A 72,089-nucleotide genomic window follows, 5' to 3' on the forward strand; every position below is an offset into this window, starting at 1 on the left:
TAGACTATAAACACAAAAGTCATCTAGGTATACCTCAATGAAGTTGTGCAGATGGTTTTGGAATACTACCATCATCACTCACTGGAAGGTAGCAGGGGCGTTATATAGCCCAAATGACATCACTCTATAAGCATAGGTTCCCCATTCTATTGTGAAGGTTGCTTTAGATTGATCATCTTCTACGATCTGGACTTGGTTGTATCCATTGAATCCATCTAAGAGGGAATAAAGTTCATGGCCTATCATTGTGTCCAACAATTGGTGTGTGAAAGAGATAGGAAAATGATCCTTCTTTATCTTGGAATTCAGCTTTTGGAAGTCCACACATATTCACAGCTTTCCATTCTTCTTGGGTACTACCACAATGGGAGAAACCCATTCACTATTGGGCACTAGCTAGATAAATTGAGATTCAAGCAGCTTCAGTAATTCGACCTTCGCTAAGGCAAAGTAATTTGGATTCATATGCCTTTGTCTTTGCCTCATAGGTTTGACATCAGACTCTAGGTTGATGTGATGTTGGCACACTGTGGGATCAATCCCCTTCAGATCTTTATATGACCATGCAAACACTTCCAGGTTCTCCTTCATTAGGTCTCATAGAACCAATAGTTCTTCTTTTGGAAGATTGATTCCCATCTTCAGGTGATGTTCAATACCTTCTGCATCCATGAATATTAATTTCTTTTCACCTTCCACTTCGCGGATGAATGCCCCACAGATGGCTTCAGGGTATAGATCCGACTCCTTCAAGGGAGTACTCTCCTCTTCTGATGGTCTATTGGAACTGATGTCCTCTTTTGGTAGAGACTTAGTGCACTCCTTAGGAAGCAGAAAGGGTATTAGAGCAGTTTCAAATTTGGTTTGGGAATTAGTTACTTCTTGGCTCAAGGACTCATCTTCCAAGGATGCATCCAAGAATGTCACATAATAGGAACCTTCTGAGTTCTGTTTAAGTTGCAGGGTCAGGGGTTGTTGGCACGGTGCATCGTCATCATCTTCTCGTGAGAGGGATGGATTAGGGTGGCAAGAAACACTACTGAAGAAAGGCCTATTCTTCTTAATCCATTTCTTATGGATCCTTTGCATATGATGTGACCCATTAGCCAGTCCAAAGGGTACCAGAGTCATTCTATCAAACATCATGGGATTTTCTACTTCCGAGGCTTTCAGAACTTCTTCTTCATTTGTGCCTTCTATGAGTACGATAGATTCTTCTAGCTCACTTTCATAGTCTTTTTTATATTACCATCTTTGACCTCTTCAAATTCTATTTTTGCCTCTGTGGGGAACTTTGTAAGAGAAGAACACACTCTCTATTATGTCCTTTGCTTCTGCTTCTGCTTTTGTGTCTACCTTTGTCTCTATTTCTACATCTGTCTCTAGCTCTAGTATGACCATGTAACAGGGAGAATAATACATCCATGCTTATCTCACATTCAAAGGTGACTTCATAAGTCAATTCAGGTTCATGCAAGAGGTATTTACCCATTGACAATGACTTTTATTCCTTTGGTAATTGGCTTCCAGTGTCCATTATCAGGTACTATGCCTCTATTTTCTTAGGAGATATCTATTTGATAGCTTTTTCATCTGTTGTTGTGCCATTTGTTACTTCATTGGAGGTGTCTCGATGGACATGGATCCATTGCCTTTTTGTGATCCATACAACTTCAACACCACCTTGTTGGGTCCTTTGCCTAGGGTTAGGGTTCCTTTGAACCAATCTATCCTTGCTCTTGCTTCAAAAAGCTAAGGCCTTCCCAGCAAGAGAGGATATGAGGTCTCACAGGAATTTGGTCTAACCACCAAATATGTCAACCAATAATCTCTTCCTACCAAGGGTTTTCTTCACGTATTGGGAGAATGCCCAAAGGCTTGATTTTGCTTTGGTTTGCCAGTCTGATAAGTCACTATATAGAATGCATTCCTTGCAAGCCTAGATCTTTCATTGTTACATTCGTCATGATGTTCACTAATGAGCTTCCATCAATCAATGTATCTGCAATAAGGCACCCTTCAATTCACATGCCAATCTTTGGGGTTCTAGGATCCAGGAAGGCATTAGCCATATCCACTTCTTTTACAGGTTCTGGGGCTTTATTGGGCTTGGTTGCCATTGAGGGAGCAATTCTTAGGCCTCTTCTTCTTGTCAGTATGCTTTTGAATTTCTTTCGACAACTAGGAGACAACATTAGCGACTATCAAAATGTTAGGTTAGGTTTAAAAGTGTCTAGGTCTTTGACTAAGTCGTATTCTTTTATAGGATCCATAGGCTTCTCCAATCGGCTAGGGAATGGGGCCACACCCACTTTCATCTTCCCTTTTTCTTCTAGGAGTGGTAATATCTGTGCTTCTTCTCCTTGATGAGATACTTCGGCATCCTCTAGCTCTTAGACCTTTGGTCGTGTCTCTACAACTGTCTTTGTAGCTCTCTGTGGCTCTATAGTGTTTTGTACTACATTGTTTTGTGTTGCACTATTATGCTTCTCCCTAGGAAGGTTAAACTTCATTGTCTTGGCACAGGGAATGTTCTCTTTTGGAACTACAAGTTCTCCTTTCTTTGCACGCGTTATTGTGGCAACCTCCAATTCCACCAAATCAGAAGTAGGTTCTTGGGTTTTCTGTTGGGTATCAAGGGCAGATTTAGAGGAGCTAGACTTGGACAATCTTTGCCTTCTCCTTTGCATCGACTATATAAGGGCTTGTAGTCCATAGATCTTCTAGGGTTTGGACAGTTTGGTGAGATATGACCATTTTCTCCACATCTGTAACACTCCACCTCTAATCTCTAGCCACTACCAAAATGTCGTCCTCTATAACTTTGAGAGGGAAACCTCCTTGGGCTGAAATTAGAACCGAATTCCCTAGGCTTTGGCCCGATATCCTAGGTGGTCATCTTGGATTCCTACAAGTTGAACCTTGCTTCATCATGTTTCTTTCTTCTTTTTTGGATCTCCTTTAGAGAGTAGATATCCTCTATATGGTTCTTCATCAAATAGTATGAACAAAAAGATCCAAGAATGATTGGTTTTCGGGTACATTCAATCATAGCTAAATGTCCCTCTTGATGGCACTTTCCATACCATATATTAGAATGCATCACATCTCTCCCACCTCCCACAAGAGTGGATGTATTAGTAGTATTCACCTTCAACATATGTAGCTATTTTGTAATCACATTCATAAGCTCCTTCTTTCTGCTTGCAACTCAATTGGATTTGTAATCCTTCAAGTTTTCACCTCCTAGAGTACTTGCAGTAGGGTTTTGGGAAGCTTCTATGATCACTGCATACACTGGTTGGGTTGATCTAGAGGGTCCTCTATTCTGGTTCTGATTCAGAGCTCTTGTTTGAGACTAGGGGTTGTTGATTCCAATTGGTAGAATTCCATTGTTGTTGAGTTACCATTGGGGGAACTATCTAAGACCACTGTTGTTGTGGTTGAACCATCATTTGAGACACTATCATTTGCAGCCATTGTGGTTTCGGTGCATTGTACTATGGCATTGTTTGCAACTAGGGGTAGGGGTAGGAAACTATCCCTAGGATTGTATGTTGAGTGTTGAAATGACTTGTTTTTTGGCTGATTTTTGTTGTTTTTGAGAGCTGAATGGTTGATTTTATGAGATGATTGGTTGGTTTGGAAGTGGTTTGAGAGTGTTTTGGATGGTAATGATTGTGTCTTGGAAGTTCATGATGTTTGTTGGTGGTTCTATGATGTTCTGATAGGTTCTATATACCTTCTGTTTTGCTCTGTTTTGGTCTGTTTTGTTCTGATTGTCTTCTGTAAGGAGGGATGAAGTATTGATTGATGAAGATTGAGATATTGTGAAAGCTTATTGAATGGTTTGTGAGAGTTTGAAATGGTTTGAGAGTGAGTTATGAGGTTTTGGTAACCTTCTGTAACCTTCTGTAGGTCTTCTGTAGACTGTTCTGTTTCTGTTCTGTTCTGTACTGTAGCTGTTCTGGTACTGTTCTGTAGACTGTTCTGTATGCTTCTGTAAGTGTTCTGTGGAATGTATGTGTGACTTTGGGAAAGTTTTCTAGCCTTGGAAAGAGGTGAATACAAGTTCAAAAGAGCTGAAAGAAGTGGAAGAAGTAGCTGCTGAAGACTCAAGTGAAGACTAGAGTGAAGTGACAGTAGTGAGCTGTGAAGAGACACTGTAGTGGCTCTGGTGACCCTTCATATTAGACATACCTCTTGGGAGGGGTATCCACGACCTAAGAGTGATTATTGAGAGTGATTTTGAGAGATTGTAGTGAGGATATGATGTATGATTGATGGAGTGTGAGAGAGAGAGTCAGAGATAGCCAATTCTACTGAAACAGAGTGATTGTATATGAGAGATTGAGAGAGAAGACTATGAAGATATTGAAGATAAATACTATGTGATGTATTTCCATTCTAAGATGGTGTATTCCTTTGCTTTCTTTGTTCCATTGATGGATTTTGTGAAGATGTTGAAGAATATGGTTGATTCGATTAAATCTGTGGGAGATTTACATGATGCTGCATGAAGATTTGTTGTGCCTGGTGTTCTTTTCTTCATTGTGATCATATGAAACATGATAAACAAGCTTGTTGATGTTACAAGATAGATTTTCTTGCAAGAGAATTCCCTTTTCCTTGGTGTTCCTCTCGGGGCTCCATGTTTTTGGTGCGCAGCTGGGGAAACTTGCCATCAACAAGCACCAAAAGAGGCTGAAAATGAAGGAATTGGCATTGCCAAGAAGAGAAGAATTCAATGGATGTTTGTAAAGTTCCTTCTTCCACTGAAGAGTTGGAATTCCTCATAATCAAAGCCACTTTCCACAAGAAGTTCATCCCACAATGGCGGAAACACATCACCATCATGATGCATGCTCTATGTGGTGGACAGTTTCCTCTCCTTGTTGAAGCAGCAGAAACTTGCATCTTGGTGGCAAACTGTTTGGGAACAAACTGAAGAGCAAAAACAGAGAGAATGACCATCCATGGAAGATTTGGCATTCATTGAGAAGTTTCCAGACAACATCAAGTGGGAGATTGTGAAGAAGCTTCAGGAGTCTTGGTCTGTAGAGGTTCACAGGGACAAGAAGGAAAAGAGTTGGAATTTGTTCGTGGATGCTCAATAGCAAGATACATGGGATGCTTGGTGTACTGATAATCTTCTGTTTGTTCAATTAGCAACCCACTGGAAGTTGGTAGATAGAGTGTTTTTCACAACATACACTGTTGAAACCATCAGAAGCTGGCATTATTATGATGATGGCACCACCACCATGCTCAGACGTATGCATTTTGACACCTTCATAACCGAATACCTTCCTCTGTGTAGTGGCATGAAAGCAGAATTCAGGGACGTTGAAAAGAAAGAAGTAGAAGAAATGTTGGCAAGAGAGTCCTCCAGAGACTGAAGTCTTCTGTTAACCCTCTGTGGAGCACTAACAACATAGTGGAGCCAACCCCCTGATGAATGATGCAATAAAGAGGCAAGCGTTAGAACGAGTCCAGAGGTACGTGAGAAGAGAGAAAGCAAGGATCAGAGCCGAGAGCGAGCTTGCAGCAGAAGCCGCCTTTGACGCCTTTGCGGAACTCTTTACAGAAGTCCCAATGGCACATCAAGCCCTTCCTCCTCCTGCTGGAGGTCCACTTCCAAGCCAGATTCGTCCTGGAAATATTGATGACAGACCAACGAATGTAGTCCCATTGCCAGTTTTTAAGGGAGAGTACAATGAAGACCCCGATCTTCATGTAGCAGAGTTTATGGTAGCGTGTGTGGCTAATAATGCCAGAACCCCTGAGCATTGGTTAGCGATATTCCCCGCCACTTTCAAGGGCGCGGCGTTTCAGTGGTATGAGAGACAAGCAGCAGGAACTTTTGGCACATGGGACGACTTGAAGTTGGCCTTCCTCACTAAATTCAGGCGTGAAGGTTTTGAAGAGCGGATGAGAGAGGAATTTATGAACCTAAGTCAAACCTCTGGAGAAAGAGTAGAAGCCTATGTCTCACGAATGGAATCCATCCTGAAGAGATGGACTAACCATAATCTAGATGATGGCATTCAGAAGGGAGTGTTTCTTAGAGGATTACAACCAGAAGTCTGTAAGTTTGTGGAGCTACAAAGACCAGCCACCCTGCAAGCTGCAACAGAAGGTGCAAGACTGTACGATGAAGTGGAAGCTAGATTGGCGATGAATACAGGAAGAGGAGTCCTACCTCCTCTGGTGCCAGGAATGATGTACCCACTAAATGCAGTTCCAGGGACTGTTCCCTACCCTTACCAACAGATGCCCCCGATATCACAGTACAGTGCACCAAATCCACAGTGGCCACAATCCATGCCTCAAATGGTGGTTCAATCGCAACAACAATGGTCCCAACCAATTTCCTCAATGACAAATCAGCAGCAACAGTGGAATCCTACCAACTAGAGCCAACGGTCAATAGTTCAAACGGGAGCTCTGAATCAGAACCAGAACAGAGACCCCTCTGTACCAGCCCAACCCGTTTATGCAGTAATTACAGAGACTCCTCAAAACCCTCCTGCTAGTACGTCCGGAGGAGAAAGCTTGAAGGATTATTTATCCAACTCAGTTGCAAACATTAAAAAGGAGTTGATGGATGTGATTACAGAGCAACTACAGACGTTGAAAGTGAATACCGCTAGCATATCCAACGTTGCAGGAGCAGGAAGAGATGTGATGCGGTCAAATACTTGGTGTGGTAAGTGTCATCAAGCAGGCCATTTAGCCACTGAATGTACACGAAAACCAACTATTCCTGGGGCCTTCTGTTCCTACTGTTTGCGGAAGAACCATACAGAGGACATTTGCTCTCTGAAGGAGATGCATGATAGGAGAAGGAAGGAAGAAGACGCAAGATTCAACTTGCTGGAATCCAAAATGACAACACAAGATATTGGACCCAAGCCTAGAGAGTTTGGTCCTAATTTCGGACCCAGAAGATTTCCTTCTCAAAGTTACAGAGGAAGACAGTCTGGCGGTGGTTAGAGATCAGAAGTGGAATGTTACAGATGCGGAGAAAAGGGACACATTTCACCAAATTGTCCAAATCCTCGAAGGTCAGTGGATTACAAGCCCTTATGCAGTCGATGCAAAGGAGAAGGCCACACTGCAAAAGACTGTCCAAGTCCAACCCCAGTGAAAAACAATGCTACTGATAGTCCAGCCAAGGCCCAAGAGCCTACCTTCAATTTGGTGGAATTGGAAGTTGCTGCCATCACGCGTGCAAAGCAGAAGGAACCACTTGTCCAGAAAGAGAATAACCCTCCTGCCAGAACAGTGAAGTTCAATCTTCCACCAGAAGAATAGAACAGAACAGAGCCTAACAGTGCCGTACAGAGCCCTACAGTGCCACAGAGAGTTATAGAGACAATTACAGAGACAGGACCAGAGGTCCAGGATACAGAAGAGGAGGAAGTGCCACAAGTGGCAGAAGAAGCTCCTGTAATTCCTCTGATGGAAGAAAGAGGGAAAATGAAAATGGGTGTTGCCCCATTCCCTAACCGATTAGAGAAGCCAGTGGATCCTATTAAGGAATACGATCTAGTTAGAGATCTAGATACCTTTAAACCAAACCTCACATTCCGACAATTATTGATGTTGTCCCCCAGTTGCCGGAAAAGGTTCAAAAGTATAGTGACAAAAAGACGTGGTTTAAGGATTGCTCCCTCAACAGTGACAAAGTCCAACAAGGCTCCAGAGCCTGTAAAAGAAGTGGATGTGGCTAACGCTTTCCTAGATCCAGGTACTCCAGAGACTGGCGTATGGATAGAAGGTTGCTTCATTGCAAATGCACTGATTGATGGAGGTTCATCAGTAAACATTATGACGGATGTGACGATGAAGGATCTAGGCTTACAAGGTGTGCAACCAACCCAATGGCTCATTAGACTGGCGGATCAGAGCAGAATCAAGCCTTTGGGCATTCTTCCATATGTGAAGACTACAGTGGCTGGAAAAGATTATTGGCTAACCTATCTGGTGGTGAAGCCAAACTCTTATGGTACATCCTACCCTCTGTTACTAGGCAGACCATGGCTCTTTGAAGCCAGAGCAAGGACGGATTGGTTCAAAGGAACCTTGACCTTGGGCAGAGGACCCAACAAAGTGGTGCTGAAACTGTATGGTTCTCAAAAAGGACATGGATCCACCTCCTTGGAATTATCTTCTGACTCCCCTAATGAGGCTACAGATGGAACATCAGCAGACGAAGATGCTGTCAAGCAGATCCTTCCCAAGAAAACAGTGGCACATTCCTTAACAGTGGATATTGTAAGCCGACTTCCAAAAGATGCAAAGCCATTATCAATGGGTGAATACTTCCTGCCTGAACTGGGAATGACTTCTGAAATCACTTCTGATAGTGAGATAGAAGCATGGATGTACTGCTCTCCCTGTTACATGGCCATAGCAGAAACAGAGACAGAGACAGGAGAGGAAACAGAGAATCTGTTCTTCTGTTACAGAGCTCCTACAGAAGCAGAAACAGCAACAGAAACAGAAGCAGAGGCAGAAACAGCAGCAGAAGCAGAAGCAGAAGCAGAAGCAGAGACAGAGACAGAAGAGGATGGATATGATATGGACGAAGAAGATTATGAAAGTGAAATGGAAGAGTCTATCCCACCTGAAGAGGATACATTTGAAGAAGAAGTTCCAGAAGTATCAGAAGCCGATGAGCTCATGCTATGGGACAGAATGGCGATGGTACCATTTGGTCTGGTAAATGGATCTTCTCATATGCAAAACCTTTATAAGAAATGGATTAAGAAGAACAAGCCGTCTTTTGAGAGTGGCTCCTGCCGTCCTAACCTATCCTTGCCAAAGAAAGATGATGATGATGCACTGTGCCAACAAGCACCAATCCAACTAACCCAACAAGCACCAGAGGGTCCCTGTAATGTGACGTTCCTGGATGTGTCATCATCAGAAGATGAGTCTTCAAGCGAAGAGGTAATTAATTTTGAAACCAAACCCGAAACAGCTCTAATCCCATTCCAACATCTTAAGGAGCAACCTAAGTCTCCACCAAAAGAAGAAATTGGTTCTAGTGGGACATCAGACAAGGACACCACTCCCTTGAAGGAGTCGGATCTCTACCCAGAAGCAGTCCGCGGGACCTTCATCCGTGAAGTAGAAGGTGAAAGGCAGTTAACCCTTGCGGATGCAGAAGGCACTGAACGCCACTTGAAGGTGGGTAGTAGTCTCCCAGAAGAGGAGTTGTCAACTTTGTACAACTTGTTGAAAGAAAATTTGGACGTGTTTGCATTGTCTTACAAAGACCTAAAGGGGATTGATCCCATAATATGTCAACATCATATTGACTTGGAGCCTGATGCCAAGCCAGTACGGCAACGACAGAGGAGAATGAACCCGAATTATTCCACATTGGTGAAAGCGGAGCTGTTGAAGCTTCTAGAAGCCGAGTTCATCTATCCAGTGGCAAATAGTGAATGGGTTTCACCCATCGTGGTTGTACCCAAGAAGAATGGCAAATTGCGAATATGTGTGGATTTCCGAAAGCTTAATTCCAAGACAAAGAAGGATCACTTTCCTATCCCTTTTACAGACCAACTGTTGGATACAGTGGCAGGACATGAACTTTATTCTCTTTTGGATGGATTCAGCGGATACAACCAAGTCCAGATCGCAGAAGAAGACCAATCCAAAACAACCTTCACCACAGAATGGGGGACCTACGCTTACCGAGTGATGCCATTTGGACTCTGCAATGCCCCTGCTACTTTCCAACGAGTCATGATGGCCGCATTTCAAAATCATCTGCACGACTTCATTGAGGTATATTTGGATGACTTTTGTGTCTATAGTTTGATCAGTGAACACTGGGGACATTTGGAGCAATGCTTTGATCGATGCCGGGAGTATGGGATTTTCCTCAACCCCGACAAATGCATCTTTGGGGTCTCTTCTGGAGTTCTGTTGGGCCACATTGTCTCTACACAAGGGATATCAACAGACCCTGCAAAGATTGAAAAGATCGCAGCTCTGACAGCACCCACCAACCTCAAACAGTTGAGGGGATTCCTAGGCCATGTGGGTTACTACAGAAGGTTTATAGCCCATTTTGCGACAAAGGCAACCTCCTTGCACAAGCTCCTGAGGAAAGATGCAGAGTTTACTTAGACAGAAGAATATGACAAAGCCTTCCACACTCTGAAGCAGTGTCTAATTGAGGCACCCATTCTGCAACCTCCTGATTGGACGAAAGAGTTCCACGTACACACTGATGCATCAATTAAAGGTTTAGGTGCTGTCCTCTGCCAGAAGGGCTCCTCGAAGCTGGATCAACCGATCTATTACGCAAGCCGAAAAGTCACTGATAGGGAACGGAACTATACAGTGACAGAGCTGGAGTGCTTGGCAATGGTGTTTGCCCTGGAGAAGTTTCGCCATTACCTCCTATCTACCCACTTTAAATTTTATGTGGATCATGAGGCCCTGTCCTTCTTGATGAACAAAGCAGATGTGAAAGGACGAATGATGAGATGGCTCCTTTTATTCCAGGAGTTTGACTTTGAGGTGATTACTAAGCCTGGTCGTTCCCATGTTCTGGCTGATCATCTGTCGCGTATCCCACAAACTGCAGACGAGGAGCAGGATGATCCAGACCTCCCTGATGCTTCCCTATTCTTGGTGGAAACTGTAACTCCCTGGTATGCAGACATTGCCAATCTGTTAGCAACCCAACAATACCCTCCTGGTATTTCTAGTCGGGAAAGGAAGAAACTCATGCTAGAATCAGCCCCCTACACCCTGCTAGGCAGTGCACTGTACAAGAAAGGCAAAGATGAAGTGCTCCGAAGATGTGTTGCAAGAGAAGAGATTGGGATTGTTCTGAAGGCTTGCCATGACGAGCCATGTGGAGGTCACTTTGCAGGAGAAGCTACAGCCAGGAAGGCTCTGCTAGCAGGATATTGGTGGCCTACCATTCATAAGGATGCCTATGATTACTGTAAAAGATGTGATGCTTGTCAAAGAATGGGGAAACCCACGAAGACAAGTGCCATGCCACTGCAACCTATCCTTCCGTTGAAGCCGTTTGAGAAGTGGGGCATTGACTTCGTAGGTCCGATCGATCCTCCTACCAGAAGGAAACAGAACAGATACATCCTCGTATGTACAGATTATGTCACAAAGTGGTGTGAAGCTAAAGCCCTAAAGCGGGACGATGGTAACAGCGTGGCCCTGTTCATGTACGAGAATATCATCACCCGTTTTGGCAGTCCCTTAGAGATGGTAAGTGACAGAGGCACGCATTTCCTCAACAAAGTCATGGAAGAGTTGACGGAGTTGTATAAGATCCGCCATCGCAAGTCCACTCCTTATTATCCCAGAGCCAACGGCCAAGTCGAAGTCACGAATCGCATCCTCTGCTCGATTCTGACAAGAACAATTGCTGCACATCGTCGTGATTGGGATGATTGACTTACAGAGGCCCTCTGGGCGTACAGAACCTCCCATAAAGCAGCAACAGGACAAACACCCTTCCAGCTGGTGTATGGTACAGAAGCTGTTTTCCCTGTTGAACTAGAATTACCCTCTTTGAGAGTGGCTATCAAAGAGCATTTGGGAGATGATGATTCACTGCAACGCCGTCTCCTGCACCTGGAATGTTTGGACGAAATTCGTAGGATGGCTCTACAGTGCATGGAAGCCACGCAAGCTCGACGTAAGGCTTACCATGACAGCTTCATCAAGCACAAGGAGTTCAAAGAAGGTGATTTGGTCCTAGCCTATGATTCACGATTTGGCAAGTTTCCTGGTAAGCTCCAACAACGGTGGATGGGCCCCTATAAGGTACTTGCAGTCAACCCTAATGGCTCTGTCCAAGTACAGACCGTTGATGCCTCTGATGATCCCTTTCTGATCAATGGATATCGCCTGAAGAAGTACTTCCCTCCTTGGGGATCTTGACAATTACGGTCACTTGATCTTTTCCCTCATTGGCGCGGCACTGTCCTTCTTATGATGCTACTTCTGATAGCCGTTCTTTAGTCACTCCTGATGAAGTGGACACAACCCTCTGTCCCCTCAAACCCCCCTTCCAGCCTTGATCTCTTATCCTCTATTTTCCACCAGCATCAGTGGCGAGGTTGGTTGTGACAAATGGCCTTTCCATCATTCCCTTGCTCAATTCGAAAAAGAAAAAAAAAGAAAAGAAAAGAAAGAGAAGAAAAATATACATATCAGTCATGGGAGAAAAGGACTTAGGTCCTTGTCATGCCGACCTATTCTTCGAGAAAAGGTGGAAACACCCTCGGGAATAGGGGAAAACAAGAAAAAGGAAAAAAAAGGAAGAAAAACAAAACAAAACAAATCTGTTATGAGAGAAAAGGAAGCAATTCCCTGTCATAGCAGGCCTCGTTCCAAGAAAAGGTGGTAAACACCCTTGGGCGAGAAGCTGGCTGTGGAAAAGGTGGTAACACCCAGCAGTCCAGAAAGTGGAGTCATTAATTGATATTTCCAGGATCCAATTCCGAAGCTGCCTCCCTTGGTACGCTATGTCCTGGGGCTCTCTGCAAAGCGTCTAACTGTCCTCTAGCAGACGACATGTTCCTGTCCAATACAACGTTCGATTTGATAGCTACCTCCCTGGGTACGCCTCTTCAACAACTGATGACGCGATCTTCATCGACAAACAATCGAGTGATGTGAGCTTTCATCCTAACCGGATGGGGATGTGAGTATGGGCTGCCCTCTTATAACTATCAACAGAGAGTGAGACAGAGGGTGGGTCGAGAGACCAGTCTTTTCCCTTCCAATCAAATGAGAGGTGAGAAGTGTGAATGAAGAGTTGCACGCACGGGATGGGCCTCTCAAAGCACAAAGCACAATTTGTTTCTGTGCACTGCACCATAAGGCTCCCTTGCCTTCTTTCTCGCACCATATGCCGGCACAGGGCGGGATGCACAGTTGCACCATCAAATGCACACAAGGCATACAATCTTTGCACAAGTGACTGTGAGGATTATATCAATGGGTTTCAGGAAAAGGCTGCCCTCCTGTATTTATCAATAGAGCGTGAGACAGAGGGTGGGTTGAGTGTGACTGGAGTTTCTTCAATCATTTACCGAGAGGTGAGATTGCGGAACGTTACGACACTTGGAGTCAGGTATGTTCCACTTTCCCTGTGCACCCACGGGATAGGTCTTTACCGTCATCACAAGACACATCACCCTGTTCTGTACACTGCACTGTAAGGCTCCCTTGCCTTTCTCCTTGCACTTATGCCAGACGGGTTAGACGCACTAATGCACCATCAACTGTGCACCCTGGCATACTCCCTTTGCACCATTTCCCTCTTGTTGATTCCTCAACCGGGTATGAGATCTGGGTTTTAATCATTCTTCCGCGAGTGATATTAGTCATGGGGCGAGTGACTGTTCTTTCATTCCAATTGAGTGATTGTGAGTTGAGTGTAGTATTCCTCATCATCGACGAATTTCCTGCGATTCCTTCCATCAGCTACCTCCCTGGGTGCTGCCGCGTGGTCCCTTCCATGACGGACGTGTGCGCTGTAAAGATGCCTTGGTCCCTCCCGCGCCGACAACCACACTGGACGTGCCGTCGACACTCAACCTTGATTCTTGACGAAACGGGCCAAGTTTTTCTAACCCTACACTTTGGTTTCTTCGTGCCAGTCATGTTTTAAGTATGGGGAAGTTAGTGGATGGTCTGTGGCGTGGTCCTAGGTCCCTGTTGCTCGGTTAACCCTATCCGTTAAGGTCTTAAGTGTGGGGACACGTCCCTGCACGTCTATATTGCATACCCCTCTGCATATGCCTTACCCTGCTCATGCATGTATACCATGACTTGCTTTTACCCTAATGGGATCCCTTTCCACCCATCCGGTTATGTTCCACCCACCCTTGGGGCTGTTCCCTTGCAGTTTTCCTTCATTCCCTGATTTTGAGGTCCTGCCATGTGAATGCACCCTACGTTCACCAAAGTCCCCATCCAACCTTATAACCCCATTCCTCCCTTTGAACTGACCATTTTTCCTTTTTACCTACCTTTGTTCTGGTGCACGGTTTTTGAGTTATTAATTTTTGACGCATTTTGCGCAATTTAGCCGGTTTTTCATGTGAACGCGCTTTTCTTGCTTCGGAACCATGATCTGCCATCGTAGCCTTACCAAGAAATTTTCCCTTGATATTTTTTCTTTTTATTCCGCATCATTCTGCTACACGGTTTGTCCATTATTAATTTTCCGGTTTTTTAAGAATTTTTCGTGTGTATTTTTGCTATTTTTCCATGTGAACCTGCCCTATTTGTATCGGAATTCCAATTTGATTTGACAGCCGTGTCCCCGGTGCCTTCCCCTACCTTTTTCCTTTTTCCTCCACCCTTTTTCGACTTCCGGATTTTTACTTATTAATTTTTAAATGAGTTTTCAGGAGTATTTTTGGTGTTTTTCACATATGAACCCCTCCTATTTCCACTGGAACTGCAGTTTAACGTGATAACCCTGTGCCACTCCTTCTTGCGGACATTTTTCCTTCTTACTGCATGTCATTCCGGTGTAGAGGTCGCCCGATATTAATTTCCGATCCCATTTTCAGGGTTTTTTTTGGGTTTTTCCCATGTGAACGCGTCTTATCTTAGTCGGAATTATGTTTTGATGTGATAGGACTGTCGGGCACATCTTTCTGCACAGTTTTTCTTTTTTCTACACCTCATTCCGATGCACGGATTTTTTGCTATTAATTTTTACTTGCGTTTTTTGGTTCGTTTTTTGTGTTTTTTGCACGTAACCGCCCTTTACCCCTCCTGGAACCTCCTTCATATATTTTTCTTGTTTTCCCCCTGTTGTCCTGCCCACTTTTTGTTTTTACGCTATGTCGTTTTGACGTCCGGATTGGGAGTTATTAATTTTTCTTTCTTTTTACGTTTTTTCTCGCGGCCGTTTTGCGCGTGAGCGCGCCCGTTTTCGATTTTACGAGTCTCCACGCGCCCCGGTCGTGTCTGCGTAACCCGTACCATTTTCCCCGTGTCATTTCAATCCTGTCACGACAAATTTTTTTACCCCGCCCCGTGCACGAGCGCGGGACGGGGGTACGCGCCCTTGCCCCCCATCCCTTCCCCCCCAACTGCCCACCCCATGGCCCCCCCCCATGGCCCCCCCATCCCTTCCCCCCCCCCCCCCCCCCCCCAACTGCCCACCCCTTCCCCAACCGCCCTTCTCTTTCTTTCTTTCGCTCTCTCTCTCTCTTTCTTTCTCTCTCTCCTCCTGCGTCCTCTACCTCCCTGCCATCTCCACCCTCCCTCCTCGTCATTCTCCTCTCTTCTCCTCCCTCCCACGCGCTACCTCCCTCTCCATCCTCTCCCGCCGCCCCTTCCTCTCTTCTCCTCCCTCCCACGCGCCACCTCCCTCTCCATCCTCTCCTGCCGCCCCTTCCTCTCTTCTCCTTCCTCCCACGCGCCACCTCCCTCTCCATCCTCTCCCGCCGCCCCTTCTCCCTCCCTTCTCCCGCGCCTGCCTCCCCCCAGCGCCCGCCGTCCGCCTTCTTCTCCTTCCCCTACCTCCCGCCGTCTCCTCCCTCCTTCCCCAGCCCCCCAGCCCGTCGTCCTCCCTCTCCTCCTCTCCCGCCTGCCTCCTACCCTTCTTCTGCGCCTTCCTCCCTACCCCTCCAGCCCGTCTCCGCCTCCTCCCCGCAGGCGCCGCCGTCGCCCCAGGCCGTCGCTTCTCCCCGCAGGCGCCGCCGTCGACCGCCTCTTCATCCTCGTCCTCTGGTCGATCGCCTCTTCCTCCTCGTCCTCTGGTCGACCGCCTCCCCCTCCTCTTCCTCTGTCCGACCGCCGCCTCGGACCCGCCGCTGCCGCCAGGAGTCGCTTCGCCGCCGCCGCGTCTGCCGCCACCACCACCTCCTCTCCCCACCACCACCACTACCCTTAACTGCCTCCGCTAACCCTATTCTGGTTAGTACACTAACCCTAGTTAGTTCAAACCTAACTAACCTAACTAAGAACACTAACCCTAGTTAGTTCAAACCTAACTAACCTAACTAAGAACACTAACCCTAGTTAGTTCAAACCTAACTAACCTAACCTAACTTAGTTGACTAACCCCAACCTAGTTAACTTACCTTAGTTGACTAACCTAACTTAGTTAGCTAACCTAGCCTAGTTGACTCACCTAAGCAACCTAGACTAACCTGACTTGACTTGGGCAGACTAACATGACTTACCCCCACTAACCAGACTTAACTGACTTATGCCTAACTGACTTATCTGATTAATGTGATTTAGGTGATTTAATTAATCACTGCATTAATTTTTCCATTAAAAAAATTTCAGAAAATTTCTAAAAATTCCTTTTGCCTTTTGCCCATTTTTGGGAGTTTGCCCGCTGGCAATTGCCTACCCTATAATTTCTGCAAATTCAATATTTCCTAATTTAACCTCGTGATATGTGTCGGATTTGATCTTATTTTGGTTTACTGTCTTAGTTACGGTACGGTATGCAGTTTTTTTCTTCTTTTATTGCCTGATACGGGGTTCAGGGTGTTTGTCTGATGCATCGCATGAAGCTTTCGGTCGCATTTGTCTCGAGGTCATGTCGAATTTTTTTTAGGATGTGGTTTGCTTGGGGTTAGTTGGTCGTGTCACGTTTTATTGGTAATTCTCTTATCCTTGGTTTTTGTCTGTTGCTTTGCAGGCATTCTCCTTGATTGTCTGTGTTTGTGGTGTGTGTGTAACCATCTGAATGGCGCCTTCTCATGCTCCTCTCCCTATCCAGTACGTCCCATTAGTTAGTAGGGATTACTCTTCCCTACTTACTTTTGAGCCCCTCACGAAGGCGGGACTTGCTGCTTTTGTGGCCACTCCTTTTCCATTACTTCCCGAGGATCCGTCGTTATGTGATGAGTTCCTGGCCTCTTACAGCAAGAAGACAGGAGTAGTCCAAGGCATGTCTATGACTTTGACATCTCGCGGCTTAGGGAAGGCTCTGTCTTTACCCTTCAAAGGAGAACCTTTTGTGACCACTCGTCAGCTCTTCTCTAATGAAGAGATTCTCAAGCTGTTGCAAAAGCAGACAAGGGAAGTCCTTGATGTTAAGAAGGTGATAAACTCTTCAGGAGTTTCTTTTTCTATGATCACTGATCCCGTATGGAAGACGATGTGTCAGTTCCTTCAAGACAGGTTTATGCCTGCCAAAACGCCATCCCACTATTTGTCCAAAGAGCTTTTCACAGCTTCCAGGATGGTGTTGAAAGGAGTTTCTATTGATTGGAGCACATACCTCCTCACTAAAATGGATCAGCATTTTGTTAAAGTCACGAGGGGTAATGTTACCAATGTTACGTATGGATCATATTTGTCTGCCTTCTTGACCTATTCAGGTTTACAGAAGACTGTGCCTCCACCTCCTCCATTAGATCCAGTACCTCCTCCTCCACCTTCAGAAGAGTCAGCACCCATTGACATTGAGGATGATGATTCTCCGCCTCCCCTGGTCATACAGCGCAAACGCTTGAAGAGGGTAGCGGATAAAGCCCCTGCTGTACTTCCCTTAGTGCCTATCCTTGCTACTTCTGGCAGTGAACTCCCTGGGTATCTCACTTGCAATAACCTGTTCAGAGCACATCGAGAAGGATCCTTGGAGATCTCAGTTCCTTCCCTGAATAGTCTCGTCTCAGGAGATGCCATTCCTTTCCTCTGCAAGAATATTCAAAGTTCCATTGAGTTGTCAGTGACAGCCTGTGTTCAACAGCTGTACGCATCTTTCTATGAAGAGCTCATGCAGTCCAAAGACCAGTTGCATCAGGCAATATCTGAGTTAGCTTCTGCTAAGGATACCCTAGCAGATTTATTTAAGCAAATGGAACAACAAACCCAACTGGTTGCCACCCAAAGCGATGAGATTTCTTCATTGAAGACCCAGTTACTAGAGGCTCAGTCATAGGTTACTAGCCTTTCAGTAGAGAAGGAGAGGATGTCCAGCGAAGCGAAAGAATTCCAAGTTCTTTTAGATGACAAGCTTTCAGCTTTACAGATGGCTAATGACACAGTGGCCAACCAAGCCTCCCAAATCTAGCAGTTGCAAGATCAGCTTGCAAAGTCCCGCTCTGTTCCTCGAAGCCCTCCTGTTCCATTAATTTCTTCTCTTTCACAGCAGGACTTGGCTGCCTTACAGAGACAGGCTACTTTGTGCCCTCTATTCCAAGATAAAGTGGAACGATTGCAGTCCAGAATGGACTTGTTATGGTCTACCTTTGAGCAGTTTCAGGAATATGTCTTACCAGACCATTCTTTCTTTGTCCACTACCACTTACAGAAGATGGTTTTCTATATGAAGCTTTCCACGATGGATTTATCTTTTCCAGAGGATGGCTGGAGTGGGGCTTGGTCTGCTGAGTTGTTGACAGAGGTAGTCAGAATGGTCTTTGAAGATTCTGTCACGCCAGATACCATGTTGATGTCATACATGTATCTCCGAGGAGATTTTTTAATTCCAGATGAGGTAGATATGGCATGGTATGTGGGGGATGTGGTCTTACAGGCTGTTTTATATGTCAATCATTTGGAGTTGCGCATAGCTGATATGTTCCAGAGTTATTCCTCCAAAGTAGCTGATTGTCAGGATAATTCGTGGCATCCCATGATTGATTCGGTGGTCCTCAATCAAAGACAAAACACAGCTCCTACCTTTGTACAGAGTACTAACCAACTGAGGATGGATCTCTTAACCTATCTTTCCAAACATAATCCATTTGATGCTACCTTCTTTGATGCCTATCATAGACGATCTCTTTTAGGACCTTCTATTCCTACCCTCCTCTATTACCAACAAATGGCTCACCGCTATGCTATATATATTTCCCTTTGTCAATCTAATTCCACCATTATTTTACCACTTTTTTTCCAACCTTCATCTTTCCCTCAAATTCCTATTTTCACTTACTGTTCCTTTATTGAGGATAGGGTATTTTCCCCTTCTCCACCCTGTCCTTCACCCCTCATTAATGTACCCTCCACATTTCCTATTTATCAGTTAACACCTTTCCTTAGTGATTCCTTACAAATTTCTGCCACTCCTTCTTTAACCTTTTCTTCCTTTTATGATTTTTCCTATCCTTCCCTTCATCCACTTTCCCTTATTCCACTACCCTCTCCTAGCACTTCCATATCTCAACCACCTCAGTTGGTTAGTGACTGTGACGGGTTTGATAATCAGATTTCTCGAAGAAGGGGATGGAGTTCGAATGATTGCCTTACAGGACCACAGATTAATTGGCCAGCAATTCCAGGAGAATGGACAGCTTCTAGTCAAGCTTATCAAAACTATGTTCATTTTGCCCAGCAGTATTCACAGTCTGCAGATCCCTCAGTGAGATTAACTGCTCACTTTGCTTGGTACCTGGCGTATATGCATAGGCACTCTCATACTGATTCAAAGCCTATTCCAAAGTTGTGCATGAATGTCAATGTTATCATTGATTCTCAACAGCTGGAGATACTGTATTTTCATGCCCTTTGTTTGCCTAGCAGATACCTGGTCCTGTTGGAAAGGATGTGTTGTCTCCAATTTTTTCAAAATCCTCCTAAAAACTTTGTAGATGAATCCTTATCTATGGATCGATTCCGACAACATCAATCTTTTAAGAGGGATCATCTTCATTGATACCTTTCCAATGTATGGTGGAAGCTTTCTAATGAACAACTCTCTTTTTTTAAGAAGTCATTCAGATGGTTGTGTTGTGTATTAGTGATTGTGTTGTGAGTTCATTTATGTCAAACGAACGTGGTGGTTTCCTATTGGATTTCGTGTACGAGCTATGTTTTGGAGATTTGTAGAGATGGGGTCGTGGTTGGAGAGTTGAAGCTGATAATGAAGAAGAAGAAGCAAACTCTTATATCCTTTACAAATTTGTGGTGATTTTTAGTTTGATAAGAGGTGTTAATGTATAAAGAGTTTTTCTTTCTTTATATTTTTTATATCAGAAACAGGTTATAAGTTGGGGTCGTGGTGGATGGATTATTTTTGAGAAGATATTGAAGATCAAAGTTGAGCTTTTCAATGAACTTGTATTCCCTTTTTCCTGGGTCGCGAGGACGCTTCCTTATTAAGTGTGGGGATATGTTGAGTGTTGAAATGACTTGTTTTTTGGCTGATTTTTGTTGTTTTTGAGAGCTGAATGGTTGATTTTATGAGATGATTGGTTGGTTTGGAAGTGGTTTGAGAGTGTTTTGGATGGTAATGATTGTGTCTTGGAAGTTCATGATGTTTGTTGGTGGTTCTATGATGTTCTGATAGGTTCTATATACCTTCTATTTTGCTCTGTTTTGGTCTGTTTTGTTCTGATTGTCTTCTGTAAGGAGGGATGAAGTATTGATTGATGAAGATTGAGATATTGTGAAAGCTTATTGAATGGTTTGTGAGAGTTTGAAATGGTTTGAGAGTGAGTTATGAGGTTTTGATAACCTTCTGTAACCTTCTGTAGGTCTTCTGTAGACTGTTCTGTTTCTATTCTGTTCTGTACTGTAGCTGTTCTGGTACTGTTTTGTAGACTGTTCTGTATGCTTCTGTAAGTGTTCTGTGGAATGTATGTGTGACTTTGGGAAAGTTTTCTAGCCTTGGAAAGAGGTGAATACAAGTGCAAAAGAGCTGAAAGAAGTGGAAGAAGTAGCTGCTGAAGACTCAAGTGAAGACTAGAGTGAAGTGACAGTAGTGAGCTGTGAAGAAACACTGTAGTGGCTCTGGTGACCCTTCATATCAGACATACCTCTTGGGAGGGGTATCCACGGCCTAAGAGTGATTATTGAGAGTGATTTTGAGAGATTGTAGTGAGGATATGATGTATGATTGATGGAGTGAGAGAGAGAGAGAGTCAGAGATAGCCAATTCTACTGAAACAGAGTGATTGTATATGAGAGATTGAGAGAGAGGACTATGAAGATATTGAAGATAAATACTATGTGATGTATTTCCATTCTAAGATGGTGTATTCCTTTGCTTTCTTTGTTCCATTGATGGATTTTGTGAAGATGTTGAAGAATATGGTTGATTCGATTAAATCCGTGGGAGATTTACATGATGCTGCATGAAGATTTGTTGTGCTTGGTGTTCTTTTCTTCATTATGATGATATGAAACATGATAAACAAGCTTGTTGATGTTACAAGATAGATTTTCTTGCAAGAGAATTCCCTTTTCCTTGGTGTTCCTCTCGGGGCTCCATTGTATTTGGTGGGTATGCCATTACTAGCATGGGAGGAAGTAGGACTCCTCTTCTTGAGGTTATTAACAACCTTGCTTCAACTTCATCATACAATCTTGCACCTTCTAGTGCAACTTGCAAATTGATTGGTCTTTTCAACTCCACAAACTTGCAAACTTCTGATTGTAGGCCTCTAAGGGAAACCCCCTTCTAGATGCCTTCATCCAAGTGACGGTTAGTCCATCTCTTCAGTATGGATTCCATTCACGAGACATAAGCTTCTACTCGTTCACCAGAGAATTGACTTAGGTTCATAAGCTCTTCTCACATTTGTCTTCAAAACCTTCACACCTAAATTTAGTTTGGAAGGACAACTTCAGGTCATCCTATGTGCCAAAATTTCCTACTGCTTGTCTACCATACCATTGAAATGCCACACCTTTAAAAGGTTCTGGGAATATTCCCAACCAATGCTCAAGGGTTGTGACATTGTTAGCCACACCTGCTACCATAAACTCTGCGACATGAAGATCAGGGTCTTCATTATACTCTCCTTTGAAGATGGGCAATGTGACTACATTTTTTGGCATGCCATCAATATTTCTAGGACAGATCTAACTAGGAAGGGGACCTTGAGTCACCATGGGGACTTCTGTAAAGAGTGCAGCTAGGGCATCAAAGGAGGCTTCTCCTACAAGCTCATTCTCAGCTTTGATTTTTGTTTTCTATCTTCTCACATACCTCTGGACTTGTTCTTCCAGTCCTTGCCTCTTGATTGCATCATTCATCAGGGAGTTGGCTCCACCCAGTTGGTATGTACTAAAGTGTTGAATGCTGACATGACTTGGTTTTTTGGTTGAATTTTGTTGTTTTTGAGGCGTGAGTGGTTGAATTTTGATGGATGTTCAATGATGTTTAGTTGTTTTGGAAGTGTTTAAGAGTGTTTTGGATAAGGCTGATTACTCTAGGTTAGTTGCTAAATAATTTTTTTATTTGACTTTGTCATTCAGGACATACTGTATATAGATGAGTTTGCATCAAGGCAAGGAGGAGCTCGGCATGTAGATCGATGGAAGGATTCAGCTCTGAAGGAGTACATTGGCAACCTTATTGTAGACTTGGCGGTCTTCCATAAGAAATGCTCACCATGAGCGCTAAAAACAATCATGAAAATTCAAGCTTTGACCAAGTTTGGACATTTTTGAGCAATATCTGTGACATCTAGCTTGGAGAAGGTGGTATTAATCAAGTGGTCAAATCTTGTTTACTTGTTTGACCAAACGCGTGGTGGAGCAATGTGTATGCTTGCTACATTAGGTGACCTTGCTAAAGTGTCATATCAGCTTCTCGTAGAGAAAGAGCTAAAGGGGGAGCATGTCATTTTTGAAGCAAAGAAGGAACTTCTATTTTCATCAAAAGCTGGCCCCTCCTCTCCACCGATGAAAAAGCTAAGGAACGAATGAGAGTTCTCATTGGCTATCGGCTTTTCATATCTTCCATCACTATCAACTATCGCACGTATTTTTCTTGATGAATATAAGATATTTTACTTTGCCCCTATAAATAAATATTTATTGAATAAATGTGTGATTCATGTAAGTGTGACGATAATGTGTGATACATGAATGACACATTCGCATACATTAACATAATCCAATTTAATTGTGTCAACGCATGTACTACACTTACAATTGTGCATAAACAATAATATAACTCGTATCTGTACATATTACTACTTTTGACGTGTGCATACGTTAAACAAAAATTAAGAGTCATGCGTTTCAAAAAATAAAACAAAACAACTTTACTCAATTATTTGAATTCACTACACATTGCATGAGATATTATGTGTGTGTGTGTGTGTGTGTTCCAATGTGGCAGAGTATACAAAATTTTTTGGGCTTCCAAGATGCTATGGTGCTATAACACTCATTACAAAACCTTGTATCATTAATCTCATAAACTATGGAGGAGTCCCCTTGTTGTGTCGAAGCCGAATGATAAAGTTTATGTCTTTATCTGTAATTGTGATACACTTTGCATGGATGGCTGCTAGCTATGTATCATCAAACAAATCGATGAGAAACCACTCTACAACTATTTTACAGGGTCTCCATAACTGCAATAGTCCACCTTCCTGCAGTTGGGCCATCCCACTGTTAACCGTCAGACAAACAAGGTGAAAAATCTGGAAAATCTAAAGCGGAGGACAAAGGCCAATGCAAAAGTGAAACGGAAGACAAAGGCACGCCAAGAAAAATATGGAAGCACAAGAAATGCAGAAAAGCCCTAAATAAAGGAAAAAGGTGCACAAGAAAAAGCGCAAGTCAATACTTTTGTAAAAGAGCGCAAGCGCATCATGATTTAATTTAAGGAGCACCGGTCTTCACCCGTGCAATTTGTAAATGTAGATGGGCGGTGGAAAGGAAGCTAGGAAGATAGAAGGACAATGGGAAAAAGGGCCTAGGCCATGGCTGGCCATGTAAAAAAGGGGATAAAGGGATGACCGCCCAAAAGGGATTTAGGGTTTTGTATATAAAGTTGAAAAGTGAATGAGAAGCTCATTCTTGTGTGTGGCCAAAAATGGCTCTCCTCTTCTTCTTCTTCTTCTTCTTCTTCTTGCTTGCTTGAGCTTGTGCTTGAGAGAGGGAGTGTGAGAGTGTGAGGGAGTGAGTGTGTGAGGGTGAGGGACTGGGGAGGAGAAGCTCTCCATCTTCTCCTCTCTTCTTCTCTTATCTCCTCTTCTCTTGTCTTGCTCACGACAATGGAGCTTGGAGCGTGGGGCTTGAGGATGGAACTTGCTTGAAGCTTGCACTTGGATTGTGGAGCTACCGGACTGCATGAGAGAGGAGGTAACTCGATCGGCATGGAGGTAAGCTCATTACACCCGTAGATATGGATTGCACATCGGCTATGTGAGAGGTAGCCATTAGTGCTCGGCTTGGAACGCTTGAAACAATAAGCGGTTCATGGGTCTTGGCGGTTGAGCAAAAGCTCCCACATTTTGGTTCCATTGCCCGGACCAACAAATTCAAGCCTTGAGCGCTTGCGCGCTTTGAATCAAGCATTGAAGTAGGGTTTTCCCCGAACCGGTGCTTGAGGTAGATAGGTAGGAAGCGAGGGAGTTTAAAGAGGTATTCAATCTCCTTAGCATGTAGGTTTTTATTGTTTTGGACTTGGGAAATCATGATGGAGTAGTGTAGGTATTTTTCTTATAATTTTTTCTTGCATTTAGGAAGGATTGGAGCAAAACATTGGAGCAAAGAGTAGGGTTTTCTGTTGTTGTATAACAGGCTTAAACAAGGAAATAGGGACATAGATTCAGATTTTTGGCTGGAAGAGTATGAGAGATTAATTTTTGAGGTTACAATAGGCTGGGAAGGGGCAATAAGAGGCCCAGGGAACCAGGAAAGACCACAGTGAGCTTGAGAGCCAGGGGGAGAGAGAGAGAGAGAGAGAGAGAGAGAGAGAGGCGGGGAGACCTCTAAGGTGCCGATCGATTCAAGTGCCACAGTGATTCCAGGTAAGTCTGGCATTTTCTTGTATTGCTTTGCATCTATTTGAAAGGCTCGGCACGATTACGTGGAGTAGGCATTGAACTTGAAGTATCGCGCACAACCCGCAGGCCGTCGTCCGCACCGTCGGACCAGTTCGTCCGAGTCCCAGAATAGGACTACCCGACTTTTGGAGTCGGACCGTTCAACTCCAAAAATCGGACCACTTTTCCAATCCGATTCCCAAAATCGGACCAGTCCCAGAATCGGACCACCTTTGCCTATCTGATCGGGTCTGATTTTGAAAATCTGACACTCAGACCCTGTAAATCAGACACAAGGAATTGGACGGCTCAGAATCAAACACCTGTCAAAATCGGACGTCTAATTTCAGAAATCAAACGTGACCAAAATCGGACCACTAGACCAATTGGACCAACCCAAAATCAGACGTCCGGTTCTGATAATCAGACATCTCAGAATTAGACAGAAAACTGTCAAAATCAAACAGGTATCTAGAACACAAATTTTGACACATCTAAACCTTGAAATTGACCCCAAAGGCGACGTAGAGCTAAAGGCACATCACAAATCCATTACTGGCTGAAACTTAGAGCAAATAGTTCAAAATTTGGCTATAAATGGTCCTCCAAATTGCGCATGGTGTTTACCGTAATGGCCCTGTGAGCTGGGGAGATTGCCCCCCCCAAACCCCCGCAGAGGGGGCTCTGCCCTCTCCGCACCTCCCCGAAGTAGGTTGGAGAGAAAATGCGTGTCATGACAAGTCCTCCAAGTTGGGTCCTACTGTAGTGATGGCTCTACATGAGCATGGATTCTCACTTGCAAAAGAGCAACCAAAAGCCCATACTCGAACAGAGAGAAACAGAGACCCTAGAACATCAAGGGGCCAATCTAGCCAACAAGGGCAAAAAGGCCACACTGCAAAAACACATACATGTTGCATTCGGACTAAATCTAGTCAAAGCGAAAAGCAACAACATCAAGCTAAAATAGCGAGAATGACTAGATATGACAGTCCTGACGATAGATGCTCCTTGAATAGCACTGCATAGACGACCCAAGACATTGGTGGAGAATCCACATCTGGTCGTGCAGTTGGGGACTCAAGGGCATTTTTCAAAAGGCTTAAATTTACAAGCCAAGACCCGAAAGACGAAGACATAGTACCACTTGCTTATCTTAAGATCAAACTCACCGCGAAAAGAGAGCATACTATCGATGTTCTGATTGATGAAGGAGCAGATTTTAATATCTTGACCTATGAATCATGGACCCTACTAGGCCAACCAGAGTTCACATCGACTAATGCAACTCTTAGCCCTTACAGGCGACACCCACAAGCACTCATAGGGAAGTGCAAAATCCTTGCAAAAAAGGAAACTGAAAGCTTGCCTATCCTATTCCATGTTCCTCCAAATAGTGCTAATTACGAGAAGGAAACCCTCCTAGGAAGACCCTTCAAAAGGGCGACCAAGTGTGAGGCTGACTATGTAGCACAGAGGATACACCTGACACTACCAGGTGTGAGGATAGTCACAACCTTTAGCAAGGGTGACCTCATCGAACCTCGCGGGAAAGGCAAGGAAGGTGCTGACATAACAGTCAAGTCTACTAACGAGAGTAAGGACTTGTTGGAAGGGTTAATACAAGCACAAGTCGAACAATGAGAACTAGTGAGTGAGGCCATGCCTGAAACAAGAAGGTCAAGAGACAATGCCAAGGACGGGCTTTGGACTTACAAATATCATAGAAAACCCCAAAAGAAGCCCAAGCCTTATAGACGAAGGCATCGATGGAGGGTCAACACAATGCCGAGATGGATATCCACAGCCTTGCTATATGCTCAAGGATATTATGTAGGTAACCAATGGATTTGGGTACCAAAACCCCCTGCTAAACCACCTCTATCAACTGAATGCCAGATTGTATCAAAAGCAACGAAGCACAGGAGGAAATCTAAGAGAAACTCCAGGTCTCGAGGCAAGAAACCAAACATGAGTGTTCGAAAGAAAGAGCCTTAGCCTAGCATGCTTAATAAGCAAATGTCATATGTAACCATTGAGCGTGCACAAAGACCACTAGTGTTCAAGGAGCTTTTGACTTCCCAAGAGGATAATGAGTACCAGAGGCACAGCGCTACTCGTGAAAAGGATGATTGCTCAACAAAGAAAATGGCACAATCGTCTAATAGCCTCGAGCAAATCATTCAGCTAGTGCCACATCCACCTAAGAGTCCTAGATCTCCTACACCGTCTTTTCCCAAACAGACATAGGAAGCACAACAGTAGTTGTCAAGGGCGGCTAGTCAATCCCAATCTCTATCTCCATCTAAGCTTCCAAATGTCCAAGAGGTGGGACATGACACCATCCGTAGCTCTCGGCCCAAGGATATGCCTATGCAACCTAATGTGACTAGATTACACATGCTCGATCTACACAAGTGAATGCTCAAAGGGCAACAAAAGACATGACCACTTCTGATCTCCCTAGGGACTTGACACTGCAATCTACTAGCAGTAGCCAGCCCATTGAAATAGCTGGTACTACTTCCAATCAGGGATCACAATAGTCATAGCCCTTGGCCATGACAATGCCCCTTGCGGAACGTGTCCTTAGCAGTTCACCTGTGGAGAAGGTGCCACAACCACAACATCCTTGACAAATCCAACACTTCCAAAGTGCTTAAAGCCTAGGCTGGAGGAGTTAAACAGAAGGGAATTGGCTGAAGAGCTAGACTCTCCAAAAAGATAGGCAGTTGTACCCTCACAACCTAGCGAGGCTATTCAGCAGGCCACGGCTATGTCCCATAAGGACACACTAGAGAAAGAGAATGCTGAGGCCCAACCAAGCACATCAACGATTGACCTGGTCCAGGGTCTTGAGTTGTTGAGAGATACACCTTCATTGCCCAAGAGAAAGAAGAGAAAACAACAAAAAAAACAGTAGTTAAAGGTGGTTGTGGACCCCAGGAACATTGAGACCAAGAGCGTTGGAGAGCTGAGGAATAAAGCATCGAGTCCATCCACCAATCAACCCATTGATGCCTCTCCTAATAGCAGTGAAACCTCAGACACATCCGTGTGCTCTAAAAAATCAAAGTAGTCGTTACCATCAATGGTTGCTTGCAACACTCAATCCACTGACAACAGAACTCGCATTGACCAATCAAGAGTGGATACAATGCTATCACAACAAGATGACAAATTTATGCCAGTCACATCCAAGGAGAACCATGACGCAATAACAAAACCTCAAGAGAAACATGGAAACCCCAAGAGCATAAGAAATCCTAGCATTGACCAATCTTGCTCATCCAAGCGTGAGCCCCTAGCTATGCTAAAGCCTAGGCAAACTCCTAGAACCTTACATGAGATAGCATCGGAGCAAGCCCTTGTTGAACATAGAAGTGTCGCAGAATGCTTAACCGAGTTGGATACTAAGCTTAAAGTGTTCGTACGTGTCTATGTCCTGGCAGAACATGGGCGCATTCCCTAAAGAGTAGCTTGAAGAATACTTGCCATTTCCCTTATCCTAGGAAGAGCAAGAACATCTTGACGAGCACTATAACAGGCTCCTGTATGAACACATGCAACTCATCTCTCACAAGGAAGCTGATGAACTACGCTTAACTGTAACATTCAATTATTGCTTTGCCAACCAAATCTCTTAGAGATAAAGTAACTAAAGCAACAATTAGAGAGTCGAAGTCAATTTGAACAATGTTGGTGTGAAAACTGCATTGCAATGGCCGAACTAGGAGCCCAGATCATGATAGTCTTAGAGGAGCGATTGGCCAAATGGCGGTCTCAAAGAGACCCAACCTATGTGGCACCAACTTCCTTTCAAGTGCTCACTGCCATTCAGGGTAAGGACTTAGCTGAAACTAGCCAAGAGAACTCTCTGTCTGATAAGGTTCTCACTGCGGAGGAGTTATATGTTGCTAGTAGACTCGGACAAGGTTCCATGCTATTCGATGTTGCAAAATATCTATCGGTATTGAGTAAGCTACCACGAGTACTAGATGTGTGTGCCACACTCTAGTACAATCCCGAGTTCTACAATTGGCTTTTATCCTCGTGAAGTGACATGGATTCTTAAATATGTACATAAATAAACAATGAATTTTGTGACCCTATACAAACAATATCAACACACACAAGCAATGATAGTCAAGCGCAGGGAGAAGAGTAGGTTCAACAAGCTAAGCTCCTCAGGTCCTCCCCTCACCACACATTTAGAAGATGTGTGACCATTCCCACCTCCTAGTGGAGGGCATGCAACCCTCATTACTACCATAGGAAGGCCTGACCAACATCTCTGAGGGTGTAGACAAGGTACTGCCCCTTTCAATACACCTTTCCCCCTTTCCGATCTTTTCTTCCGAGGATGACCCCTACCCCACTCCATGACAACCAGTTCACGCAACTTAGCATAAGCCAAGATCTGCTAATGGTTGGAGGCAAAATGAACATCATCATGGGGGGCCATCCCTCTACAACAAACACTGCATGCCTCACCTCTCCCCTTCTCGTCATGTGCACTTGATAACCCACTGTATAATCCCTTACATTGCAACAATTTTATCATGCCTCAAGGCGTAATCCTCGGTTCACATATTGCAGGTCCCTCTACGGTAGCCGACATGGAGCACCCAATGTAGTTGGCTTGCAAGGATGCTATTCGTCGTCAAAGGGAGCATGCAGCACAAGCAACCCCACCAAAATGCTACATGCCTACTCTAAAGAGGTATGCGTCGAAAAGAGGCCCTAACCGACATCGCCTAGGATGCAGGCCAAAAACCCGCAAGCCAAGAAGACAAGGGCTCAAGGGAGCACACGGGGTGTGGCAACACTAGCCGTGCAGGCTCCCACCAGACGCTTAGGCACTAGGCGCTCAAAAGAGGAGAGGGCAGCTCAGGACAAGCAGGAATATGACGCATTGTTTAAAAGCATCTTGGAAACAGTTGCGGCCAGGGACTATACCATCCGGGTCCCAGCCGACATCTTCCCCAACCAGTCTCATAGGAGCCCCTCACCAGCACAGCCTCAGTCTCCTGACCAACCAGACTCACCCCGCCTCGTACAAATAAAGTAGCCCCATCTTGTATAAAAGGCTTATCAAATGCTACCTGGAAATGACTTGGTTAAGTGCTGACATGTTCCCCAATTGTACAAACTTTTCATATCTGCGTTTAATATATTTCACATCTTTAAGAAAAAGAAAAAGCTAATCAAGTGCAGGTGATAAGTATCTAAGCCAACACCATGGAATTCAGATAAGTGATGCCTCCTTGCATTGCGCTGGTTTATTCTAGTTGCGGCATATGCCATGCATGTACTCTCATGAAGTGACAAGTGGATGTAGGTTGATGCAGGTCTTTGTGCAAAAGTGTTCAATGCCCAAGTCACCACAAGTCCACTAACCCCACAAAGAGCCGCAACAAAGCCACGCTGTCGAAAGCAAAGATCACCCGTGCGAGTGCCCATGTCGCATGGACCAAAGCATGAACTCAACCACTTCCTCTTTTTGGGTTACACTCTACGCCGAACACTCATGGCAGCTGTTACCCCAATTGTACCAACATCGCACGTTCCAAAGAGGGTTGCAATATCTGAAGTGTATCTCCCCTCTCAACGACTACTTCTCTAACAACGAGGCTAGGGCACAATCATCACTGTAATATCCATTTCTTGAGCCTTCAAAGCTTGACATTTCCCAACCCATTGAAAGGCTGATAGCCTCAACATATTGCAATGGTTGTACTCAGGCAAGTCCAAAAAAAAAAAAAAGAGAAAAGAAAGAAAGAAAGAAAAAAGCAAATCAAAAGCAAAAGCACAAGAAAAAATAAACGAAAAAGGAAAAAAGAAAAGAAAAAGAAAAAAAGATACAAAGCACAACACCTAGGGGTCCTCAAATTAGGCACATCCAATGACCTTGGTCGGCTGGCTTCGTCCCTAGTCCCCTAGTCCTTTAGCATCACCCACAATTGTTCAGGGCACATCAACGGCAGGATATACCTAGGGAGTTTGTCTCGCCTATGTTTAGACCTATCACCCTGACCTATTCACACAATTCCCTCTTGCACTCTGCCTTAATACCATTGCAATCACTTGTGGTAAGCACCACACAATGGCCATGAAAAGTACACCGTCCTCATCAACCAAGTCCAATAGCTCCCAACTACCAAAAGTGCGGTGTCCTTGTGTTCAATTAGGCTATGTCGTGTAGTCACAACGCAAAGGATGTCTCATACACCTTCACGTGTACTTCTTCTCAACATGGACAACTTTGCTTCATCCACACATTGTTACGAGAAACCATCCCACAGTCTTCTAGCTACGTAATATCTAAGTATGCACAAGCACTCACATAATATCTGCATCAAAGTATAAACATAGTTTGGGTCCTCAAGTGCAGGACAATACTCTCAGCTTGCTTAGAGTTTGACCTATCTCCCAAACTAATTGAACTATGTCTTGTGCATGATAGAGAAGACTAGCACTACCCCTAGGAAGAGACCACCTATGAGAGGTTTTCAATTGCAGGTATTGAAGACTCCAACGAGAGTGTCATTCGCTCTTCATCGACAATCAACTCTGAATTCCTATCCTTTATCATCCTGCAAGCCCGCCAAGAATCGTCATGTGCAGAATCCCCGCCACTTGTTTTGTATATAAAGTTGAAAAGTGAATGAGAAGCTTATTCTTGTGTGTGGCCAAAACTGGGTCTCCTCTTCTTCTTCTTTTTCTTCTTCTTACTTGCTTGCTTGAGCTTGTGCTTGAGAGAGGGAGTTTGAGAGTGTGAGGGAGTGAGTGTGTGAGGGTGAAGGACCGGGGAGGAGAAGCTCTCCATCTTCTCCTCTCTTCTTCTCTTCTCTCCTCTTCTCTTGTCTTGCTCACGGCGATGGAGCTTGGAGTGCGGAGCTTGAGGATGGAGCTTGCTTGAAGCTTGCACTTGGATTGTGGAGCTACCGAAGTGTGCGAGAGAGGAGGTAACTCGATCAGCATGGAGATAAGCTCACTACACCCATAGATATGGATGGTGCGTCGGCTATGTGAGAGATAGCCATTAGTGCTTGCCTTGGAACGCTTGAAACAATAAGCAGTCAGTGGGTCTTGGTGGTTGAGCGAAAGCTCCCACACCTAAACTTGCACCTAAATCTTCCCATCCCTTTCAGTTCCAAGTCTTACATGACTTCCTAAACAACCTTATGAAAATATCTTTTCGGGATGAGAAGCTCGTATAAGCATTCGATTCTCCTTATCTCCCGAAGGGTGACATTGAGCATTGATGGAAAAGAGAGCTAAAAAGGAGAAGGCCATGGATTGCACTTAAGATCTATGACTGGTTGTGCCAATTTGCCTACAACAAGGAGTGGCTGACTCACCATTTTCCTTCTGGAGTTTTGGTGATTAGGGAAATTTTTGTGTTGCATAGGGAACCAAAGAATGTCCTAGATGAAGTCATCATGTACTTGATAGAGTTCAAGGCAAGGATCACATGTTAGTGGATGATGATAGATCTGTGCAAATGCCATTTGCACATCTTGTTGACTTTTTGAGGGCAAAGTGTGGCACTGATCCTACAAAGGGGCAAATATCACTTGTACATCTTGGACCCATCCTAGCTCACCCATTTTTAATTTCAAAAATATTAATTATAGTTATATTTAAAGGTAAATATTATGACTTATATGTAGTCTTTATATTTTGAAAGTTAATTACTATAAATTTTTATCTTAAATAGGTTAAAAGCACAAACTCAAGTATTATTTTCTGTGTTTTTCTATAGAAATGGATAGGTTGAAGGAACAAAAAATTGTGAGGATTTAAGGAGAGAAATCAACAAATGTCTCTCTAATTAGAAATGCTATTATAGACTCATAGATATCTACAAACCAACGAGATACATCAATTCTAGAAAATGAAGTAAGTAATGAGGTTGAAGCAATTTCCAAATAGTAGGAGATCGACAAATCCCTCTTATTGTAGCTAGCATTATAGTAGTTAAAGCATGACTTACATCTCTAAAAAATTCTTAGTGTTAGCTTGTAGAAACAAATGAAAAAGAGATGCTAGTTTCTTGATTACGGAGTCGCACTACTGCATCCACTGACACGGATATGTCAGTGAGGGGGAGAACAGATAAGGGAAAAGAAAAGGTTTTTGAAGATGTAACAGGTCCACTCACTGCAGGTTATGATTCATCTAGCAGTGATAGCTTAGACAGTGAATTGGGGATTCCGTCTGTTATGACGCCAGGTGCTAGGCAGAGCCGTTATGTGTCGCCTCATGAGAGGCAAGCTCATAGTGAGCCACAGCTCAGGAGATCAGAGAGGGTCAGACGACCTGTTGACAGGTATATACTTACACTGGATATTCAGCCTGTCATTATGCTTATATGACGAAAGTAACAGGTTTTAGAGAACCAAGTAAGTTTGATGAGGCAGTTGCAGATGAGAATTGATGTGCTGCTATGGATGAGGAATATTCAGCTTTGGCTGAAAATGGTACATGGGATTTGGTACAGCTGCCTGAGGGCAAAACACCTATTGGATGCAAGTGGGTGTATAAAGTAAAATGTAAATCAGATGGATCATTGGAAAGATATAAGGCCAGGCTGGTTGCAAAAGGGTATGCGTAGCAGTATGATCTTGACTATGAGGAGACTTTTAGCCCTGTAGGAAAGATGGCTACAGTTAGAACTGTGATTGCTTTGGCAGCAGCTAGAAGTTGGAAACTATGGCAGATGGATGTAAAGAATGCATTTCTCAATGGAGAATTACAGGAAGAGGTTTATATGGAACAGCCTGAAGGCTATGTACATCCAAAATTTCCAGCACATGTATGTCAGCTGAAAAAGGCATTATATGGGCTGAAACAGGCACCCAGAGCATGGAATGCTCACATCAGCAGTTATTTACAGCAACATGGTTTCCGATTGGGAGATGCTAATCATAGTCTGTTTGTGATGAAGACAGATAGTGGCTATGTTTTCCTAGTTGTCTATGTTGATGACTTAATCATTACAGTAGATGATGAAAATGGGATTGCAGAAATAAAGACATGTTTACAGGCTGAGTTTAAGGTCAAGGATCTTGGAGAGCTGAAATATTTTTTGGGGATTGAGGTTGTCTCTACACCTCAAGGCATATGGCTGCTACAGAAGCAGTATGCTCATGACATGTTACAGAAATATGGTATGGCTGATTGCAAGCCTATGGATACGCCTTTGGAGCAGAATGTCAAGCTGCAGATTGATGTTGGGACAAAGATTGAGAATGTTACTATGTACAGACAGATGGTAGGCAGCTTGATCTATCTCACGATCACTAGACCTGACTTGAGTTATGCTGTGGGGCTGATCAGTCAGTTCATGCAGAAGCCTCGCAAACCACACTTGGATGCAGTCAGAAGAATTCTGAGATATGTAAAGAGTACCACAGATCATGGGCTATTTTATGCATATGGGAAACCCCTTGACTTGATGGGGTACACTGATGCTGACTGGGCTGGTTGCACGTATGACAGGAGGTCAACCAGCGGCTATGCATTTGGATTGGGTAGTAGCATGATCAGTTGGCAGAGTAAGAAACAGCCTACAGTTGCATTATCTAGTACGGAAGCAGAGTATCGTGGTGTGGCCTTAGCGGCCTGTGAAGCTAAGTGGTTACAGAAGTTGCTGAATGACTTGGGAGTATACTTGGGCAGCAAAGTCAAGCTGTACTGTGACAATTTGAGCAGTGTTATGTTAGCAAGCAATCCTATTTATCATGCAAGATCAAAACACATTGAGGTTCACTACCATTTCATCAGGGAAATGGTTTTAGCATATCAGATTGACTTGGAGCATGTGAAGACTGAAGACCAGGTAGCAGATATCTTTACCAAATCACTTGGTAAAGATAAGTTCATTCACTTTAGATAGCTACTTGGAGTGATGCAGATGATTTGAGTTTTGGTTTGAGCTTGAGGGGGAGTGTTAGAAATCAATCTCACCGTTAGTGTGTCTTTATCTATGACTGACATCTATGACAGCTAGTGTGTACAGCTGTCTACATGTGACTACATTAAATAAGTCAGGTTAGTAGTCAGTTTATTGACCTGACTAGAGTTAGTCTGTCTAGTCTACATTTACACTAGGTCACTTTATCTTTGTAAGTGTGTGTGCTTTTCAGTTTAGTGTGTGGAAAATGAAGGAATGAGCTTGAGAGCCTGAAGGCTCATGGATATGGTGTTTTTCCCTGTCTCTCTCTCCTCTTTGAACAATATGATGGTTGATGGTATCTTCATTCCAGTGAATTATTTCTCTATAATCCCTTTAACATTTTGTAATTTTACCATCATAGGGCTATGTTTGAGTGTCTAATGTTTGCGTTGGTGTTCCATGGTAGGTAGATGTGTTCCTTCTCTACTCTTCTTAGGATAGTAGGTCTCTTCCTCTAGTGAAATCTTAAGAAGAGATATAATCACTTCTCAAAACACACACTCTTGAATACAAGAACATGCAACAAAAGGGGATGGGTGGACATTTGAAGACATCTAGAATCTTGGATTTAGATAGTACATCACCATCTTTTATCGATCTCCATTGTGCCATCTCTAATATTGGAATGGTATTTTCATCTTTTAGTTGAGATCTTACATGCAAAACAAGCATCCAAAAAATAAGACACTTCATCCCTTAAATCACGCCAGGTATCTCTCTAATGCAAGTGCTAGATCTAGCTAGCTTTTGCCTAGTTAACCACCATGAAATCATCATTATTTTCATTGAGAGAAACAAGGCCAAATCCACTTTTCTCTTGACCATGGACTCTTATAAAAAAATCAAAGAAAGGAAAAATCAAGCCATTCTTGCTTTTGACAACACACTTATATCACTTCTTTTGATTGTAATTGCATCCTTGTTTGTCTCTTTTATTTAGGAGCCATTGGATGTTGCTTGCATGAAAATGAAAATTAGTCAATTCATGTGTGGAAGCTTTTGCTCAACTGCCAAGACCCATGGACCTCTTATTGCTTCAAGCGTTCTAAGCTGAGCACTAATGGCTACCTCTCACATAGCCGACGCACCATCCATATCTACGGGTGTAGTGAGCTTACCTCCATGTCGATCAAGTTACCTCCTCTCCCATGCACTCCGGTAGCTCCAAGATCCAAGTCCAAGCTTCAATCAAGCTCCACGCTCCAAGCTCCATAGCTATAAACAAGACAAGAGAAGAGAAGAAGAGAGGAGAAGATGGAGAGCTTCTCCTCCCCGGTCCCTCACCCTCACACACTCACTCCCTCACACTCTCACACTCCCTCTCTCAAGCACAAGCTCAAGCAAGCAAGAATAAGAAGAAGAAGAAGAAGAGGAGACCCACTTTTGGCCACACACAAGAATGAGCTTCTCATTCACTTTTCAATTTTATATACAAAACCCTAAATCCCTTTTGGGTGGTCATCCCTTTATCCCCTTTTTTACATGGCTGGCCATGGCCTAGGCCCTTTTTCCCATTGTCCTTCTATCTTCCTAACTTCCTTTCTCTGCCGTCTACATTTACAAATTTCATGGGTGAGATCCCAGCGCTCCTTAAATTAAATCATGATGTGCTTGCGCTCTTTTACAAAAGTATTGACTTGCGCTTTTCCTTGTGCGCCTTTTTTCCTTATTTAGGACTTTTTTACGCTTCTTGTGTTTTTAGATTTTTCTTGGAATGCCTTTGTCTTCCGCTTCACTTTGCCTTGGCCTTTGTCTTCTGCTTTAGCTTTTCCATATTTTGCACCTTGTTCGTCTGATGGTTAACATTACCACCCTCCGAGTGCCAATTCCATGGCACTCACCGTCGTAGGTAGCAGGCTTTGGCATGCACTGAAGACGTGGGTGGAAGGGACATCTGTGGTTGCCATGGAGGAGTGATGGTGGTGGTGTGGAGGAAGGTCATTGGGGGCACGTTGTTGGCCTAGGTGGTTGGTGGTAGGGTTGTTGGAGTTGGTGGTAGGGCTGTTCTTTGTTGGGGATTGCACTGATGGCCAGCACAAGTGTTGGTTTGTTGGGGATTCTGCACATGACGATTCTTGGCGGGCTTGCAGGATGATAAAGGATAAGAATTCAGAGTTGGGTGTCGATGAAGAGTGAATGACACTTTTGTTGGAGTCTTCAATAGCTGCAATTGAAAACCTCTCATAGGTGGTCTCTCCCTAGGGGTACTGCTAGTCTTCTCTATCGTGCACAAGGCATAGTTCAATTAGTTTGGGAGACAGGTCAACTCTAAGCAAGCTGAGAGTATTGTTCTGCACTTGAGGACCCAAACTGTGTATATATTTCGGTGCAGATATTATATGAGTGATCGTGCATACTTAGATATTACATAGCTAGAAGATAGTGGGCTGGTTTCTTGTAACAATATGTGGATGAAGCAAAGTTGTCCATGTTGAGAAGAAGTTGGTAAGTGTGATGTTGATACAATTGGGGTAACAGCTGCCATGAGTGCTCGGCGCAGAGTGTAACCCAGAAAGAGGAAGTGGTTAAGATCATGCTTTGGGCCATGTGACGTGGGCACTCGCAAGGGTGATTTTCACTTTCGGCAACGTGGCTTTGTCGTGGCTCTTTGTAAGGTGGGTGATCTTGCGGTGACTTGGGCATTGAATATGTTCGCATGAAGACCTGTGTTGTCCTGCATCCACTTGTCACTTCATGAGAGTATATGCAAGTCGCATGCATCAAGTACAACGAACAGATGTAATCATGACAATATATTACTTTATCAAAATCCTATGATGCTGATTGCAATGCATATTCTGGTGATTGTTAAAGACATGGCATATATTAGCAATAGGTAAGGAAAGTGTATACAGGTGGGGAGCCTGCCCCTTTAACCATTAAAGACAAAAAGTTATGGCAGGATGGCCTTTGTTAAGTTGCTTATATATCATAGGGGCTACTCTATTTGCACAAGGCGAGGCGAGTCCAGGTGATCGAGTGACTGAGGTTGTGCCAGTGAGGGGCTCCTGTGAGGCTGGGCAGGGAAGATGTTGACGGATGGGACCCGGATGGTGTAGTCCCTGGCCGTAATTGTTTCCAGAATGCTTTTAAGCAATGCGTCAAATTTTTACTTGTCTCGAGTTGCCCTCTCCTCTTTCGAGCACCTGGTGCCCGAGCGTCTGGGTAGGAGCTTGCACAGCTGGTGTTGCCACACCTCGTGTGCTCCCTTGAGCCCTCATCCTCTTGGCTTGGGGGGTTTTCGACCTGCATCCTAGGCGGTGTCGTTTGGGGCCTCTTTTCGGCATGTACCACTTTAGATTAGGCACGTAGCATTCTGGTGGGGACACTAGTACCTTATGCTCTTTCCGACGGCGGAGAGCTTCCTTGCATGCCAGTTGCATTATGTGGTCCATGACTGCTACCATAGGGGGACCTGTAAAATGTGAACCAAGGATTAGGCCCTGAGAGGCAGGATAAAACTATTCGCATGGAAGGGATTATACAGTGGGTTATCAAGCGCGTATGATGAGGAGGGGAGAGTTGAGGCATGTAGTGTTTGTTGTAGAGGGATGGCCCCCATGATGATGTTTGTTTTGCCTCTAGCCATTAGCAGATCTTGGCTTATGCTAAGTTGTGTGGACCGGTTGTCATGGAGTGGGTTAGGGCTCATCCTCGGAAGAATAGACTGAAATGGGGAAAAGGTGTATAGAAAGGGACAATACCCTGTCTACACCATCAGAGATGTTGGTCAGGGCTTCCTATGGTAGTAATGAGGGTTGCATGCTCTCCACCCACCTGGAGGCGGGAATGGTCACACAACTTCTAAATGCATGGTGAGAGGAGGACTTGAGGAGCTTAGCTTGTCAAACCCAACTCTTCTCCCTGCGCTTGACTATCATTGCTTGTGTGTGTTGATATTGTCTATACAGGGTCACAAAATTCATTGTTTATTTATATACATATTTACGAATCCATGTTACTTCTTGAGGATAAAAGCCAATTGTAGAACTCCAGATTGTATTGGAGTATGGCACACGCATCTAGTACTCGTGGTAGCTTACTCAATAATGATAGATATTTTGCAACATCGAGTAGTAGCATGGCACCTTGTCCGAGTCTACTGGCAACATGTAACTCCTCCTTAGTGAGAATCTTACCAGCTAGAGAGTTTTCTTGGCTAGTTCCGGCTAAGTTCATACCCTGAATGGCAGTCAGCACTCCAAAGAAAGTTGGTGCCACATAGGTTGGGTCTCTTTGAGACCGCCATTTGGCCAATCGCTCCTCTAAGACTATCATAATCTGGGCTCCTAGTTCAGCCATTGCAATGCAGCTTTCAAACCAACGTTTTTCAATTTGACTTTGACCCTTTGATTGTCGCTTTAGTTGCTCTATCTCTAAGAGATTTGGTTGGCAGAGCACATCATTGAATGTTACAGTTAAGCGTAGTTCGTCGGCTTCCTCGTTAGAGGTGAGTCACATGCGTTCAAGTAGGAGCCTGTCATAGTGCTCATTAAGATGTTCTTGCTCTTCCTAGGATAGGGAAAATGGCAAGTATTCTTCAAGCTGTTCCTTAGGGAATGTGCCCATGTCCGCAAGGATGTAGACACGTGCGAACACTTTGAGCTTAGCATTCAACTTAGTTAAGCATTATGCGGCACTTCTATGTTCAACGAGGGCTTGCTCGGTTGCTATCTCATGCAAGGTTCTAGGAGTTTGCCTAGGCTTTAGCATAGCTGGGGGCTCATGCCTAGATGAGAAAGATTGGTCAACGCTAGGATTCCTTATGCTCTTGGGGTTTCCGCGTTTCTCCTAAGGCTTTGTTATTGCGTCATGGTTCTCCTTGGATGTGACTGGCATAAATTTGTCACCTATTGTGACAGCATTGTGTCCACTCTTGATTGGTCAATGCGAGTTCTATTGTCAGTGGATTGAGTGTTGCAAGCAACTATTGATGGTAACAGATGCTTTGATTTTTTAGAGCACACGGATGTGTCTGAGGTTTCACCGCTATTAGGAGAGACATCAATGGGTTGATTGGTGCATGGACTCGATGCTTTATTCCTCAGCTCTCTAGCGCTCTTGGTCTCAATGTTCTTAGGGTCCACAACCACATATAACTGTTGTTTTTTTCGTTGTTTTCTCCTCTTTTTCTTGGTCAATGAAGGTGCATAAATTAATGCTCAGGACCCTGAACTAGGTCAGTCGTTGATGTGCTTGGCTAGGCCTCAGCTTTTCCCTTCTCTGGTGTGTCCTCATGGGACATAGATGCACCCTGTTGGACAACCTTGCTAGGTTGATTGGTCAGATGCACCATCTCCTTGGCCACATCTTTGAGAGGTTTCTCCTCAAGCCTAGGCTTTAGGTGCTTTGGAAGGGCTGGTGTTGTCAAGGATACTGGTTGTGGCACCTCCTCCCTAGGTGAACTGCTAAGGACACGTTCCACAAGGGGCGTTGTCATGGCCAAGGGTTGTGACTGCTGTGATCCCTGATTGGAAGTAGTAGCGGCTAGTCGAGTGGACTGGCTACTCTTGGTGGATTGGGGTGTTAAGTCCCTAGGGTGATCAAAAGTGGTTGTGTCTTTTGTTGCCCTTTGAACATTCACCTGTGTAGATCAAGCATGAGTTGATCTAGTCACATTAGGTTGCATAGGCATATCCTTGGGCCGAGAGCTATGGATGGTGTCATGTCCCACCTCTTAGAACATTTGGAAGCTTAGATGGAGATAGAGATTGGGATTGAGCAGCCGCCCTTGACGACTATTGTTGTGCTTCCTGTGTCCATTTGAGAAAAGAGGGTGTAGGATATCTAGGACTCTTAGGTGGACTTGGCACTAGCTAAATGATTTGCTCGAGGGTATTAGATGATTGTGCCATTTGCTTTGTTGAGCAATCAGCCTTCCCACGAGCAGCATTGTGCCTCTGGTGCTCATTATCCTCTTGGGGAATCAAAGGCTCCTTGGGCACTAGTGGCTTTTATGTATCCTCAACGATTATACCTAATATCTGCTTATCAAGCACGCTAGGCTGAGGATCTACCCTCCGATTAGTCCCGTTTAGTTTCTTGATTTCGACCATGAGGGGCTCAATCACTCCAATGTTTTTGACTCGAGACTTGGTCTTTCGTTTAGATCTCCTCCTATGCTTATTAGCTCTTGATACGATCTGGCCTTCAATCCACAGAGGAGGTTTAGCAGGGGGTTTTGGCACCCAAATCCATCGGTTACCTACGTAATACCCTTGAGCACATAGCAACGCTTTGGATATCCATCACAGTGTTGTGCTGACCCTCCATCGATGCCTTCATCTATAAGGCTTGGGCTTCTTTTGGGGTCTTCTACGATATTTGTAAGTCCAAAGGCCGTCCTTGGCATTGTCTCTTGACCTTCTTGTTTCAGCATAGCCTCACTTACTGGTTCTCGTTGTTCGACATGTGCTTGTATCAATTCTTCCAACAAGTCCTTGCTCTCATTAGTAGGCTTGACTGTTATGTCAACACCTTCCTTGCCTTTTCCTCAAGGTTTGATGAGGTCACCCTTGCTAAAGGTTGTGACTATCCTCACACCCGGTAGTGTCAGGTGTATCCTCTATGCTACATAGTCGGCCTCACACTTGATCGCCCTTTTGAAGGGTCTTCCTAGGAGGGTTTCCTTCTCGTAATTAGCATTATTTGGAGAAACATGAAATAGAATAGGCAAGCATTCAGTTTCAATTGTCGTAAGGATTTTGCACTTCCCTATAAGTGCTTGTGGGTATCCCCCGTAAGGGCTAAGAGTTGCATTAGTCAATGAGAGCTCTAGTTGGCCTAGTAGGGTCCATGCTTCATAGGTCAAGATATTGAAATCTGCTCCTTCATCAATCAAAGCATCGATGGTGTGCTCTCTTTTCGCAATGAGTTTGACCCTAAGATAAGCAAGTGGTCTTTCGGGTCTTGGCTTGTAAATTTAAGCCTTCTGACAAATGCCAATGAGTTCGAGCCTGGTTTTCTGAGGGCCGAGTGGCCGAGTGGGCTGAGGACCAAGTCAGGTGGGCCAAGTCAAGTGGGCCGAGTCGGCAGGGCCGAGGGTCGAATTTCAAAGTTGGTCTGTATACTTCACTCGGTTGGGCCGAGTGAAAGGCATCCGAGTATAGTGGGTCGAATGGTCTGAGGGCCGAGTGGCCAAGTGGGCTGAGGGCCGAGTCAAGTGGGCCAAGTCACGTGGTTCGAGTGGTAGTGGGCCGAGGGCCGATTCTGGGACTCGGCCTAGAATCGTTGTCACTCGAACTAGCCAAACGCGACGCGATACTGGCCAGTGCAATGATAAATCGCCCGAATCACATGATTCAGGTCACGACCTATCACGCACACTTCCAGATCAAAGCTATGGATGGAAGGGAAGAGTTGTATATACCTAGAATAGCCAATAAACTCCAAAATTCAAATCGGCCACCAAATCAAACCCTCATGCCTTGTTATGACAACATAAACCCTGATGCTTTTTTTTCTTCTTTTTCTTTGTTTTTTGTACCCTAATGCACCCAAATCACAAAGCAAATAACTACCCTACTCCACCATGCTTTTCCAAATCCAAAAAACCAAAAACCTACTTGCTAAGGAGATCGAATACCTCTTCAAACTCCCTCTCTTCCTACCTATCTACCTCAAGCACCTGTTTGAGGAAAACCCTTACTTCGATGCTCGATTTGAAGTGCTCAAGCGCTCAAGGCTTGAATCTGTTGTTCCTGGCAATGAAACCAAAATGTGGGAGCTTTTGCTCAACCGCCAAGACCCACGGACCGCTTATTGCTTCAAGCATTCCAAGCAGAGCACCAATGGCTACCTCTCACATAGCCGACGCGCCATCCATATCTACAGGTTTAGTCAGCTTACCTCCATGCCGATCGAGTTACCTCCTCTCCCGTGCACTCCAGTAGCTCCACAATCCAAGTGCAAGCTTCAAGCAAGCTCCATCCTCAAGCTCTACGCTCCAAGCTCCATGGCCACGAGCAAGAGAAGAGAAGAGAAGAAAGGAGAAGATGGAGAGCTTCTCCTCCCCGGTCCCTCACCCTCACACCCTCACACTCCCACACCCTCACACACTCACTCCCTCACACTCTCACACCCTCACACCCTCACACACTCACTCCCTCACACTCTCACACACTCTCTCTCAAGCACAAGCTCAAGAAAGTAAGAAGAAGAAGAAGAAGAAGAAGAAGAGGAGACCCACTTTTGGCCACACACAAGAATGAGCTTCTCATTCACTTTTCAACTTTATATACAAAACCCTAAATCCCTTTTGGGTGGTCATCCCCTTATCCCCTTTTTTACATGGCCAGTCGTGGCCTAAGCCATTTTTCCCATTGTCCTTCTATCTTTCTAGCTTCCTTTCCACCGCCCATCTACATTTACAAATTGCACGAGTGAGAGCCCGACGCTCCTTAAATTAAATCATGATGCAGTTGCGCTCTTTTACAAAAGTATTGACTTGTGCTTTTCCTTGTGCGCCTTTTTCCCTTATTTAGGACTTTTTTGCACTTCTTGTGTTTCTAGATTTTTCTTGGCGCGCCTTCGTTTTCCGTTTCACTTTACCTTGGCCTTTGTCTTCTGCTTTAGCTTTTCCAGATTTTCCACCTTGTTCATCAGACAGTTAACATCATGGCTAACAATAACAAACAAGGTGCACATATGAATACTGATGAAGATACACATAACATCCAATAAACATAATTTTTTGACCATGGAAGGAAGATGATGCTCCACATCCCATAGGTGGTTAGAAAAGCCTTATAAGACGGCTAACATAGGCCTTATATATTTATATGGACCTTTTGGCTGTGATTTTAAAAACGGCTCAAAAAAATGTCTTGTTGGGCATAAAAACAAAACATGGATAGTGTTATTGAAGCTTTGGAAAAATGCTTGTCGCACACCCACTTCCATGGGCATGTATGAATCACAATCTATTGGATATGATGACCATACAAGTACCTTGCCATAATTATTGCCATGGCTTTGTATCCAATTTCATATGGAAAATTTTAATAAGAGATTGCATTGGCACCCTATTGCCCTTTGTTAATGCTATGTTGTGTATTTGAAGATGTGCTAGTGCACTCTATTTTTAGGAGATGCCATAGATAGCCAAATATTTCTTGTATGTGCACTCAATTTTACCTTGAGAGCCAAAGATTCTGTGTATGCCATTTGCCACTATCATACCAAAATTGAAAATGTCAATGAAATTTTCCAATAGGTCTCCATGACAACATCGTTCCTCCATCCTAAAACAAAATAGCATGTGCCATTACTGTAGGCCTGATGCACCTTCAAAAAACTACACCTCCTATGTATACCCTTTCCATTTTCCCACAACTTGCAAGCACCAATCACTAATTACTTCCTTTTTTCCAATAGACTTGTAATGCCTTGTGCTAGTGCACCTCCTTGTATCCATGAACTTGTAGTATCAAACATTGGTGCACCTCCTCCTACCCACGTCCTTGTGCACCTTCTCCTCCCTATAGCCTTGCATGGCCTTGTAGCACCAAGTGCTAGTGCATCTCATCTTACCCATGACCTTGTAGTGTGAGAAAAGGGGGCCTACTTGCTATTAGTAATCCCCTTTTCAATAGTACCCTTTTGGGAGATGTGTCACATCCCTCTCCTCACCATAGGGCATAGTGAGACATGGCCTCACATCTCCTCCAAAATAACTTTCAAGGCTTGGGTTCTTCACGTATGTGTAGATCAACTTCTTTTTGTGCATCAGTGTTTAACTATTTTTTTAGATTTTTTTTATTATATATAATCTTGTTCTCTCATGCATTGTGTGTTGCATCTTGAGTTTAAAAATGGTGCACATAATAGACATTCAAAGTGGTGCCTCTTTTTGAATATTGTATTTAGATATTGATTCAAAAGAGATAACTATGATAGAGAAGGAACTTTGGGAATATTTTGAGTTTGACCACAAACATTTATTTTTACAATCTTAATTCGTCAAGTATACTTAGAATCTAGCAAGAAAATGGTGAGTTTGCATCCTCTGCCATGCAAAGGGACCACATTGTCTTTAGTCTTATTGACAACATGTCAAGCATAAACTTGGATGCCACTATAGACGAGTCACCCATAACACTTGCTTCTACCTCTCAATTTTCCTTTGTGGTCTTCTACACCATCTATTATAGAGGGAAAACTAACTAGTATCCTCTCTCCTTGGAAGGTTGCCTTCGATGACTATTTGCTTATTGCAATGGTGAATGCCTCCACTATTATGTAAGTCAAAAAATTGCATGAAGATGTAGTCTTTAAGCTACCTACATCCTTAAGGGGCAAGCCAATGTCAAGAATGGACCAAAATCCTGTTTGGATGGAGTACAAAAGATAACTTTGAGGTGTGGTTTGCCGTAGATCTTGTGTAGAGACTTGAGATATTTTAATTTTGAGTGCTTCTATTATGGACATACCAAACATTACAATCAAATGCAATGAAAGGGAAACTTAATGCAAGTGCCCTCTATGGGGATTTTGAGGTAGCATACTGGGACTCTGGTATGTAATCAATGTTTCACTACCCTAGAGTGCTTGGATATTTGTGAACATTGCATATATTATTGTTATCCCCTAAATAGAAACAACACCACCAAAGTGTGCAATACACCAAGCAACTTGAAACCACCCTATTTCTAATGGAGTTTGTAGGAAGACATGTCAACCATGGATATCTTTGAAGGAAAAGGACATTCTAGATCCCAACACAAAGTGTAAAAAGATGAAAATAAGTATTGCAAAGGACTTAGTCTTGGAGTGGGTGGATGTCAATGATGTTGAGGGAAAGCTTGGCATTGAAAAGCTATTAGAGAAAATCACTCCTATTGACCAATGGAAGAGGTGATAATCTTTGTATTGCTATGGCTAAGGTTGACATTCATCATGAAATTAAAGGTTGTCCGATGAAAGAGGTGAGCATTTTGGTGCTTCTATGGCTAACATTGTCATTTATTATTAGATTGAAGGTTGTTTTAACATTTTGCATTCTTATAGGATTCAAAGGACCATGGATATAGCCAGGAAAAATATAAATGATTAGGCTCAAGCCTTGAAGCATTAATAGTGTTATAGGGTAGAACAAATAAGGGTTATCCTTACTTTTCACAACATCTTGTTTTTGAATCTATTGACCCATATAGAGAAGTCACATGTTTTTAAAATGTCCCCTATTGGTCCTAGAAGTGGACTAGACCTAGTTAATGAAATGAGACATGGAGGCCCATTTGTGTTGAAAATCAAGCTCATCATCAATGGTATTGATATCGACAGTAAGTATAGTTGTAGCTAGTTGTTACTAGTCATGTGTGGCATAATAATGAGGTCATAACTTAGGTTAGATATGTCTAGTCAGATATTAGTGATCTATCTTCATACATTGTATGTGTGACTTAGACTTAGAATCTTTTGTGTGTTACACAATGAATGAATAATGGAAGAAGAGAGAGTACAATGCTCTCTATTCATGGCTCCCATTCTTGTTAGTCTCCCCCCCTTTCTTTGAACATAGTATTAGAGCTTGGCTTCACATGAGTTAGACTTGACCTTTAGTCTGTAAACCTTCAATCTATGAGAAACCATACAACAACCCATTTTTTTGTAGAATCCATATCTTGTTGTAGAAATGAATTTTGGAGAAATGGCCAAAGATCCCTAATTTCTTCCATGTGGTCTACAACTTTGCAAAAGAATTTTTTTTCAAAATTTGCATGGATGTTGAGATATTCAACTCAAACCTATGCGAACTGGTTGTTTACCAGAAAGATGCATGGGAGATTCTTATGAAAAGCTATGGCAATGTCACTCAAGTATGGAAAATTGAGTTGAGGCAGTAGTTCGATAACATGTTAAGAAATGGCAGAAGCATACAAGCTTATACCGAAATTAAAACCATTGCAGATCAACTTGCTTCTATTGGGTCAAAGATTGAGGATGATGACATGATTGCAATTACTTTGAATTGATTGGTTAAGGAATGTAAAGCCTTTGGCATATCGATTTCTATGCAATTAGACAGGCCCCCCTAATTGGGAGAAGAAGTCAAACTTGGTTTGGATATAGGTTTGAGTACCTCTCACAGTAGAGATACCATCTTTTACTCTAGTCAAAGAACTAGAGGTGGCAGGGCTTGTGGAGCCTCTTTAGATCATGGTGATACTCAAAATGCTTATGGACAATAGTAACAAAATGCTTTAGTAGAATCAATATGCACAAGGTCAAAGAGGATCAAGATCTTTTAAGGCAAGGAGAGATCACCTAGAGGCATAGGTGGTTCTTGGCAGTCTCATGATCAATTGAATAGAGACAAAGTCTATCATTATTATGGCAGGAATGGACATATAGAAAATGATTATCATAAAAAGCAGGCTAACATGAAAGCAAAAGGTAGAGAATATGATAACTATGCATCCTCTAGCAATGCTACTAATGATTAGTTAGATAGGCTATTTGCTATGACACATATATCGAAGGGTGTGCCTGAGCAAGGCAAGGCCGATGAAAAGTGGTACATTGACCTAGGTGCCTTAAATCATATGGCCCTATTGTCATACCACTACATAGACTCATTGTGAAAAACTCTTGAGTGCATCGTCATCCAGCTTTCTTATTAATATAGAGAGTCAATGCTGTATTAGTTATTAGTATTAGTGTCCATAGTATGGATGGTTCAAAATTACAATATTTTTGGATAATTTTAGCCTATTTTTGATATTTTGGACCTTATTTCTTGTAATTATCCTCAAAATATATAGTAAACTTCTAGAATAGGGTGTCATGCAAAAAGTAAGTTGCTTTTCAACTAGTTTTGGAGATCTTGTGCAAAAAAGAAGAGCTTCCAAATTTGCGTCGCCTCTACCATCGCAATTTGAAGGTAGCAAACAGTATTTCGAATGAGAAGAAGAGAGAAGAGCGATTTTGGGAGAGTTTTGATCAATTTCCCTAGGGTTTTACCCCCTTTCAGAGCCAATGGAACCATCAGATTTTCCATCCAAGCAATGGAGTAGAAGCCAGTGTTTGGTACAAGTTTTTGGGTATAAAAGTATGAAACAAGACACAGTGAAGCATTGTAAACAAGTTTACTTAATTAATGATTGGTTTTGGGATACTTTGAGCCTCTGATCTCTTGCACATATGTTGTTTCATCTATCTTTGGTCTCTACTCTATGTAATCTCTATCATTATCTCTACTCTTATACAAGAATCTACCTAATCTCTTACTTCTGTTAATCCTCCTTAAGAATCCTCTAGCATCATACAAATCTACCTATCTATTTCTACTCTTATTTACTCCCATAGCCAGAGACTCGGTGTCTTCCCAGCATACACCCGCAGTATACACCCAAATTATCTTGACACCATATGGAGAATGGTTTGATGAGATAACTATAGACTCTCATGGCTATGTATGTACTAGTGATGATACACAAGCATGATATCAAGTAAGTAGGTGTTGTGCCGCTAGTTAGGCATGATGGGAAGAAAAAGAGTCTATATGATATGTTGCATGTATTGTCTATCACTAAAAATTTATTATTTTTTGGACAAATGATAGAGTAAAATCTACAAGTTAGATTTAATAGAGATGGGTATTTTATTGATGAATATGGAAATGGCTGCAAGTTGATTGCTAAAGGTAGAAGGGTTGGCAAGATATTTACATTCAATGCTACTATTCTCGAGTTAAAGGTAGCCATGTTTGCTTATGACACTGGAGTAGTTATAGATGTGAAAATCTGGCATAAGTGCATTGGACATGTAAACATACAGCGGTTGAAAATGGTGTAGTGGAAGGATATTGTACTTGGTGTATACTTGGTTTACCAAAATATAAGTATATGGAGTTAGGACATGTATGCTTCAGTTGCCAATTTGGGAAGCAAGTAAGACTTCCATTTGCTAGACATGTCAGAAATAGTAGCAAACCACTATAGTTGGTGCATTTAGATATTTGAGGCCGTGTGCATAATATATCTTTCAATGCTGTAAGATATTATATCTCCTTTATTGATGATTTTAGCAAAGATATACTTGGCTATATATTCTTAAGCATAAGAATGAAGCGCTAGATGTTTTCAAGGACTTTAAAACACATGCTAGAAAAGAGTTTCGATGTTATATCTCATGGTTGAGATCTTATGGAAAAGGTGAGTATGTCTCTCATGAATTTGACAAGTACTTGGTTGAGTATGGCATTAAAAGGCAGCTTATATGTAGTTCTACACCACAAAAAATGGTGTGGCAAAGAGGGAAAATAGGGTGCTTATGGAAGTTGCAAGAGGCACACTAAATGAGAAGAATTTATTGGACTATTATTGGGCTGAAGCAGTTGTAATTATAGTATATGTCTTAAACAAAATTCCTACATTTAGTCTTACACCATTGAGAAACTCTATGGGTAGAAACTAGATATCAACCATCTTAAAGTCTTTGGATATATTGCTTATGTACATGTGCTAGATAAAAAAAGGAAGAATTTAGATCTAAAGGCTACTAAGTGTGTCTTCATTGGCTATGCATAGGATGAAAAAGCCTACAAATGCTACTATTCGACTACCCTTGAAACATTAGTTAACATGGATGTAGTGTTTGATAAGCTAGCTTCATGGTATAGAGGTCCAAATGTGGTTGTTTCTAATGGACCAACAGATGATACTCATGCTGAAATTCATATTATGGATAGTACCACTATTAGTGGGCCTGCAAGAGACATATCCTCTACCATTAGTCCATGGACAAGTCACTTGTGTAGTCATGGTTATATATCCAGACACGAAAATTTCAGTGAGTAGGAGATTAGGTAAAGGCAAAGGGAATATGTTACTAGGCCACTTACTTCTGGTCATGAGTCACTTGCTAGTGATAGCATTGACAATGAACTTGGTATATTGTCTATTTTACTATGCTTGGAGTTAGGCAAAGCAAATATTTACCACCTCATGAGAGGGAATTGCATAGTGCATCACAATTAACAAGGTCAAAAAGAGCTAGAAATCCTATTGATAGGCTAACTTATAGTAGGTATTTAGTGAGACACTTTGCTTATATGACTAAAGTGATGGGTCACAAAGAGCCTGCAAAGTTCAATGAAGCAGTTGGTGGTGAGAATTGGTGTGCAGTTAGGGGATGAAGACTATGTTGCATTGACTAAAAATGACACTTGGTATTTGGTTAGGTTTCTTGAAGGCAAAACACCCATTGGCTACAATTAAATGTTTGGCCTCATAATACATATGTAAATTAAGCATCTAATAGCCTATTGATAGAGAAGGATATCAAGATAGTCTCTAGCATCATGAAGGCTCAATTTCAAACCTATCTTCATAGGAGTAGAAATAGATCAAATCTTTGCAAAAATGTCTCAAGATAAATTTTTTGATACAAAGCAATACCTCCATCACATTGCTTAGACTAAATGCCCAAATGATGATATAGTAGGCTCAAATCTAACATATCAAAAGTTGAACTCAACTTAGCTATAAAATTAACAATATATGTCTCATTAGGACTAGTGAGCAATATGTCATCGACATACACCACAATGATCAAAGGCACATTACCCATGAGTAGCTAATGCATAAGTGCTATAAATAATTATTGTATGACAAGTGAGAGCAAAGGCCTCATCAAAATCAATGCCCTTCTATTGATCATAACCCATTACCACAAGTTGAGCTTTTTAGTGATCAACATTATCATCCAACTTACACTTTAACTTGTAAACCCACTTGCTACCAATGGCCTTCTTATTAGGAGGTGAATGACATAAGAACCAAGTACCATTTTGATAATAGCATCGTACTTAGAATGAATAGAGCCATATCATTTCAAATTTAGTGCCTAATAAAAATACATAGGGTCATCCTCATCATACAAACTAGAAACAACCAATGCATAACAATCCAATCCATAAGAGTCACTATGAGAGCTCGAATGAGTATGACTAGCTAACATGGCACATAAAACTTACTATCATGCAATGTTTGCACCAATCATTTTAGCATAATCTTATGTTGCTCAATCTCTACCCTATCATCAAGAAGTGTATAATTTATATCTACAATAGAAATAGATCGATCTACATTATCCCCCCTTCAATAAGGAGAGTATCCACTTTACATCCTAATAAATTTTTAGCCATGCTAACAAACTGCTTGAAAGACTAAAACACTTTGAACTTAACTTTTAAACCATATTCCCATACATGCCTAGAGTAGACACAAATGAAAGTCACAAAGTACAATTAGTTGTTGCAAAAAGAGAGTGTTTGCATGGGACCATAAACATCACTATGTATAAGTTGTAGTCTCTCACAGAAACATCTTTTGAAAATTAAGGATACTGGATTTTACCCATATTCAACCTTCACAAATATGTTTACTAGGTGACTCAAGAGTACAATATGAAGATATTGCATATTAGATTTTTGCAAGCATAGCAAACTAGCAAAATTCAATAGACCAAAATGTGCATACCAAAGTTTTGCATTTGAAACCGCTTGCAAGTCTCCAACTACATATACCATGTCTTCCAATTGAGCTTATACATCCCAAAACATAGTGAAATAGATGTAATAACTGCATCATCACAAGAGAGATCATGAATTGTATATATGCTATCAACAAAATTCATAATCAATCAAATCTTAGCATGCACAAAAACTAACTATAAACTCTTTTTTATCTTAGGTACATACAAAACATCCATAAGTGTGAGAGTACTACCATTAACAATAGTTAACACAAAATTTTGACTTGTTTGATAGGATAAGAGGAGTTATTGGCACATGTCACAACACTATTCTTAGGAGTAGGCTCAAGAAAAATGAATAGACTGCGTTTGAAATCACAATAGACATAAGAATCATATAAAGAAGGGTCATAACTGCATTGCACACTAAATGCCATTATGTATCATGCACAATGTTTTGTGGAATCTGACTTAGAAAGAGAGATATTTGCAAAAGCTATACTACCCCCTTTCTTCTTAGCCTCTTTTGAAGCCAATCTAGGATAATATTTAATGACATGATCTTTTGCCTTACAATATCTACAAAAATCTTATCATCCTTCTTTGTCCAATCAGCATTTTTAAATTTCTACTTACTAGTAGAAGAGGAGGCTTTAACTTTACCTTTCTAACCAGCTACAAAAGCTTGATCTATAGTACACATAATGGAACTATTTTGCCTAGATTATTCTTGTTGTAGAATAATAGAACCAATTCATCAAATGGAAAATCATTCAAATTTCCTTTCATCATCAAACAAAGAGCAAATGAAAAGCTCTGATAAGAACAAGAAAGATCATTGAGAATAATCTGTTGGGGGTAAAGGCGCCTCTACCTAGTCGCCCATGTATTACTACACTGGCAGTACCCACCACTACACATTGCAAGTGGCGGGCACCCATCACCATCACTTTATTCTTTATTCTTTTAGTGACAGTTTGAATAAAGGAAGGCCCGGTCACACATTATTGTGACTATTGGAGTTCCCATTTGTGTCTCTCTCTCTTCTTGCTCTTGCTCTCCATTATAGCTCACTTCCAAGCAAGCTTTGATCCTTCTCACCTTTCAACAACTGGTATCAAAGTGAGTCTTCCCAACTTCCCGAGCTTGGTTCATGGCATTCTTAGCTTCCATTCAAACACCTACAGCATTGGGTCTCCTTCCTGGCAGCCATAGCAAACCTTCTCGAGCTCCCGTCACTCCCGGGCTTCCCAAGCACCTTCTTGGTCTATTGAGGCACCTTCAAGGCATTGCTACAGAGGTATTGAAGTGTTCTTTCAGTTCTTTTATTCAATTCTTAGGTTACAGTCAATCAGGGCAGCCATAGCTCAAACCCTTGGAGCTTGGATCTTGCTCCCTCTTGCATGTGGGCACTTGAGGCTTGTTGTGTGCCTCCTTGGGCACCCCCTGGAGCTTCCTTACCATCCTGACCAACACAACAATAGTAGAAGAATCCCTCAATAGATCAACATGATTTGCGCCTGATCTACAGGCTCCTTGGACAGCTCCCACTTTGCTGAAGGTCATGCCCTGCTCCTGTATCAATGTGGCACCCTTGGCATTGATGCTTGACATGCTTTGAAGCCTCCCGAGCCTTGGACATTGATCTGAGGTCTTGTAGCACTATTTTGAAATAGTTTACAGTAGCCTACACACATTAAATGTCAATGCTACACTAGCAGTTGATAGCTATGCTTATTTGGTGCTTCCTAGTTAAGCGATTTAATACCTATTGATGATGACCGATTGTTTGGGGGATGCAAGGCACATGTTATGCCTTCATTTTGGACTGATTTTCTTGCTGAAAATATTCAGTTTTGAACAGTAAATCGCTGTTATACAATAGTGGGCTGAAGCCTATTACCTCATTTTTGGTTATGCCTATTGGCTTCGGGCTATGCCTTTGGGATATGCAATGAAGTATTGACCTTCGGGGTACGACATCGAGCTTGTCTTTGGTTCCGGATCTTTATTTGCACTCGAGCTCAGATTTGGAATGCATTTGATGCTTTGTCTTGGATGTACATATGGCATGTATGTCACCTATGTGTAACCGGTCTTGACATGCTTGGCCTATGCCACTACTACATGCTTATTACATTGTTTGGAGCTGATTGCTACTAGTGCCTTGTTTTGGCTTGCATCTGGCTTCCCGAAACTTACTTGGGATATTTCTTGGCTTGCCAGAGTTGTATTTGGGATACATTTTATATCTATGGATGCTATACTTGGAGGCTACAAAGCCTATATGCTCATGATGTCTTATTGATGTCTGGTCTTGGATCTTTCATCACTAGTGCTCTCATATGCCTTTCTTGAGCTTCTTGGCTTGATCCATATGGCTGTTGTGCCAGTGGGAGCATTGTTGGATGTTTGACAGACATTGAGCATGTGGTTTATGCTATTGAGCTTTGAGTCTTCTAAGACTGGGATCTTCCTCACTTGGATATTGCACGGTTGATATGCCGTGGTCCGTATACATGTACTTGGGATGATTTGGGCTTTGCACTCCCTGAGCATACACCTCTTTGTGTCAGGTCTTGCCAGTGTTGTGTACACTTTGCCCTATTACACAAGGGTGTACCGGCTTACTAACAGATTCGTTTGACATGCTTGGGTGTTTGCTCAATGTCTGTATGATTGTCATATGTTGATTTATGCCTGCTTGATGTTGGTTAGGCTTTGATAGTCTGTGGTTGACTTGGTGCATTGATTTTGCCTACAGTTTACTCTCATTGTACCTGGCTGTAATTTATTACAGCAAGCAATTATGTATGGACTAATGTGAAATTTTCATGCTGAATCATCCTAATTTTATGTACTTTTGGTGGTACTTGGTGGGTAGCATCATTACTATTAGTTCGTGGTCATTTTGCCTTGGTTTTGGTGGTATTTTGGCTGTTTACAGCAGAAAATAGCAAGTAGTTTTGAACTATCTGCACTGTTTTGGACTGCATTATGGGTTCTTCTTCCATTGATAATGCTATCTTCAACATCACTAAGCTTGATGGTACAAATTATGCCTATTGGAAGAGCCAAGTTTGATAGGTATTGGTGCAGAAATCGTAGATAAAGCCACTAAGGATGCATGTCGAGCAATCTGAAACTATGACTGATGATGAATGGGATGAGCTTGATGAGTTATGCAAGTCCACCCTCATCTTGTCTCTCACGGAATAGGTGCATTACAATGCGGTTGAGGAAGCATAGAGTGCTTGGCAACTTTGGGATAAAATCAAGAACCTCTATGATAAGAAAAGTCCAGCAAGTCAGATGTATTGGTTGAAGTAGCTTATGGACCTACACATGAAGGAGAATATGAAAATGTTTGCTCATTTGAGCCAGTTCCATGCTATTCTCAAGAATTTGACTTCAAAGGGCATTACCTTTAATGATGAGGTTCTTCCATTGTTTTTGCTTGGGACTCTAAGTGAGTCATGGGATGTATTCCGCACAGCCTTATGTGCTCTTGCTACTATTTTGAACTTGCTTGACGCAGAGACTGCTCTTCTGTAGAGGAAGAGATCAATTGTAAGAACTTGGATATCTCTTGTGTGTCGCATGCTTTGACTGTTAGAGGCAGAGATGGTAATGGCAAGAATGATTGTGGGAATGGCCGTGGCAGAGACTCATAGAAGTCTAGGTCTAAGTCACATGGTAAGTCATGTAGCAAGTCTCGTAGGAGAAATGCAAATGTGACATGTCATCATTGCGATAAGAAGGGCCATATACACCCATAGTGTCATGAGTTGCACAATGAGAAGAGCAAAGAGAAGGGGAAAGACAAAGTACATGAAAAGTCCTCTGATCGTAGCATTATGCCTGCGAAATCCAGTGTGAGAATTCAGGAGATAAATGTCATGCAGATTGATGACTCCGATAGTACATACTTGCAGCTAGTTCTACTGATGCTACATCATTGACCGATGTTCACTCTATGTATTCGCAGTGCTGGCTTTTGGGTTCTAGTGCTTCATTTCTTCCATGTCGTGAGTGGTTCCACTCCTACCGCACTATCTCTAGTTCAGTTTGCCTGGGTGATGACAAGTCACTTGTTGTTGTTGGCATTGGGATGTACGGCTACAGTTCTCTATTGGTAGTACTTTTCTATTATAGGATGTATGCCATGTACATGCACTTACATGTAGTTTTATGTCTAGAAGGCAACTTGATGGTGATGGGTTTCATGTTTCATTTGGAGATTTTTCCTAGAAGATCACCCGTGGGGCAGACTTGTGCTTGCTAGAGGTGCCAAAGCTGGCAGCCTCTATCCTCTTGTAGTTGATGGGTCCTTTGTTGACCATGTTTTGTCAGTGGGTTCCATCCCACATGTATCTCTTTGGCATGCCCGTTTGGGCCATATGTCCTTGAAGGGAATGAAAATGCTTTCTCGTTTGCAGTACTTACCTCCCCTTGACTACGCATGTTTTGATTCATGTGAGAATTGTCTTTATGGCAGATAGACTAGGAATACGCATAAGAAGTCTGGTAGGAAACGCATGAGTGAGCCCCTGGCATTGGTACATTCGGATGTCTGTGGACCCATGCCTTGTTAGTCTATGGGTGGTGCAAAGTATTTTGTGACGTTTATTGATGATTTTTTGCATAAAGTCTAGGCTTATCCCATTAATCTTAAGTTTGAAGTCTTGGCTGTGTTTCAAATATGGCTTGCATTGGTTGAGAACCAGAATGGACATAGGCTGAGATGCCTTAGGACTAACAATGGGGGAGAATATGTGTCACATGCTTTTGAGCAACTATGTGACGAGAGGGGTATTAAGCGTCAGTTGACCAACCCCTATACCCCACCCCAGAATGGTTTGGCTGAGTTGATGAATAGAACCATCCAGGAGTGTGTACGTAGTATGCTTAGCCATGCAAGCTTACCACAGAGCTTTTGGGTTGAGGTAGTTAGTACAACTATACATGTCATAAATAGATCACCTTCTAGTGGTTTGGATTTCCACATTGCAGAGGAGGTATGGACTGGGAAACCTTAGTCTTATGCGCATCTATGTGTCTTTGGATGTGAGGCATTTTGCCATGTGCCCAAGGACAAGCGTACTAAGCTAGATCCTAAGAGTGTTAAGTGCACTTTCATTGGCTATAGAGATGCAGGCGAGATGGGTTATCACCTTTAGGATCTGCATGTATGAAAAGTCATTCACAACCATGATGTAGTCTTCCATGAATACAAGATGCATCGGCAGCCTGAGAAGGTGGTAGAGATAAACAGGGTTATATTCCAAGAGGAGCCATGCGCTCCTGCATAGCCAATTGGACAGCCTGCAGCAGCGATTGGTACACATGGCCAGAGTGTTGGACAGGCAATAGAGCCTGCCATGAGACGGTCTACTAGAGATAGACATCCACATGATAGATTTGAGCCATCGATGCATTATGTCTCAGTTATAGATGCAGGAGAGCCTCTCACCTATGATGAGGCTATGCGCAGGGGTGATAGTCACTCCTGGGAGAGGGCTATGCAGTCTAAGATAGACTCCTTGCACAAGAATATCACTTGGGATTTGGTTGCATTGCCTCAGGGCACGAACACTTTGCCATGCAAATGGGTGCACAAGCTACCCCTGGAAACCCCAAGCCGGCTTATAAGGCAAGACTTGTTGCTAAGGTTTTTAAACAAGAGCATGGAGTTGAATTTGATGAAGTTTTTTCTCCTATGGTCAAGATGACCACCCTACACTTGGTTTTGGCCTTAGTCGCGCAGCTTGACTTGGACATGTATCAAATGGATGTCAAGTCTGCATTTTTGCATGGGTATTTGCATGATGAGATATACATGGAGCAGCCTAAGGGCTTTGCAGAACCTGGCAGGGAGCACCTAGTGTGCAAATTGAAGAAAAGTCTTTATGGCTTGAAGCAGGCACCTAGGGAATGGTATCATGATTTTGATGCCTTTATGCAGTCACAGGGCTACAGCATGAGTGCTATGGATCCATGTTTTTTCCCTCTTTCTCTCTGGTCCTCCGTCTCTCTATCTATCTACCTGCCACATCTCCACACCTTATGTAGAATAATATCCCTAAGTAAATGACTCACTTAAGCGTAATTAAAGTAAGAAATCTCCTTGAAAGTGACAACAAAAATTATTAGGAATATAGAAGAATAATCATGTATGCATGCATGAGGAAGATCTTACATCACATGGAAATAAGCAGACCCAAAGTATCACCATTATCATGCGTGCTAAGAAGTGCAAGACAAAAGGTAATAGTGCATAGGTCATTCCATCTAAGAATATACGGCCATGATTGCCTTAATGGTATTTGCATTATCATTTCTCATTATAGGCATGGTTTAGGTCATATATATGGTTGTGATTTAAACACGATTGTAGTCATGCCTAGATATGCTCCATCTAGGAATGTATGGTAATCATTGCCTTAAGTAAATAGGCTCATTGAAGCACAATTAAATGTGTCCTCTACACCTTAGGTAAAATAATATCCCTAAGTACTCTAGCCTTGGGGCTAATTGAACTATGTCCTTAGGGAATGCATCATGCCACATTCACCTATATATTTTGTGGGATTTTATGAATGTGGTAATCAAACACAATGTCTTGCCTAGCAAGAGACAAAAATGATCCATAGTTCAAGTGTCCATAGCTTGTCTAGCAAGATACAACCATGTCTTGCCTAGCAAGACACAAAAATGACCCATAGCTCAAGTGTCCAAGTCTTGCCTAACAAAACATAATAATGAACCACATTTCCAAGTGCCCAAAACATGCATGCCATGCCACAAATTAGAGTCAACTATCAATTTAGCAGGAACAACACATACACCATGCACATTCTTCCTATAAAGTCCAAGGTATAAGGTTCCTAATGCAATAATAATGTCACTATGAAAGTAGACATGAAACATACATCACCAACCTTGATCATTGCAAAGACTAATAACATGCTATTTTCAATGCTTGGTACATATAGCATTAATGATAGAGTAAGCGAGCTACCATTTGCTATTAAGGTGTACTTTATCAACAACTTCAATAGTATATCTCAAGTAGTAGTATACTATACAAAGCCTTTTTATGAAGACATTTCCAAGAAGTAAAACAACTCCTTATGAGGAGTAATATGGTTTCTTACTATCACCATTTATAAGTGTGCATGATTATTCTTTTCAAGACTAGAATCTAACACACTAACATGAAAATGTGAGCTTCATGGTTTTAATAATGAAATGAAAGGGTCCTCTTCTGATCACTTTGGTAGTTGATTTCACCAAAATTGTGTACAATAAAACTTGGGCTTTGAGCCACCAACAAAAGATGATTTTTCCATTCACATTTGATGATATAAGCAAATATGTAATAATTATATAAGTTATTTTTAGTGTGTTCCAAGTCACACGCACTTAATGTATTCATTTTGAAGTTCTATTTTTAAAAAAGTAACTATAGCTCACATGGTTGCCAATATATGTTTTGTACACTATATATTACCTTTATAGTCATTAAAATTATGGAGATTATTGTTATTATCAGTATATATCACAGTATAACTACAATCATAGTGTTAATCATTGCCATATACTAGATATTTATGTTTTGATTAAGTTATATATTATTATCATCATCTTAAAGTTATGTTTCAAAAATTTTAACTATAGCTTTTCATTGTTGTTTTTCATTGTCATGATATTTATATATATATGATCATTATATAGGACACTTTTAGTGTGTTCTAAGTATCTTCCTCTCTCCCCTTTTCAAGCATAAAAGTTACTAAGGCACAACCAACTTCACAATCACACATTTAGATGCTAATTCCAAAACCCACAATTCTTGGTCTTTGTGTCCACTAATCTACAATGCTCTTACACACCAAGCTTGAAGACTATCCTAACAAAAGAGCAAGGGGAGAGCTTATTGAATTGTGTCTTGCCTCATTGTCACATCATCATAACATATACATGGTCACCACAATCCACATAAAAAATATAGAGCATAGAGGGAAAAATGAAGAGAGCCTCTACCATGTTTCGCTAGTTGTGTTCATATCTTTACTTCCTTTAGTAGAGCATTTAGTTTTAAGTGACCTACTAAGAAATGTGGTTGATTGATTGTCTAGTTAGTACACATATATCTTTGACCTACATTCTTCATCACCTCACTCTTTCCAAGTATTCTCTTAGCTTGAAAATGAGGATCTTAGAATATATATCCATAGTTTATTTTGCTCTTCTACACCAAATGCCAACCCAAAGACTAAGCCTAACAATTCTTATAGCAGATAAGGATGATTTTGATAGTCTGTGTGATAAATTGTCTATCATTGTTTGAATTGAGTATAATTGATATGTACCTTGCTATTTTATATTATATATTTTGTGCAACATGGAGCATGGTGAGTCATCTTATGTGAGAGACCATTGCTCTATCCTTGATTTTGTACCTTGCACTCTTAATGCTCAAATTGAATGTGTATAAAATGAAGGATATGGAAAGGAAGATATCAAGCATCGCCCTAATAATGCTAGATCCTTAAGGATCTTACACTGTTTGATGCCATCGAGAAGAGATTGAAGACTTTGTCCAAATATCAAAGCACTTAATCTCTTTTTCTAAGAACTTTGATGATCGTTTATAGCAAGTTGTCCAAATATTGAAAGAGAAGGATGATGGAAAGTTGATATAACAAGCTTATAGAGTGAGATGGAAGAAATAAGGGGATAAATAAGAGAAATATTTGAGCATATTCAAAAGTTTTGGCCTAGAGATCATGAGAAGAAGCTACATGAGCTTGCCAAAAGTAGTAACTATATAGAGGATAGATGATATGAGTTACTTGCTCTCATAGGAATGTCAACTTGCAAGTATCATAGAGTATTTCCCTTAATGCATAGATTGTCTGATTAAAAATTTGTATCAATAGATTTTTAGCCATGTTAACCAAGATAAATCATAACATGGCTTCATCCTCAAGGGCATAGTTCAATTGACATTTGTAATCTCCCCATCTTTTTTAATGTAGGACTTGGTTAAATGTATATATCAAGATGTGCATATCATAAATGATCCCATGTCTTTCATCAATGAGCATACCATCCTTGCATGCCAAAATAGTGAGGTGGAATTGTTAAATAATCATGCATTTCAATTGATGCCAAGAGAAGCCATAGAATATTATAGTGTTGATTCCATTGTAGAGAGTGATCAAAACTCCTTTCTATAGTCTATGGAATATCTTAGTTCTCTTGTGATGGTGGAGGTACTCCTCCTCACATCTCGCTACTACTAAGGATAAATGGTCCAATAATGTTTCTTAGACATCATTTATAGAAGCCTTGCATGAGTAATACAGAGGTTGCCCAATGATCACTTTATTCATATGGGCTCTCCTTTGTTTATAGTTTTGAACTCCTATAGCTATGTTCAGTGCTATCACCTATTGCCATTTGATTGAGAGCAAAGTATATCTGACATGCACACAAACAAGATTCCCTTTGACTGGAGTAAGTGGGGGTTCTATGACATATCTTGCTTTCTAACTTTGCATAAGATTTACCCCCAATATGTAAGTTTCTCACAACAAACACCAAGCCCAACATATTTGAGTTAACTAATGTATGTCCTTTTTTACTTTTAGGTGAAATAACATAGACTAGGAGTGGGTCTAAGACAACTTCATCCCTACATGACCTTAGTGCACTAGATTTGATGAAATCTAAGAGGAAGAGGAAACTATCCTTTATATAAATAAATTTATATTTACAACATCTTCTCTTTAACTTTGGGATTTTGAAAAAGAAAAATAGAAATTATGTTTCTCTATAGTCTTTTTAAATTTAAAAATCTATATTTGAGGTGTCAATCCCTATGCTTAAAGATCTAATGCAAATTTATATTTATCTCAATTCTAGCTTCACAATGGTCCTAGAAAATTAAACTATGCTTCTTTCTATACAACCTACAATTATATAAGAAAAGCACCAAGATTTCTTACCAAAAGGAATAGTTTAGGGTGTGTCTAATGCATCATTTCATACATATATATGTCACATTGTAGACATAATTGTCTTACCTTATAGCCATAATATAGAGGTTGCAATGATGATAAATAATCCTACAAATAAGCACACAAATGAATGATAACTTTTACACACAATTGGCACCTAATCTAGTAAAAGGCACTGCATTGCTAAATACAATAGCATTACTCCGATTATTAATAGATAGCTCACAAGAAACAGAAAACACATTAATATTATTTTATGTGTATAGCTCAATGTGCGATGAGTGCTACATGAATACACATTTAACATGTCACTATTATGAAATGAATAGAAAATAATAACAAAATTAAATAAATAAATATAGTAAACAACATACTATTTACATAGAGTCTACTATCATAACACTCTACAAGAAAAATGATATGTATCCTTGGCCCAAACAATCACATAAGGCCTTTATAGGCCCTAAGGAGAAATGTATGACACAATACAATCATTTGTTTAATCTATTCTCTTGGACTTAACCTTCCTCCCAACACCTCATATCATAATAATGTGACACAAAATGTTGTTAGGAGGAGGTTACACCATTGATTTTCTCATAAGGCAACAAAAATGTTCCTGGTACAAAGCCTTTTAATGTAGAGATTTTCAATCAAAACAAACTTTCCAATGTAAGACATTGTCTTGGTTGGAATAGATAAAGGCTTCAATTTAGGAGCTATGTGCCTTGGACATCTCCTTTTTTGACACAAGTGAGTATTGCTTTACTTTTGAAAGAACCTATTTATTTGTTCTAATAGTAAGTTTGTAATGCAAGGAGTTAGAATTGTTCTACCTAGATATTTATTCAAGACATTTGTGGTTTGAAAAACTAATTGCACAATGTTCTCTTGCTACTAGATGCATGGTTCTATTTTGAATTTTCGAATCACTCTATGTGTGTATTAACGTCTTATTTAGGAAATCCAATAGCAAACCAAAAGCATACATTAGCTATTACAAGCTTAGAGAAATAGTGACATTAAAAGATTGAGAATGCTCACAAATCAAACAAAGAATCAATAATGACACATGCTAGATACCAAGAACAAACGTTGGCTTGTGGGTGGCATTTGTCTTTCTACATATCATTTTAATTTTATGATTTAAATGATATGGTTATATTTTTTTGTTTGATGTTGAGTTTTGAGTAGAGCTAAAGATTTGGGAACTAGATTGAGAACAAGCATGTCATTTCCTCTAAGATAAGACTAGACAGTTAAATCATTATTGGAAATTAAGATATCTATTGGTTAATTAACATGCTCATTACATGGTTTATTGATTCAATTAGGAATTCCATTTTGTGACTATGTTATAGCTCAACCATTCTTGTGTGCAAACAACCCCTTATGAGTTGAAAACTAAAACACAATCTCTAGAAGCCAAGCGCTATCTCTATAAAAGCACTTCATGCAATTACAAATGTGCTTAATATGAGCAAAGCCCTGAAAGACATCCATTGGGGAAGGCTTGTGGCTATTCTTTGCACCCAACATTGTGGTTTTACTTTGTGATGATATCCCAATGGTTTGGTTTTATAATGCAATCTTACTTTTATGCTTATGGTTGTGCACTTGCTCTGTGGTTTTGTTTTGTGCAAACTTAATTATGAGGTTACACGAAAATATGCTCATCATACATTGTGAAGGCAAAGGTGACTCCTTAACCAATTGGAGTGACACCACAATCTATCATGGGAACTTCTTTGTTCAGCAACAAAATTAGGTTTGATGGAGAGAGTAAAAGAAGTGAAGCCAATGGGGATGTTGAATGAGGCCAATGTGTAAATTTTACACATATACTTTGCAAAAGTTCAGTGAGGAAGATGAAAAAAGAGACACAATTGTAATGAGTAGTACAATAATAATTGTAGCAATAGTACATTTGAAAAATATACTTGACAATGTAATAGTACTAATAAAAACGTTTCCAAGAAATAATAGTATTAAACTATTTTTTAGAACAAAAGGGTAGCTATGGCTACCAAGTACAAGCGATGAGTAAATTCCCAAACCCAAAATTACTACTAAGGAGCTTGATCAAATATGATATAATAATAAATACAATGTTGAGAGTGTGGACTGCACTCAACACTACTTTATACTCTCAATAGTACATCTCTATGGTGTCTCATTACATGATGTCACCAGATTGCTCTTTAGACATATAAAATAATTGATATGTCTATCTAGACTCAGTGAACCTCAAAGAACCCTTTGGTAGGTAGATCCTCTATCACATTTCATCTTGAGATAATGTCTGTAGCTCTAGATATCTAGCTCCTTATGTAGGTAGTAAGTGCAGTCTATTCCTATCAGTAGGTGATTAGCTAACTTTATGGCTATATAAAAATTATTTGAAATTTAGATCTAGAATATCTAAATGGTCAATTTATAGTACATAAAAAGATGAACATTTGATTTTTTTACTCCTCCAAAAGTTAATGCTTAGATTGACAAATATTACTTTATAATATTGCTTGACAAAAAATATGGTAGCTATAATTTTCTCCTTGGTTGACTAAGACTTTTCCACCATCCATACCCATGTTTATGTACTATCAAAAGTGCCCTCATGGGTCAAATATATGACCTTAGATACATATTTTTACATCATGTTACCATTGTTAAATTATCATTAACCTTTGCTAAATCAAAAGCATTGTTCACACCTTAGTGGAGAGATGGTGTGAGCTTGTGTATGTTGACATCTTCCCTGAAGTTCAATATCTCTTCAACCATGTAGCTTCACATGCTACCATAGTTATGGCTTTGTATTTAGACTCTACACATGAGAAAATAAACACATTTTTCTTACTAGAGCACCAAGATATTACTTCAATTCTAAGGAAGAAAGCATTACCACTAATACTTTTATCAACCAAATCAAATGCATAGTTAGAGTCACTAAATCCATGTAGATTCAACTTATCACCTTCACATAAAATATCCCAATGATGAGTATCTTTCAAGTACCCAAGTACCCTTTTGGCTACCACTCAATGAGACATCCTTAGACTTTGCATAAAATAAGAAAGTGTTTGATTGCATAACAAATATTAGGCCTTGTGATAGTCAAATAAATAAGGGAGCCAAAATGAGCTTCTTATATACTATAGTACTATCACAAGAAGTACTATTTCATCAGTTTAGCTTGAGGGTTGATTCCATGGGTGTAGAAATAGTTTTTGACCTAGCCATACCAATCTCAAGGATGGATTGAAGATACTCCGATATTAAGAAAAAAAACTCTTAGCTCACCTACATCCTAGTATAGGTAAAATAGTTCACCTCTTCAAAGCTCACAGATCACACATTGTTGCACACTTAGAGTCTTCAGCACACTTGTTTTCTCAGACTCTTTGTGCAATACTAGAAGCACTTAAGTTAGGGTCATTGATTCCCTAGAAGCACAAGCTTACTTCCACCACATTCCAACATAATATATTAGCCTCCCCCAATACCCCTTAAGCACTATCCACTTACGTTGATAAAAGAGTTGAGAAGTGTAAGCTAGAAGTATTGTGCAAAGGTGCTACATCATTTTTGAAAACACATTCAAGATGCATAAGAGAGCTAGAGTTGAGCTTGAAGCTAGTGCTTGGGCCAACACGAGAGAGAGAGAGAGAGAGAGAGAGAGAGAGAGAGAGAGAGAGAGAGAGAGAGAGAGAGAGAGAGAGAGAGAGAGAGAGAGAGAGAGAGAGAGAGAGAGAGAGAGAGAGAGAGAGAGAGAGAGAGAACTACAGTTGCTTGAAGATTGAACTACTCGAATTGATTCTATCAAAGCCCAATCAAAAGGGCCCATTCATAGCTTTGAGATAAACTCAAGCAAGCTTACTCACTCTATTAGCCAAGAATGGTTGAGTGACTTTTAAAGAATATAAGGCAAGCAACACGTCTTCTTGGACATTTACATTAACCTGATCAAATTGAAGGGCTAATTTCTAGAGCTGAGTATAAGAAACAAAGTGTTGTAACGAGCACTAGCACATCTGTGACTGCAAAGGTGAACTAGGTCATAATCCCAAGGGAAGCATAACCATCAAAAACAAGGTTTGAAGAGGCTTAATCATCTAAGGATAGCAAGAAAGTCCAAATACACTAGTAGTTAGCATAAGGTAGCTAGGGGAAACCCACAAAGAACATGCCATTGAAATGAAAAATTGCAGAGGATGCACTTGAGTTATAGACATCTTTAGGAGAGGAACAAAGCTCTAAGATATTAAGGCACCAACACCTTTAGTTAGCTTCTTGACCACACTTTGGAATGCACAATAATAATTCATGGCTATGGAAGCAAAACTTGATGGAGTACATGACATGTTAATGAGCATGGGGATGGTAAGTTCATCCAGCAACACCTTGACAAATCCCATTCAACGTATGCTTCTCAACCATAAGGATCTACTCATAGAAAGAGCTCACATGGTCCAAAGCATAGACACTAGAATAGTTAGCACTACATCTCAACATGGCCAAGCCAAGATTTCCCTTGAAGAGTATGATACTCTAAAAATCAAGCAAGAATGTGAGTTTGACAACTTTAATGAGAAAGCAAAGTCAATACAAGCATTAGGGTCAATCCTATGTAAGGAAGAAATAACTAGGGATGCAAGCCTAGATGCTACCAAGCAGCCTTCACTTGCAACTCTCTCAAGAACCTCCTTTAGGAGTAGGCTAATGAAGATAGATAAGGAACACACATAGAACAGCAACAGGAAGGAGATAAACCATCAAACTATGAGAGTGCTAAGAACATTGAGAGTGCTCTCAACTTTGAATAAGGAACCACTAGCTCTTTAAATGATTGGAACTTAGGAATTAAGGGCATGTACTCAAGAGTGTGAAAGTCATTGCACAACTTCATAATAATATTTTTTGAATGTAACTCAAAGTGTAGCAAATATATAATCAACTTCAAAGGATAGTACAAGACACAGATGTCACACAATCATCTCATGTCTTGCTATTCCAAAAGTCATCTATCACATGGTTACATAAACTAATAACTTGTCAGGATTACCATCAGCTAAGGTATGTGGCCACTACTATCCCAACTGACAATAAACCAAACCCAACACAAATTTTCCCTGATACATTGAATAGCTTCTTTCACATGCATCATGATTTTCAGGAATATAAGGTGCCTAGACTAGAATGGAGTTGTAGACTGTCATGAGCCCAACATCTATAGGGCATTGGAAGATCCTATTCTAGATAAAGGATGGAAATTATAGTGCCATGTGATTTGGACTGGGTACTTCTGTTGAACAGAAGGGTTACATAATTTCTCCTATATGGGTAGGAGACAAAGATTAACTGGAAAATAAGTTAAGGAACTTGTTTGTCAAAAGGATTGCTTGCACTGTTTTCAGGTTTGTGCTATAAATTACACAAACGAACCCAGTTCCCTAGACGACTTAATTGGTGAAGCTGATTTTGAATGTCACACATAAATGTGATAGGACCTAACCAGAAAACTAAAGCTATTGAGGGAAGCGGGAGGGTGCAACCCCGATGGGGTGCAGGAAGAGACTATTGGCTAATATATCTCGTGGTCAAACCAAATTCCTATAGAACCTCATACCTTGTGTTGTTGGGACGACCTTAGCTTTTTGAAGCAAGAGCAAGGACGGATTGGTTAAAAGGAACCCTAACCCTAGGCAAAGGACCCAACAAAGTGGTGTTGAAGTTGTATGGATCGCAAGAAGGCAATGGATCCACGTCCATTGAAGTCATAAAATGGACTCCTCCAATGAAGTAACACATGGTACATCAAGAGACAAAGAGGTTGTAGAGGCATAGCTCCATCTATGTCTACATGGCTAACATCTAACACTAGGGGATATTTGGACTCAAGTTTGGGCCTTGTAAGAAATTCTACCTCAGCATAGAGAGAGGTAATTCAAAAATCATAAAAAATGATAAAAATTTAATAATGTTAAACTTTTATATTTTAAAAAATATAGAATTAGCCTGTAGCATTTAAGTTCTCAATTAGCCTTAATTTTACCATGTAGTTATTACTAATCTTTCCATATAGAGACTTCTATGTTCTATACATACTTATTTTAACAACCCAAAACAAAGAGAGATACAATCCTGATTTAGATATGAGAAATTGCCCATTATTATGATATTGATGATTATGTTGAGGTAGAAACATTGAATCTTACTCACACTAAGCTTAGATGAGGCTTTGAGCTATGGCATTCACTTTTATAGTTGTTTCTCTCTATTGATCTCCATGTCAAATGCTTTTTAGGAAGGAACACGGAAATTGATGAAGGGGATAGATTCTATGCATTGCATTGACAATTGTGTTAAAATGTCTTATGGTTATGACTACTTTTGGATTTGTGAATGATGAATTATGGATCTTATGATTCCGGGCTTGCACAGCTGCGGACGAGTTGTGGATTGTGGTGGTTCGAGACATTGGGGCCCCCAACCCAATGCTCCCTTACACTTTGCGGAGTGTGGAAAAACTTCCTTGCTAGTGGGGGTCCTACGCTCCCAAGGGAGGTAGGTATTTTTGGTTTTTGATTACTTGAGCACTTGAGAGGACAAAGGGCTGAGTGGTAAGTGCCCTTGTTATGTAGGACGGCTCCGGATGAGGCTCAGGGAAGTTTAGAGGGGATTTGAGCCAGTAAATTCTTTGTTGACTGCGGATGGAGTGCAATCACATACAGCCCAATCCTGAGGGATTGGAGGTCCTATCCTAGGCTGGATGGTGTCTTTCTGCAGAAACACGGTTTTGTATCACTCTATGGAGTGAGGGTGAAATAAAGTATCTGATTTCTAAATTGTTTGTCATGTTACGAATCCAATTTAATAGAGTAATAAAAGGAAGTTGATTTTATATGTCCAAACAGTGTGATAGTATGCTTTGCTAATTAGAAAACTAAGCAAACCCCATCGAGGAAAGTGGGAGGCTTCAATCCTGATGATTGGACGCCTATGGCTAGGTGGAACCGATAAGTCGGGTAACTTTCGGGTAACTTTCTGACACTAGATAGAGCTGATTAAATCATGACCCTCCCAATATCGGTAGGATTAGTTACCAATTTTAACACCGTTTTAGGGGGCCGGAGTTGAGATTTTACCTTATGGGTAGGGGGATCAAGTTACACTCTCCCCAGTCTCTCACTCTTTTTGAACCAATTGCGGTGTTAACTTCACTCCTGCCTTTGATTGATTACAAAGTGATCTTTCTTAGGTGGAAGTTAGATTGCTGTTAGGGGTGACTTGTCCATGCTCCCCCTGTGAAGTAGAACTAAGATTCCTATGTTCAACTAAGTCCAAGGTTTCCATTGGGGAGATGGGATGGTGATGTGCATGGATATGAATTTCAGTTGACTACTAAGAGTATTTTATAAGAATTAAATATTTTGATTCTGAATGCAAAGATATCGTACAACCTAATGAAGAAAAGAATTCGAGCATGGAGGAATCATTTGGACATGTTAAAATGATTCTCAAGATAAAAAAAGAAGAGATTGATGCCTTCTTAAAAGGAAACCAAGTTAAGTCAAGCGATAGACCTTGTTAGATGAGACAAGTATATCAAGCAAGGGATACATGGCTATTTACAAAACCCTTTCAATTGAAGATAAAGGAATCCAAGTTGTGTGGATTAATATTCCCTCCCCCTCATGTTGTGCAAGACAACCCTCAGGGACTTGCACAACACAGGCGAGGCAGGGGGTTGCAAAAATCTCAAGCCCCCCCATGTTGTGTAGGCTACCATCGAGACTTGCACAATATGAGGAGGGTGCAAAAAACTCAAGGTCTACCCCTCATGTTGTGTAGGTCACCCTCAATACCCACACAATGGGGGAAGGGGGGATGCAAAATACTTAAGGTCCCCTCGCATTGTTTGAGCTACCCCCAAGACCTGTGCAACACATAGTGCAAAAATCTTAAAATCTCAAGCCCCCACCTTGCCCCCATTATGCGGGCCATCTCTCAGGACCTGCATAATGCAAAGGGGGGATGCAAAAATCTCAAGTCCCCTCCCCCCCTTTCGCATTGTGCAAGTCACCTCCTAGGACCCATGCAATGTGAAGAGGGGGGATGGGGGTTTGCAAAAATCTCACCCCCCTTAGTTCACCCCAGGGACCCAAACAATGCTGGGAGTGGGGAGAAGGGGGCACAAAAATCTTGAGCACCCCCTCCATTGTATTGCAATGAAAATCAAAAAAAAAAATATTAGAATAAGGGCCACACCTTAGGAGAGGAAGACATTTGACTGCTAAAGAGAAAGAGCGTGTAGGTGTGTGTGATGAGCTAAGGGGAGAGAGAGAAAAAGAGAGATCAGGAAAATGGGGAGAGAGAGATCACAAAAATGGCAAGTACTAACTCATCCATTTATAGCCTTGGGTATTGGACACATGGTGGGTACATGCATAATTGTATCTATGTACTTCATTAAATTTTATGTGTGTTAGTCCACTTTTTCGATGGCATGGCATCGAGTGATGTCAACACATGTAATCATCTTATAAATTTGAAATTTATGTTTATATTTCACACATTGCATGCTTTGTTGGAACTCCATAGTTTTCTCATCCTTGATGATTCTCAGAGCTCTTGCATGGTATGTATTTCCCACCTGCAAAGCTCCCACAATGCAATAACACTTATACAAGCTCAAAGAGCACCCTCTCCTCATGTTTTGGTAGCCTAGGCCCTGCAAAATGAGAGAGGTGGGGTTCGAAAATGTCAGTGACCAACCCCCCTCCCTCCCCTTCACATTGTTCAGTACCCCCTCCTATTGCATTGTGCAATTCCCTTCTAAGGGGGTAGCTTGCACAACACGAGGTGAGGGGGATCCAAAATCCCCTAAACTCCCTCATGTTTTTTGGGTTTTTGTTTTGCGGGGGGATATCTCATTATTTGAGGGGAGGTGGGTTTTTTCAAAATCTTGAGGACCCCTCCCCCCTCACGTTGTTCGAATCATGGAGGGGTACTGCACAACACGAGGGGGGAGGTTCAAAATCTTGAAGCCCCCCCTCCCATGCATTGTTAGGATCTTGGAGCAAAACCGTACAATGCGAGGGGAGGGGAGGTCCGAAATCTCAAGGACCCCCCCCCCTCTTCTCATGTAGTACAGATTTTGGCCCCTTTCATCCAAAATTTTCACTTTTTTGCCTTTTTCACCTTATGGAGTTCTAATACTATATTTTTTTTCTTTCTCATCCAAATTGCTTTATAAAGCCTTGGCAGGAAACTTGAGCTTGCAATGAGATGCAATAGCTAGGGTGTTCGAAGAAGCCATTCAAGTAGACGACCAGCTGAAGGAGGGGAGCTCTAGGAACTCAAACCAAGAAGAGACCAACTCTAGAAGTTCGGAGAGAGCTTCAGCATCCAACCGAGCAATTAGGCACAAGTACCCAAGATAAGGGAAAGGTCATGGACACCAACTGATATGAAAATGGAAATAGCCAAGATGCAGGAGATGCTAAGACGACCAACGCGCCCACACATCCAATGCATGTATTGTGGCAGAAACCACTTGCCAGCCGAGTGTCAAGACCCTAGAACATGACCTTGTGCTAATTGCTGTAGGTTTAGTCATGACGTTGTGCATTGTAGATTGCCTAAAATACTTCCGTACTCACAACCATACGATCAACCTTACCTAGCAAATAGGCTGCAACAATTCTTCGGAAGGGGGGACCCCATTGGCCCTTCCCGTACCAAATGACATTAAGCCGGCTATTCCTATAATGGACATAAATCCTATCGGAATACCTAGACCGCCTAGTCCCCATGTGACCCATTCATGGAGCGACGCTCCAATCCACTACATGGAAGAGCCAAATGAGAAAGAGACTTATGTATACCCTTACGTCTCACACGACGATGAGGGCAACACAGTCCTTATGGACTATTGACTAGTACCAGTGATGGCGTTAGGTAGGGGACAAGGTAGAGGCCTAGGAGGGCAGACCCAAGAACCAATCATATGTTGGACTTGCAGTCACCCACTAGGACACATCTCATCAAGCTGTCCTAAAAGGGAGCAACAAAATGGAGACAAGGTTGACCTAAGGTGCCCTAAGTGCAGAATCTCTCATCTCTTCATTGACTGTCCAGAGCAAAACCATCTTCGAGTTTGGCTAATGTGCCATACATCCCATTGGGGTTGTTTGGTGTCGAGAATCTTGATGGGGAGGCTACACCTATCCCATTGCATGTCATGACCCATGCACAAACAAATCAAGCCGGCATATCACTGCCAGGTCCTAGCAATTTTGACGCAGTCTTGATAGGAAAGAAGAGCCATAGGCGAAGGAGGAAGAGACCCGAAGCTAAAGTCACGCTCAAAATTGAGAGTGCCACAATGCTACCTGCTGGAAAGAAAGTCACTGATGCCAAGGCAGAGACATCAGCCCCAAAGAAGTTTGAAAAGGGAAGTGCCAAGGTTGGGGAGTACCCCAACCCGAAGCACCAACTAGAGGCCATCAAGAAGGTGAAGGAGTGGGTAAAGGAGACCCAAGAACACCTGAAAGATGCTAAGCCCATCTTAGAGGATGAGATCAAGGATCTCTTCAACATAAGCACGCCAATCTCACCCCCTCAACCAAAATCAGAGATGCCACTGCACCACAAGCAGTACTGCTTAGGCAAAGCCTCAAAGCTATGGGCCAGCAAATCAGCCATAGCCATTGGCCACGACAATCCAGAATAGGAGAAAGACGAGCAGCCAATGACCTCCTCACCACTCTAGTGACCACCCCTGTGACGCTAAGCCTGGGAGATCTACTTAAGCAGCATCCGACCCTATGACAAGACTTGAAGTAGTGGGTTGAAGGATCACGAGAGCAAGCTACTGTAGAGAGGCAG

This window comes from Lygodium microphyllum, chromosome 22 (assembly GCF_053477565.2).
Source record: "Lygodium microphyllum isolate KBCC chromosome 22, Lygodium_microphyllum_v1.1.10, whole genome shotgun sequence".
Classification (NCBI taxonomy): domain Eukaryota; kingdom Viridiplantae; phylum Streptophyta; class Polypodiopsida; order Schizaeales; family Lygodiaceae; genus Lygodium; species Lygodium microphyllum.